Here is a 72,089-nt window from a genome sequence, read left to right as displayed (position 1 = left end):
ACATCTATCCTGCATGTCTCCAACGTATAGGTACAGGTATGCTGCTATCCTGGCAATCTTATTGTGTTCCTCTTTGGCTTTAGGAGCCATATATAGTTCACTCAGGGCCACATGTAAGGGACCCTGATCTCTATATATATCTGACCCTGTTTCAGTGACCTGTTGTGTGATGGCCTGCAACCACACATCCTGGCCCTGTTAGGTCCATTCACCTCTCACAAATAGCTTATGCAAGAGGTGCTCTCTGGCTATTTTCATGTCTACTAAGGTCGTCATTCTAGAGATTGGTCTCTGTCCTGACTTACAGAAGTTTGTATTTTATTTTTGCAGAACAGAACTTTTCTTGGAGTGTCCCTTTTGAGGAATGCTTCACAGCGTAATGCAGCGTGGTGATCCGACTGGATGTATGTATCCCGTCAGTTAGCACACTGTATTAATCTGCACAAATGGTAAATCTAACCCAACGTCTCGGCTCGAGCCCCCACTTTGTAAGAGGATTCAATTCAGCACTACAGCCAAGTTAACGCCTAGTCTAGAATACTGAATGAAAACCCTTATTGATATATCTTTAGGTCCAGTTCATGCGTCCTGGATGACTACCCTTGTATAACACCCCTCTCTTGGAATCCCCCTGACCCCACTGAGCCAAGAAGTAGTTCTGTTTTGCAAGTTTAAAAGGTTTATTTGATAAATTAAAATATATATATCACACTTTATAATAAATTAATAATTGAATATCACACTTAATCTGATATGGTAAATATTAACAACGGAGAATCTGGCACTAGCACACTTCTTATAATCACTAATGAGTTGATATGAAATGGATAAGGTAGCACACTGGTAAATAGGAACAAAAGTATAATGTGGTAGAGGATGCTTTATGTAGCTCAGGTGGATGCAATATTCAATGAATGCAGTACAGAAAATACGCAATATGATTCAACCAGACAATGTAATCACTTTTCTCGGGCTATTCCCTCCCCCCCTCTTTATGCAATGCAAGGAAATGGAAGGAAAACACACAGTCCTCAGAAATGCAATCAACTGTAATTCAGTTCAATCCCAGCAAGCTTACAGAAAACAGATAGGAGTTTTGAAAACACAGGCAATGCTTGGATATGTGCTGGCAATGAATGAGAAATATGCTAAATTTGCTTTTAATTCCCTTATAGAGGTTCAGGGTGAGTGGTATCTAGTTAATATTAGTCCAGGCTCACACTAGCAATGATGCAGGGATAGTTAGCAGGTTAAACGAATTTCTGGCCAATGGAAAGCAAACAGCAGCAGTTTTTACATGTGAAGAAATTGCAAATCGCGGTAAAATTCGCGGATGCGCCGAGCGCTATTACAAAGGAACCGCAAGGACTATCTCTACCGTTTTGGGGTCCTAGAAAAGCCTGGGATCTCAGCTTCCAAATGAAAGTTATTGCAAGTCTCTAGCCCAAACGGTTGCGGAGATATGAGTAATTTAGTAAAGGTCGTTTTTGGTTTTGTAAATTTTAAACGCACACTTTTTCAAAATGACAAGTGACAAATTTTTGCAGCTAGAATGACAGGTGACAGCTAGGAGGCAGTTCTACTTAGGTTAAATAGATTGAATTAGATGAATTTAAACTAAGAGATGTGTTCTGAGTTTTGCTAAGTACTCACAAGAGATTTTGAACAGGAAAGCGACTTGGTCACGGACTTCAGTCTGGTCAGGTCTTTCCGGGTTCTGCTCACAGCGCCTGGCCTCTGGAACTGCTCACAGGGGTCTGGTCTCTGCTAGGCACCGGTTCTTTGGGTCTCTCTGCTCTGGATAGATTGAAGTCTCTAGTTTGGCTTTCTGGAGTTTGATGGAGGTAAGTATGGATTTTTCCGGCAGAGCTTTCAGCGGCAGATGAAAAATGAATCTCCTATCTGTCCTGTCTGTCTGCTTTTATGTGTTTAGAATGTGGGTGTGTTCTAGCATCACTGACCCTACCTCTCTCTCAGCTTCTAATTGGTCAAACTTCCATTTCTTACTTGATTGGGGGAATGAAATGAAGTGTCATCATGATGAGGTCTGTTTATGATACAGAGAACCCACCCCTGTCAACTTTACACACAATCTATATCTGACCTAAAAACATATTTGCACAGGTACACATTTGTTTAAAATTACATATACATGGTGTGGCTGAATTTAGCCATGTCTATGTCCAAATCTGCTCATTCTCGGAGCTTGCATTCAAAGAGTGTACATAATTGACTTTTTAACTGCTTTTCCAATTTCCGACATGGACCCAACTTTACATACATGTGTGCAGGGGGTAGGGACATTAACTGATGAAGTTTCAGATTTTTAACATGCACACATTTAGAGTAATATCCACTTTTCCGCTAAAACCCCCCTGAACATACCACCGGTTCCTACCACGTCTTAAACTGTGGGCAGAAAAATCACAAGAATTATGGTATCATTTATAAAATTTTCACATGTCCGCTCTATGAGTTATTCATCTTTTTAAAGTTATGTTCTGGCTCCAAAGGGGTGTGGTTTACCCTCAGCACAAGGTTGAATTTCTGGTTCTTTCCAGTTCTGCCAAGCCAGCTTGCTCTCACAGGCAGTGCTCCTCCCAGCTCCTGCCAAGAGGAAGCTACAATTTACGACTGCGGTAATAAAAACCTTTGCCTGAGTGAAGAGGGCTTTGTTCACTCTCTTGCAGAGCACAGATAATTCAATTATCAGATAGATGGCATATCCTTAGCCTGGGCAGCAAAAGGAAGGTTGGCCTGGGAACACAGTGGTGACTCAAGTTTCACTGCTGATGGGATCCGTTGCTAGGCAAAATCAAGTTCCTTAAGCCAGACCTTCAGCTAACTTTTTGTTGCTTTTAAAATAACTTGTAATTTTACACATGCAGCTAGAATGCTGATTCTAAGTGCAAAACTATGACATTTCAACAGTTACAAAGGCATGTGACACCAAACATAGGTCACTCATTTAATTTAACATTTTCGATTTTGGTGGTTTTAAATCCAGTTGTAGTTAGGCTTAAGCTGCTGACTCCATAGCATTTTTGTTATAAGCATTGTTTTTGGGCTCTTCATTTCCCAGATTTTGTAGGCACACAAAACTCCATTCTGCCAAATGTCTGCTGGTGTTCAGTGAATATTTTGCACATGTTGCAAGGTTTGAAATAGGCATTTTGCTTGCCTTCAGAAAAACACACAGAGTGGTTTTAAAACGCCGGCTTTTGGATAGTGGTGAGTACTGGTACTGCACTCATTTTTGGGATTTAAGAAATGAATTCCCCACACTTCTAGGTTGCATTTGGCAATCAGCATTGCCATTCCCAATGGTTTCAGACTACTGTGCGGGTAGTCCAATGGTGGTTTTAAAGCGCTTTGAAGCTAACCGGCGCTACTGTTTTTCCTTTGGCAACCCATTTCCCTCATGGCAACCCGGCCTTTCATTCTCGCACTGGTGGGTGGCAAGTGAGGCAACCATTTTGGTGGGCGCACAAACTGCGCAGCTTTCCTGGATTTCGGCGCACATGTGGGTTTTCCGCCATCTTGAATTTCCTAAGCCCACAGCACCAAATGTTGTAGCAGGATAGCTTAAACGTGGGTCAGGACACCCAACAGGAGGAGGCCGACCAGCATGTGCGACTCATCATGGAGTTGGCTGCCCCGAACCCAATGCCCATCCAGGAACTGGAGAGGGCATCAGAAAGTGAAGAGTGCTTCTGGATCCTGAGGGACACACTACAGAAAGGGGAATGGATGTCAGTCCTCGAGAGCCTGTGTGAGAGAACTCAGGGGGCACAAGTGACTCTGGAGCACCTATGGAGGGTTCGAGATGAACTAACATTCATGGATTCAGGGCTAATGCTGCAGGGGAAAGGATGGTCATGCCTGCCAACAAGATACAGCAGGTGAGTGATCTAGCACATTAAGGCTACCAAGGAATGGCCAAGACCAAAGCCTGACTATGACTGAAGATGTGGTTTCTGGACTTGGAAAGGAAAGTAGAGGAGTTTGTAGCGGCTTGCGTGTGGTCCTTGTGGCATCCCCGGGGCAGAGGGACCCCCGATCAAGTCCATGCATCAAGGAAGACGACTGTGGGAGGCGGTGAATGCAGACTTTGGGTCTCCACAGAGAGATGCCCATTTCCTGGTGATGGTGGACCAGTGGTCGAGGTACCCGGAAGTTGAATTCTTGGACTCTGTGTCATTCGACAATGTGTCAGTGGCTCTGGAGAAGATCTTTGCAACCCATGGTCTTCCGCAGACCCTGGGCTTGGACAATGGACCGCCCTTCCAAGGGGAAATCCAATTTTGGAAGGAGTATGGAGTACACCACAGGAAGATCACTCTGGTTTGGCCAAGGGCCAACGGTGAACTAAAACGGTTCATGAGGAGCCTCAACAAAGTGTTTTGGATTGCCCATGTGCAGGGACAGTGTCTTTAAAGAGCCCTATAGCAGTTCCTAAGGTAATATTGACCAACTCCCCATTGTTCGACTGGAGTAGGCCCAGCAGAAGTGATGTTCAAAAGATGCTTGAGGGGCCTCTTGCCGGATGCAGGTGGCTGGGAACCGGCTGTGGTTGATGACGCCCAAGTGGAGGAGTAGAGGAGCTACCTAAACGAGGGCGATAACATGAAAAGGGGGCTTCGACAGTACCAGTTAGCCCTGAGAGGTGAGGTGATAGTAAAAAATAGGTACCCCCAAGGGAAGCTGTCACTGACATACGAGCCGATCCCCATGGACGTGATTGTAATGAAGTGGTCTATCCCCATGGATGTGATTGTAATGAACGGGTCTATGACAGCCTCAGATGGAAATGCCACTGTTCCCACGAAGGCCATTTTCTTCAAGAGGCTGGGAGATGGCGTACTGCCGGGGGAATCCCCGGGCAGAGATTGTGCCGAGGAACCTGATGAAGGTGGTGTTACTGACAAACTCTCAGATTCCCCTGGACCAAGGGGATTCAGATGAGGAGAGGCCGAACTTGGAATGGGGCAGGCGGTATCCACAGTGAGCTGGGAGAGGTAGACCTGCCTTCCTGAATGACTATGTAATGGACCCCTGTACTAGACCCCTGAGTCAAGCAGCAGGGAAGTTCTGGAGACTGTTTCACCTGTTTCAGTTAGAGGGAATTTGCCACATGTTTATGTGGGTGGTGGTTTGGTGATGTTATTGTCATGAAAAAGCAGGAGTGTGGTGTACCTTAATAGAGACATGCAGTGAAGTGACGTAACTCTGTCACGTGTGGAAATGAATTACAGGGGCATGTCACGTATGCTCACCAGAGGAGCGTGGAGCCTGGACGGGAAGCAGAGTGTCCTGTGTCTTCTGTTGGCCGGGGGGCTCACAGTGCGACGAGAGGCCTCATAGCAGGCGGTCCCTTTCCACAACTATGTGTATCTGTACAGTAGATAATGTGAGTGTGGATGCGATGTTGTATGTTTCTGCCTGAACTAGCTGCTTGTGACTATGTGTGTGTATGTATATGGGAGAGAGAAACAGAGAGAGACAGATAAAGAGAAGGGCTAAGCGAGAGACAGAGTAGAGAATTTAGAGACCGAGAGAGAGAGCAAAAGAAAGAGAACAGAAACAGAGATAGCACAATTATGTTTGTGTATTGTAGGTACATGGGTGTCACAGACCGTCTGCATGAGTACTGTCTGACATACTTTGTTGTCTATGTGCTTGAGGTATCTCTGTGTTTGACTTACTGTGTCTGTTGTATGTAGCACATATATGCAGGTGAATATTAGTGTGCAATTCTGTACAGTAATGACATTTGTGTGTAAGAGATTACCTATCTGTGGAGAACAGTATGGATGTGTGAGGGACTATCTGCATGCACAATTCTAGTGGCTGTGAGAGAGAAGGAGAGAGCCAAGGGAATAGCTCTTAGTACATTAAATATGTGTGTGCTTTTGGAGTATATATGCTAGTGCTTAAGTGTAACCCTGTGTCAAACATGATGCTAAAGGGCGTAAAGAGCGAGAGTTGGGTGTTGAAAAGCAGATAAATGGGTTGCCTTGGCAATTGGCAATACTTGCGGCACAACGTGAATGCAGTAGCAATGATATTTGTCTGTATATTCTACCATGTGAACCACTGTGGGCTCGGTTGAGGTTGAGTGCGAATAACCACTTAATTTGTAGCATCTAAAATGTGGTTGTGGATATCGTTCAGGTAATCTGGCACCTGTAGGCACACACACACTTTCTGCCTGCCCGATGGCCCCTGTGCACTTAGGGCCAAAGCAGTCAATGAAGGCCTTCTGGCACCACAATCGTTTATTTATTTTTTTAAAACCTCTCTCAGACAACAAGATACATTTAGCCGAGTCCACTGGCAGCACCCACTCCCTGGTGACACCATTCTCCCAAATGCCATGCTGCTGACAGTGGCCACCACAATGACTTCTCCTCCTCCAGAACTGAAGCAAAGCCAGGACATGGTCCCGTTTGCTGCAAGAGGCCTCTGGGCGGCGGCAACTCACAGAGTGTTCTGAGCCACCCATATGTGTTGCCACTGTGCCTGCCTTTTTGCTGTGAGGAGCACAGGCTCCAACAGCATAATTAGTATTTGTGTATTAATCTCCACTGGGGCCAACGAGATGCTCTGCCATCTCCCTTCGTGCTGTCAAGAGGAATGAAGCCCTGGTGTCTGGACGCCAACACTGCATGGTAAGTTATGTCAAAATGAAGAAAACAAGTGTGGGCACACTTGTGTGTTGTGAATATAATGTATGTGTGAGTTTGTGTGTGTGTTTGTGTGTGTAGTAGTATGAGTGAGTGAGTGTTTGTGTGTGAATGACTGAGTGAGTGCGTGATTTTGGGGGCATATACAGTTGTGTGTGTGTATGTGGTTGTGTTTTTAGCTGGAACTGGGGCCAGAACATGTCCTTAGTTTTATAGTGGCAGCTTACATATACTGGACACAACAGGCATGAATGTGTACTCCTACAGCAGCAATAGGGTCATATATTGGGTGAAGCCAGCGTGAACATTTGTTTACAATGACAATTCAGGCATGAATTAGCACCAGCAACATGAACATGTGATCTTGCAGTGGCAGCACTGGGCAAAGCCAGCGTTAAAATATACTTGCAGCAACACGCTAAAAATATTGAGAAAAGCCAGCATGAACATGTTTTACAATGATAATCCTTGCATACATTTCGACACATGAAGCATGAAAGTGTGTTTTACAACAGGGCAATGGTGCTATATATTGTATAGACAAGGATGAATTCTGTATATCAGTGCAGCTTGAAGGTTCCATTTGTGAGTGTTGTTTATTGCCGTAATTCCACCCTTAGGTGCTAAGGGTGTCTATGTTCGTCCTGAATTCCCATAGGAAATCATTGTAGGCTCTGTCTGCTCCAGCAGTTACGTATTTTACATCAGTACAATCCTGGATATAGGCCACACGTGAATTAATAGAGTGATCTCCTCCTGCCAGAATGTTATCCCACTTCCTATTCAAGCTGATATAGGCTGGGTATGAATGGTGTTTTAAGAATGTAGTTGTAATTTCATTCCACAAGCCGTTAAAGTGTGTCCTAGTTGCAAACGCGACCCCTTAAATTGTTGTGCATCAGTTCATGCTGCATACAGGCCAAATGAGAATGGTGTGTTTCTGTTAATTGTAATTCCATTCCACAAGCTAAGGCTGGTGTCTTCTAGTTACAGTGTAACTTCGCGCCACGTTACGCCCATCTCTGTTTGCTGGTGATATTTACAAGTTAGTTGAATTCTGGGCAAAGTCATGTGCTATGTCACCCTTTACATGGTCAATTATAAACGCAACCCAGCAATATTAGTAAGGTCTTTCATGTTTTAATGAATTTCGTGCGTCTTCTCTCTAAGGCTATGTGCATAGACAAAACCCTCCAATATTGCACCATGTGAATCTGTACCTTAGAGAACTGTGTGGTTCAACTTCCTGATGGTTTCCCTTGTGGTCCTCATGTGAGTGAGGGGGAGCCTAATCCTAGGTGTTTGTGTGTGCAGTGAAAAGGATGGAGGTGTTGCTTCTCAACTATTTGTGTGTGTGTGGGTGTGTGTGTGTGTGTGATTTGTATGACAGGCATACATGGATCTGAGTGTAATCTTGAGAGTACTATCTGCAGTGCAAAAGTCCTTAACACATGAAGTACTCCTTATTATTAATAATGGGAGCTGACATCATAAGTAGTGAACATATCTAAAAGCAAATATCATGATTTGATCCAACTGTCAGGAGGTACGGGTCAAGTGTGTCCAGTGTAGCTGTGACCGGGGCACATGTATCTGGGGCAGTTATGACATCTGCCGCCCCAAGCAGCCGGGTGGTGGTAGCTGCATTGGCAGATGCAGCCAACACCACCCCGGCAGTGAGTCAGACCCAAGCCAGACCTCCTGTCCTCATTCCAACACCCACTCCCTTGGTCCAGTCCACCAGTGCCCCTGCCCCCACTGATCAGGGCCACATTGGCAACTCAGGGTCAGTACCACCGCCCAAAAGGAGGAAGCGTGCTCCTGCGCAAGAGGCTGAGACCCCGGACACGGCTCCAGACTCCGGCACTTCGAGGAAGAAGCCTTTCGGCAAGCAGGAACTGGACTTCCTTGTGGACTACGTGTTGGCACACAAACGTGATGTGCTTGTGGGCCCACAGCGTCATACAACGCCTCCTCAGTGTTGGGTCCACTGGCAGCATATTGCGGATGGTGTGATAGCTATGAGAATCCAAGTGCGCATGGCTCAGGACTGCTACAAGCGATGGAATGACCTCAGAGGCTGTTCAAAACAAAAGCGTGCCTCCAATTATGCCATTTCTCAGGTGACTGGTGGTGGGCCAGCACATGAAGAGGATGAACTCACTTTGCGCGAGGAGATCACTGCAGAGTTCATCCAGGCAGAACAAATCCGTGGAGTGGGAGAGAGGATGGATTATGATGCATCGTCCAGTGAGTATTGATGCGTGTTACTCAATGACATGTGTGTTTGGTGTGTGTGACCCTCCCAGCTACAACTTGGGTCCTTCCTTTCATCAATCTCCATCTCTACCTTTGGTGTTCACCAGGGGTCTGACATCTCAGCCTGGCTTTTCAAACAGCACCTGGCAGCTCTCGCCTACTGCATTTACATTTTCTGCTACAACTTCCAGTGCTATGCTGATGACACTCAACTCATTTTCAGGCTGCCCTCGGCCAGCTCTTCTCCCTCCCTCATTTCTGATTGCCTCATTGCCAGTTGAAATTGGTGTACTGCCAAAGATCTCTGTCTAAATGCCAGCAAGACTGACATCCCCCTCATCAGTACACCTTCACCATCCTTTCCCCTCACTCTCTGGCCGGCCTTCCTTGGCCCTCCTCCTACCCCCACCTGCAAGGTCAACAACCTCAGGGTCACCTTTGACTCCACACATTCCTTCTCTGCACACATTGCTGATGTCTCTTTAGATTTTAACTTCTTGCTTAACCTCCTCAGGGGTACTCTGCTGCCTTTCCTCTCATTCACCTACAAGATCACTATCTCTCAAGCTCTGGTTGTCTCAAGGTTGGACTACTGTGACAGCCTCTTTCAAAATTCTACCTGCCTCCACTCTCCGCCCTCTATCACTAATCCAGTACAGGACTGCGAGACTTGTCCTTGGCCTCAAGCCCTGGGATCCGATCTCTCCAGCTCTGAAATCCCTTTATTGGCTACGAGTGGATGCAAGGATTACATTTTAGACCCTCTGCATTGTGCACAAGGATTTCTGGGGCCTGAGTTCAATATACCTTCAACTATCCCTCTGCCAATACCTCCCCTCTCGAGTCCTTTGCTCCTCTACCTCACACTCCCTCCGGGTCAGTCATTTATCGAAGAAAAAAGCTGGGGGCAGATCTGTGTCTACGGCTGGGACCTCCCTTTGGAACAGCCAACTGGCCACGTTGAAACTTGAGGAGAAACATCTCTGCTTCCGGAAGCACCTCAAGACCTTCCTATTTGGTCCTGCATTAGCCCCTCTTCTCCCCAGCTGAACTATTTCCTCTCTTGGCACTGTGCACCTGGACACCCTCTGTCCTTCGGGCCCAGGTACCTGCTCACCCTGCCTCCCTGCTGCACTGCCTCCAGGCCTCCCATTGCAATGGGTCCTATACATGTAGCCATGCAGTCCCCCACTCTTCTTCTGCACTTATCAGATTTGCCCTATCCCAATGATCTTGCACTTGCCACTTGCTGGCTGCACTACCACCTTTGCAATGTCCATTCTATCATAAGACTTAATTTTCATTCTTTACTCTCCTCTGTTCTGCACTTTCCACTTCTCCCCCTTCCAGGGACTTTACCCCTTTTTCCCTTCGCCATGCACTTGCATGTTCTCAATGTCACTGTGCCCAGTAAGATTGTTGTTTTCATTTTCTTTTCTCCCTTGTTCCCCTCCCTTTGCTTGTTTGCGCTCTGAGCCACTTGTGTACAAGGGCAATCTTGATGAGATGTCATATCATGTCATATACATCCTTTGTCATTGGTGCAGTGTGTCTCACTCTGACTGTGCTAATGGCAGTGGCTCCCCGTGCACATGTGTGCACAATCATGCACCATGTGCATTCCATGTATGCCCCTAGGTGTCCTTGTCCCCCTGCTCATTGTAGTATGTCTCCAGGATGATCCAAGTGTCATGTTATTTGGACAGCCATTTCATGCTCACTGTGGGTCTGTGTGTCATCACGTACGACTTTAGGGTGTCCACATCTGTGTCGTGCACATGGCTCTCCCTGTTACAGGCCCCCTGCCTCTGTTCAACTGGTGTTGTGTCTTCTGCATGGATGGGTGTACTACTGATGGTTCCTCATCTGTCCTGCATCATGTCCACTTCTCATCGGCTGTAGTGACATTTAACTGATGACATGCAATAGATGCATGCCAACCCTATCTGCCAATGCACAGTTCTGTGGTGAACCTTTCATTGCCATGCAGTGCCTCCCTGCTATTCCCCAGAGGATGGGGGTTTCACAGTATCCATGCAACATAGTGCATGCCATTTGCACATGATGGCTGCAATTGCCCTTACACTGCCGTCATGTTTGGAGATTGACATCACTACCTACGTACAAGTTGATGTTGGAAGTTGAGGGGGGTACACATGCACTGCAGAAAACAACCACCCACTCCTGTGCCAAGTTCAGCCCTTCAACATGCATACACAAGGCTGCTGTGTGATAGTGACCTGGCATGTATGTACCCATGTCCCTCCTTTCACTGTATAGAAACACACTAGCGTAGGTGCCTCCTGTGACACATGTACTCTGCATAGTCGATGGTTGTTGAGTGCCGCACATAAACATGCATGTTACATGTGTAATGGTGTGGTTGGTTTGATTGCCAACTGTGGCTATTTGAGTGTTCCCCAATTCTTATGCTACGTGCCATCTCTTTATTGCCATCTCTCATTTCTGCCTTGGATATGTGCCTGCTAGAGGTTGTGTGTGATGCAGGTGATGTACAACATGCTAGGTAAGGTAAAAGAGGCCTGCCAGTCTGCGCTCCCCAATCAGATTAGTGTTCTAAGGTTTGCCTTGTACAAGTAGTTAGTCCAATGCCACTCTCCCGTGGGTTATATGGTGAGTATTTTATTCACAAAAAGAAACAACACTACACGCCAACACGTGTTTCGGCCCTCTCTGGGCCGTCCTCAGGGCGTATGCACATTAAAAGTATGTGTAACTGTTCAAAAAACATGTTGTTATGAATTTGTCAAATGTTAGACCAGAGTTTCAAAAAACCAAATTACAAAATTAAATAGAATTAAAGTAAGTTGCATTGACCATATAGTACATAACATATAAGAGAGGAGTGGGGTGGGAGACAAAAGAAGGGGTGAAGGGGAGAGAGAAGAAAACAGAAAATTAGAATTGAACTTCAAATATTGGTGAGTTTTCACAATCCATGATCACTTAGTTGCCACATACTGTATACTGGAAGAAATGAAAAAGCTGTTGTTGTTTTAGTAAAGTCATTACACCTAGGAGGCAGTAAATAGGCAGTTGGTGTGCTGTATCTTGAATTGGTTAACATTGTCCAATAAATCGTTTCAGTATGGTGGGTTTGTTCGAGTCGGTTTATGTCTGCAATAAATATATATATAAATATATTTTACATGCTATTGAGTACTAAATACTCTGAGAGATGGTGGCATCTGAAATGTATACTCCGGCAAGTATTAACATAAAAAGCTAAAGACTGCTTACCGCTGGTGACAGTGCTGAAAAGTGTTATCCCGAAACCAATGTTAAGCTGCAAATCTAGTATCCGTGAAATACGAGCGTCATCTATTTCAGAAGGGTAGATAAAACCGTAGGGAATATTGTCACAGAAATCTAATGGTGCTTGCTGAACGTGATACCGCAATATCTCCTGAACAATCACAATGCGCTTACCATGACACGCCTGAATGCGTTCCTGCACGGTGATTTCTGCCTGCAGGCAGCGATTCTCTGGGCGAGAAGAGGGTGCGGCTGGTTAAACCAATAACCGTGCTGCTTGTGCTTTTGGAAGCTACGGTCATGTGACAACATGCAATACAGGTGTTGGCTTCACATTTTGCACACATCCTTTTCTGCTTTTGGGATACCCTTGCATTGCAATGCCACTGGATGTATGTTGGGGTTTGAGTTACGTGTGACATCTCTGCTTCATGTGTTGGCTGTCAATGTTATGATCTGTATGTGTGTGGTATGTGCTACTGACATGCATGTTCATGTTTCTATTGTTTATGCTGCAGGTGATGATGCACTGGAGGCAGAGGATGAAGATGTCATCCCAGACACGGTGGTCAGTTCACATCAACAACCAGGCACCACGAGAACCCACTGGTGCTCCAGGCCATCGTGTCCAGAGTGGACTCTGAGTCAGGCTCTGATGGATCCTCTGACCACTATGTTGAGCCGGATCTGCATCATGACGTGTCGTCGCCGGTAAGTGATCCTGTGTTGGATGATCTTCTGTCCGCAACACCAGCAGTAGGGGGCCAGGCAGGGTTGGAATCTCTGCCTGTGGTGGTTACGGTTGCGGGGTCACACTCCACACCAGTTGGCCATGTTCCTGGGGCATCAGGTCGACGGAGGGATGCAGTCCTGCAGCCACGGGCGGCATCAACCCAGCAAGGTCCTCAGCTCCTTGGGCCCTGCAGATGTAGTGTCCGGCAATGCGGTGGCCGTGCGCCACCAGGGTCAAATGAGTGGGAGTAAGCCATCTATGATGGTTCAAGGTATGGAAAGTGTGGCCCACTCCATCCTCCCTCTTGAAAAGCAGGTGGAGCTCCAGCAGCAGGCTATGCGGTCCATGTGCCACTCACTCAGGCTGGGCATGGCGGCCTCTGACAGGGCACGCCGGGCTGAAATGGTGGCTCTGCATCAAGCACTTGCTGGTCAGGCAGAGGTACACCGTGAGTCCCTAAAGGTGGAACACTGATCCCACAGATCTACTTTGGGTGCGCTCATGATGGATGAGAGTAGGCGGCCAGAAGACAGGATGGAGCGGCTTGAAAGAACCATCTCAGCTGAACTCCATGCAAGCCGGGGGGAGCTCCGTCATGTGTCATGTGAGTCCTTGCAGGAGGAAGCACGTGTGACACGTGAGGAAATGCATGCACACCTACGTGTCATCGCCATGCAGGACCTGGCTTACCAGACCTGCATGCTTGTTGCCACTGTGGGGCAAGCTGTGGATAGGCATGGTCAGGCAACTGTGCCATGTCCATCTTCTGATTTCCATCCAGAGGGTGACGACGACAACCTATCTCCCACATAGGTCGGGCCTTGCAGGCACTGAGCCCATTGAGTTTTATTTTTTAAATCTCAACATTTACACATGTGGGTGTTAAGGTGCACCCTGTACCTCCCCCTCCTGGGTGGTGTTAGGCAGAATTATATTCAGTACCCTTTGGGAACACCACACACAATTAAGACTACAAGTGACAGTACAAATTCACCTTTGGTACAAGCCTGTACTACACAGTAAAGTGGTAGCGATGGCTGAGCAGCCAGATTTATCTCAAGAGTAAGTGAGCTGTATCAGATTGTTGCACAAAGGACAGCAATTACTATGATTCAGGCAAACACGGCATTTTAAAATCACACTCTTAATACACCACACCACTTCCCTTAAATTCCAGACTAGTTAAGCTCACAAAATGAAGTGGGAGCAAAATGGCACTCCAGCAATTTAAAAGGGAGGAAAATACAAAGTTAATATAAATTAAATCACAAAAACAGGTAAGTACTCAGGGCAATTGAACAAGAGGAACTACAGTGATAGAATCAGGTAGAAATGGCTTAGGGCCAAAGTAAAATGGGTCAAAAGTCTTTTGCTCAAGATCACACGGTTCAGGGTAGTTTGTGGTAAAGTTCGTGCCATGGATTCTGGACGAGGTGGTTTGGCAGAAAACTTAGTTCAAAGAGAAGAGAAGGACACGCCCTCGGATTGGAGAAAGATTTCAAACACTTTCACCGCGGTTGAACAAAATAAACAACCGGATTTGCACAGTACCTTAAAACGGAGAGGAAGCTGTAGCTGAGGCGGACGTTCCTGGTAGTTCCTGCAGGCTCACAGATCCTGAAGCGACTGTCGGACTGACAAGAAGTAGGAAGACTAAAGGGTCCTGCACTACCCAGGGAAGAAACCAGCAGCAGAGCAAAGCAACGATTAAAAGGTGCACTCCTTAAAACCCAAGCAGGGTCCGACCTTCCTGGCTATCCCGCCCACTGTAGCTCTGTACAGTGAATTCGTCCAGAGGAGGGGTACTGGATTGCAAATTGGGCAAACTGGTTGGTCCCACCAGCTCAAGCGAAGAAGTTTCCTGGAGGATCTTCTCTGTCGTCGGATTCTGAAGATTTGGACCTGCAGCAGGGCTTCACCAGGAGGTTCAGTCCTTGTAGGGGTCAACTTCTGTCAGTTCCTCGTTGGTTCTTTCATTCCAGTGGTGAATCTGCCTTTCCAATCCCAGAGACCTGCTTTTTATGCAGTTTTCACCCATTCAAACAGCCTGGCTCTCAATCACACAGCAGGGTGGCTGTCCTGGCAAGGACAGTCCCCTCAGCCAATCAAACAGGAGTGTTACTTGGGTTACCAAGGGAACCCATGGCAGGGTTCCAAAGACCCCTCCCTCACATCCTGCCTACTCAGACTTTCAGGCGCCTTAAGGAGGGCTTCTGTGCAGAAGCCCCCGAAAAGACAGCGAACCAAGGAATCATCCCGGTTTGGCGCGCAGAGTAAAACACGAGAAAGACTTTAACAAAAATGAATGCTGAATAAACCCAGCCGTAGCCAAAATAAAATGTATTTGGTCAAGCGGGTTTATGTTCGAGGCTAATATAATAGCCTAAAACAATACCAAGGTTATATAAGATAACCGCGGTAGAAAAGTTAGGGTAGTTACCACTGCCACCACCCAAGTCTTGATGTAAAGGGACCGAAACAGTGCTCCAATAAGAACAGACAAAAAGGGATAGGACTTAACCCTTTCCAATACTCCATGTAAGATGGGTTGTACTGGGTCTGTGGTTTAAAGAGACTACATAAAGTTAATGGCAACTTTACATGTTTCTGGGAGACAGTAGTCAGCCCCAGAAAAATGGAGTCAGTGGGAAGTCTGAAAGACAACCCTGTGTCACTGCACTGAAGGTACTGTGTAACACACTTAAAAATTAGGCTCATGGAGTAGGTGAGGCTCCAGAGCCCAAGATCACACAAATGGTAAAAAACACACAGCAAAATACATGTGAGAGTGGGAAAAAAGGCTTACACTCTTACAAGGTGAAATAAATAAATCCTAGAAATCCAGCAAAGCTGCTGAGGGACTAAGGGAAATCAACCATTTGTTAGAATTCTCCCTAACAGGGGGCCCCACCACCACCCCCTGGGTCGTATGTGGTGATTTTTGATTTTTTTGTTCCTTTTTTCCTGCAATATTTTTTTTTTTTTTTTTTGGTCTATTGTTCATTCATGTGACAGTGTGGTGCTTTGTGGCATTTGAAGGCATCCACTGTCCAGCAGGGCCCATTCAGGCTTGTCTTGTGTATGTGTTTTGCTTGGGGTCCTGAGTCATATGCTACTCCTGCTTCCCCTTTCCATGGGCTCGCAAGGATGGCTCGGTGTGACAACATTTTACACAGGGGCATTGGGCTTCTGTCATATCTGTGGCCAGCCTGCCGTCCTACTTGTGTGTACACCCCTAGTGGGTATTCCGGATGGCTTATCCAATGCATGTATGCACTTCTTTTTGGTGAGTATTCTGTTCACTGTTCACTGTTCATTTCATCATGTTGTTTATGACTTGACTGACTATGTTCATGCACTTCCTGCTGTAGGTGGTACCATGCACCCTTTGCTTGTGTAACACACACTGATGGTGGGAGGGGTCTGTGTGCTGACAATGTTACATTGGGACACTTAGCCTACAGTGATTTTGTATGCTGCATCAACGCTGCACGCTGAGTTATCCTTGTGACCACGTGTTTCATCAACCCCCAATTCCTTGATTCCCCTGCTTCGGCCATCTTGCAGCCCTGCCTGGTGTTTTCTTGTGCCATTTGAAATATGGCCACATTGCTTTTGACTTGACTGTCCTGTTTGTGGCCTGTCCCTGCTCACCCCTCCCATTGGTTGCACTTGTCCCTTGAGACAATCCGGGCAACCAGGAGGCTGGAGCCAGCCACCACAACCAACAGCTCACAACGGAGGCCCTGTCTACCCCTGTCCACAACGGTACCCCACCCTTATGAATCCCTTGATTGTCCCCCTGTCTCCCCTGTCCCCTGGCATTCTCCACATGCCCCCCACAAGTCTCCCTCTGTCTCCCCCCTTCAAAATCACACCCCCTCCCCTTCTGCACCCTCTTCTTTCCCTCCGCCCCATGGGTGTGCTTTCTTTTCCCCTCTCCCCCTTCCTGCCTTTACACCTTGGCCCCCTCCTCCCTTCTCTCCTCCCTCTCGCTCTCCACCACTCTTTCCCCTCCTCCTTGTCCTCTGTCTGTCTTTTTCCGGCACTACCCCAGTTGCCGTCAGGCATGGTGATACATAGCCGCTTCTTCTTTGCAGACACTTCGCCCTCTGCCTCCATCCATCCAGCCCCCACCTTCACCTTTTTGAGTTTTATTTTGGCACTTACTTTTATCATCAGTCCCTCCACCACTGATTACAGCTCGCCTGTTCCCCCATTCACTTTTGTATTTCTTCTCCCCCTCCACAGCACTATCTTGATTATTCATCGACCTTCCATTGTTTGTCACTTGTTTTGTTACTCTCCTCACCTCTTCCCTCCTCTTCCCTCAACCCCCCTCCTTATGTGACTCTTGCACTGCAACTATTGCCATCAGGCATAGCAATGTTGATGCTAGTTTTGTTTTCCCAAATTCCTTCCCTAGACTCTCCCTTATTGTTACAAGCACTTGTACTATCTATTTTGATTTGATTGTTATTGTTCACATTCTGGACTGTTTGAAGGACTTGTAGGAATGTACTGTTATTCTCCCTTGTTCCCTCACTCCTTGAGGCACTTTGATGCACTTTGTGTGTAGGCCGTATACAGATTTACAATCAATCAATCAATCAGTGATTGCTCACTGTCTGCCATTGTCGATGTGGGGTACCCTGTACATGATATAATCTGCTGGTCAATGGGTGATCCTACAGTGGCGGAGCTACAGCGGAGTCTACTGCAGAGTCGAGCAGTCTGCAGTCCAGAGCAGAGCATGTGAGTCTGCTTTTCGTTTTCATTGCTGGTGGGTGGACCCACATAAACACTCCTTTGACCGCGGATTGGACCGCGGAGCTACATCGGAGTCTACTGCAGAGTCGAGCAGTCTGCAGTCATGCAGAGCGTGCAGAGGGTCAGTGGCGGCGGTGCCTTGATGAACATCAATCCCGCAGAAAAGAGGCACACGGCGCTCCCACCGATGGGAGAAAACGTGGAGCTTCAAGATGCAGCAGATGTTGATGATCCGAGCATGGTGAAGCTGGCAAGATGCCTCAGAAGTAACTCAAAGCTCCCGCTGCCGCCAGAGAAAAAGTCACCTGCCTTTAAGCGAGGTAAGAGCTATGCTACCCCATCTGCTCCGACTCGTACAACAAAGTCGCTTTTTGACTTTCTGCCTGAACTCCTTATTGAACACCCAAATAAATTAAAGGAAATGTCAAACACTGCCACTGTAACGGCGGTGGAGAAAACCTTGCTATTAGCAGCTGAGACAGAGGCGGGACCTGTAGTGTGTGGGGGGGAGGCAGGCCGGAGGTCCGTCTCGGTGAGAGGTTTGTCAGCCGAGACTGCCGGAGGGCAGCCTGGGATGACCCTTTCTCCGGCCTGCCCCGCCAACACACCTGAGACGCATGGAAAAAGACTGACTACAACGACAACGCCAGACACTGCGGACACTGGGGAAAAAACTATAACAACACTGCAAAGTGTGAAGGGTGGTTGCAAGCATCAGCCCCTATGCGAGGCGAAGGGAGGGGGGACCCAGTCAAAAGAGCCAGAGCATCGGCGGCCGCTGGACATATGCACAGGTGTAACGGGGGGTACAGAGGAAAATGGCACTGCTAACAGCCCAAATTCACCCTCGACCTCAAACAGAGGTGCAAAATCAGCATTAAGCAGTAAATAAACAAGCAAAGATCAAAGAGGCACCAGCGACCTCTGATATAACACAAGTGTTCATCAACACAAAAGAAAACTCTATATGTGTAGAGGAGATCGTGGAGGATGATATGGATGATGATACTCTCCTCACTATAGAGCCCCTGGTGGAAAACGACCAAACACTCCGTCTAGCCCCGAGGAGACGACCGCGACTGACTCAAAAAAGGGGGTTGGGGCAAAACAAACAAAAACAATCTACAGCAATAGACAAAAAGGTAAAGCCCTTAAGCCAAAAAAAAACATAGAAACTAAAGGGCAATGTGCAGACTAGCAGCAACTACACAGGCGCCAGTTTTGGAATGAAAAACCAAAAAAACAGTCAAAAAATGATAAACAAGAAAAAGGAAAATTATACGGAAAAGTTACCCAATCCTCCAATCTCAAACGCACTGCTCAACTTCTTTAGGAAGCAACAGCACAAACGGAAACTCAATACAGACACTGAACTATCCGATGCAGAAATGCTGGAAGTAGTAGAAGAGATTCTGCCTGCAAATAAAACAAGAAAAACTGACGATTCAAAAGCTTCTACTAAAGAAAATACAGAAAATGGACCAGAGCATAATAAAGATCCAGTCGTGGATCCTAAACTATGTGGTTCTATTAATCCCACTACGAGGAGGAGGCGTAAATCACCTCTCAACAGATCTAAAAGGCCTCCAACATTCTGATAACATGGCTCAAGATGCGGCATGCCTAGAGCCAAATGTTTCCTCTGATTTAGCGAAAAAAGTCTTGTCCAAGACTGAAACCCTGCAAAAACACAATGACGTACAACAGGAAAAACTAGGTTCCATAGAAAATACTTCATTTCCAGACTCGCATGGGCATGCCATGCCACAGGAGGAACAGGCGAGGGAGTATCCTCACACACGGGTGTTGGAAGGAAAATGAGCGAACAGTCATGGGCAAAAATCCATCTGCAACATTCAAAGGGGAGTGAAACTCGATCAATACATACCCACGGAAAAAAGCGGGGAACCACAGGAAGCATCGATCTCTGGTGACCCCCAAGCTAAAAAAAAAACAACGGGAAGTCAAACTCAAGTATGGCCAACAAAGGAGAAGGTCGACACAGACCATGTGGCTGGCAAGTCTAAACAGGCCTCTCTGGCTGAAGATGTACGGGTGCAAAGCCAAAATACGAGACTTGATCAAAATACAATATCTAGTAGCGATCAAAGAGAAAAAATATGCTTGAAGTTAGCACAACAAACAGAAACAGCAAAAAATAAATTTCCGTCAACAGAGGGCAGTATCGACTTGACCAAGAGTCCTAAGCGAGACGACCAGAAAACTACAAAAATTCTGAAAAAGAGCATACACACAGAAAAGTCCCCAAGAACGGTGGAGGAATTTCTAACGAGAAGTCCATTATAGGATATATCGGTCTACCCAGAGTCAGAGCCAGATAAGGAGACGTCTCAAGACAAGGCTATCGAGACCACGGCCCAAGAGGACATCACAAAGACAGATCAGATAGAGGCAGAAGTCCCCTCAGAAAACAAGACATCCAAAAAGGGGGAGAAAACAGGGTCTAAACAGCAAGGAGCCAACCAACGAGACCAGAGTCATGGGGAACACTCTAAAGAAAAACAAGAAACAAATCAGAGTGACTTAAATAGATGGACATTGACCCCAAAAAGACAAAGAGTACGAAGTAACTCAAAGGAAAGAACAAGAAGAGCATTGGGGTGGGAAAGACCTACCCTATGAGAAGCTAAATCAGAAAAAAATAGAGTGTTCAAGCTAGAACAATCATCATGCAAAAGTGACTATATCATCCTGAACAGGAAAACAGTCTTAAAAACATTGAGTAAAATTGTTTCTCTGCAACACCTGAAGACAGAGGACTTCATCTTAATTGAACCCTATCATCGTGATCAGAAGGCAAAAACATACCTCCATATCAAAAGTGGGGCAATTGAGAGACTCACAAACGAGCCATATAAAGAACTAAAAAAAGCAAGCTTCACACTGACAGAAGTAACACAAGAAAGTAAACATGACGGAAGGCCAAGGAGTCTCAAGGAGAGTGAGGGTCCAAAATGTTGTCAGATATCAAAAAGCCAAGTCTGGGAAAACTGGAAAAGGCCCAACGTAGGAGGAACAAATGTAGAGGAAATCCATAGCCACAGGAGGTATAACTATCGAGAAACCAAACAAGAGTCGAGCAGGCAAAGAGAGAATTACACCAGGTGTGTACAAAAAGATGGATCACCCAGGAAGAGTGAGCAATATCGTAAACAGAGATTTCGTTCAGAATCAGAGGAAGACCACCAGAGACCAGATACTTATCGCCTTAAAGGCCAAGTAAATAAACAGGAAAACGATCAGGAAAGAGAAGTGATTGATCGAGACGCGGAAGACTTAAGGAAAGTGGAAGTGGCTAAAGGCAGCCCTAAACTCTAATTCGGAGAAATAGCAACCATCAGGATGAGCGCCGGAAAAACAACCTCCTCCGATTCAGCTTCAACAAACTATGACAAAGAATGTCTTGACGATGGCCTCAAGGAACACTAGAGGTCACCACCATCTAACTAACCCAGATAACCAAGACCTTGGAGAATTTGACATACTTTGTCTCCAAGAAACATGGTTAATGGCGAAACCAGCACTGGACGGCTTTGAGATAGCTTTCGCCCCGGCAAGAAAAGGCATGTTCGGTCGACCATCAGCAGGGCTACTGATAGCTATTGGAATGGCATGTGGAATTGAAATCACCAAAAAAAGAACGGAATCATACGGTATTCTGGCAATCCTAACAACGTGGAATCAAAAACAGAGCACACAAAGGCAAATGAAACCGCCAAAGATTGCAATAATAACTGTATGCTTAAATCCACAGAGAACTTCGAGCACGGAATTCTGTAAAAAAATAGAAAAAGTTATCGACTGCATCTCACTGGAAGACCCGCAAACACACATAATTTTATGTGGAGACCTAAACTTGAACTGCAACGTCGACCTAGACAACACGGGGGCGAAGAAAGCACGTTCACAAGCCGAAGAGAGAGGAGTAGTATGGATGGCTTTGATGAAAATCTGCATAACATTGCAACAGTGAGATCATGGTCAGGGACGATAGCCACATGGGAGAGAGGAAAATCGAAAGCTACCCTCGATTACTTTTTTACCTCTTAGAGTATGCTACATTTACATAGAAGACTACTCGGTAGTCAAAACTACGGAGAGCGATCACAATTTGGTCGCAATTGCATGGGCATCAACATCCCTCCTAACTGAAAGCTACAAACATCAGATAGAGGTAAATGCGATTAACTGCAACTAACATTGCAAATATTACAAATGCTTATAAAAGTCAAACCAACGAACTGGAAACCAACTCAGCACGACCAGATTATTTGTCCTTCCTCCTACAGCACAGAAAGAAAATGAAAGACGGAAATCACGCCACAACTATAAACATACATGCGTACGATAAAGAAGTGGTGGAAAAAAGAAGAGCTTTAAGAAAGCAAAAAGACAAGCCAAGTCAGCAAACACTTTGTTGGCGTGGAGCAAGCTGCAAAGTGAGATAAAGTCATACAAATCCTGGATCCTAGGGCACAGGCACATTCAGTACCAGAAGGACGCGGAGCAAATGCTTAGGGCACTTAACACCAAGAAAAGCAGTGATTTTTGGGCGCGTATCAAAGGCCAAATAAAGAAACAGACATTAAAACAATCAATGCAGTGAGTGAAGAATTATGGGCCACATTCTTTGAGGATCTCTACAAAGCCCCAACATCTAGCGAGCTGCTTCCACAAAGACACACAGGGCCTCAATGGATCGACCTATCTGACAGACAAGATATAAGAGTCGCAATAACAGGACTCAAAAAATCAAGGGCACCGGGTCCAGATGGACTCAGCAATATAGACATCAAACAAAATGCGGAGGAATGATCAGAGTTCATCAGTATCATCTTTGAACACTGTAGAGAAACAAAAGCCATCCCCGCATCCTGGACCGAAGCACTGATTGTCCCGATATACAAGCAAGGAGGCAGAGAAGAACCCGGCAACTATCGCCCGATAGCACTCCTCGATATAATAGGGATAATATTTGCAACCCTACTTCTAGCCCACTTTCGCACCTGGGCAAAAACATCAACTGCACATGATCCCTTCCAAATGGGATTCCTCAAAAATGGAAGTACCTCAGTGAACATTTGTTTGTTAAATCTGATGAAAGCAAAGGTAAAACAAGGAACATTGCCAGTGTACATGGCTTTTATAGACCTGTCACAAGCATTCGACAGAGTAGACAGGCGAAGACTATGGACTAAACTGGAAAACTGGAATTGGCCAAAAGAGCTACTCGACCCTGTGATGGCCCTACACAAAAACACCAAACTAAGAGTGCGACTTAACACCCAAGGGATGCTATTGAATGAAATTCCATCAAAGCGCAGTGTGAAAAAGGGCTGCCCCTGAGCCCCAGCCCTATTCATCGCCTCTTTAGGTGATCTCAAGTAAGCCGAACTTTCTGTAAGGACTTTTCCTCCAAATTTGGGGAAGGTGAACATCTCAAGACTATTATATGCAGACGACCTTATTCTGCTAGATCAGACACAGATTGGCCTTCAGCGCCAATTAAACAACTTGACGGCGTATATGGATGAAAACAATCTGCAAATAAACAATTAAAAAACAAAGGTTCTGATATTTGGGAAAAGCTCTACGAAAAAGAAGGCAAATAAAAAATGGTTTTTGGGAAACATAAACATTGAGGTAGTGCCATCCTACAAATATCTAGGAGTTTTCATAGATGCATCGGGCCAGGAAGAGACAATGCAAGCAATGCTCTGGAAAAAAGCTAAGAATTTAGCAGCTCAAATGAAGACCCTGGATAGAAAATACGGGAAATTTTCAGTCATCCCAGTAATACAATTTTACAAAGGAAAGGTAGTCCCGACCCTCACCTATGGATGGGTGCAACTTTGAACATGCCAAACCCCATATGGAGGAAACTGGAAGGGTTTCTTTGGAAATCCCTACTAGGTCTACCAAATTCAGTTTCAGTGGAACTCATCAGGCGAGAACTAGGCCTGCTCTCTCTTGAACAATTGGTAACTCTTGGTGCAATGCAACTCTTTAGAAACACCTCACTACCTGAGTCACCGCTGACCTACAAGATCATCGGAACTGAAATAAACCGCAATCTGACCACCTTGAATAGATGGGTGGATAAACTAAGGAATAAACTGGAGGAAGTGGCGTGTACAGAAGAAGACTTGCAAAGGAATCCCACAAGAGTAAAATCCAAATTAGAAGCTCAAGACTGGATCAATACACTGGAAAAGGCACAATCCAACAAACTCACGAAACATCTGCCACCTACCTTTAACAGTCTGAACGGGCCATTGCTGTACTGTATAAAGTTCCCCGACAAACTACTCAGGATCACCTTTATGAGAGCACGTTTAAACCTCCTCCCTACCCGCGAAATTCAAGCGATTAGACTAAAAACGGCCACTAAAGTATGTAGATTATGTGGCGACGTAAATAAACTGGAAACAGTACGCCATCTTTTGATGCAGTGTTCGGAGCTAAGAGAAATATGTGGTACATATCTAAACAACCTTTGCACCGACTTTGCGGGACGACAAGAAGACGAAGAAACGACATGGTGGAACAGGCTGATGTCAGGTGAAAAAACGTCCTGGGCATTAGCAACAGTAAACATTTTGGAAGCTGCATTCCGCAAAATAAATGCACAGTCTGGTAACTAGGGCAAGAAAACAAGTTGAACATTTGTTTTTATGACTGTAGGCGGCATCAGATCTCAAACCAACTATAGGAGGATGGTGAACTGAATCATACACTAATGAACATCTGTTACAGGTGTTTGATTACTCGAACCCCGACCTTTTGAACATCGAACCACTAAGTCCAGACATTGTATGCCATTCTCTCTGTAATAACAGCTTCTTCTAGCTTATCTACGTCCTGTCGGCCATCTTTACCTTTTCAGTGAATCTCTTAGCTCTGGAGGAACAGTAAAGATTCTTGTAAAAATTGCTAATTGTAATTACAAACAAGTAAATAAAAAATAAAAAATAAAAAAATGGCTGATCCTATGTTGGGTTTGATTTTGAGGTCTCATGGGATTGGTGTGCTTTAACACACAGGAGGGTCCTTGAGGGCAATGTTCACATGTGCTGTGTACAGGACACTGAGGCTCACATCATTTCACATGCAAGTATTCAATGCATGTCCCTACTGACACAAACACTTAGCCAACACACCCCCACACCAACTACGACGACACCATGCACACGCATGCACCCAGATTGCCTTCTCAGGCATGCTGTGTCCCTACAATCCATGTTCACTTCCAATTCATTGATCGTGTACATGCATCACAGGGTACCTTTGGTTGATTGTACTTATTTTTCATGATGCTCAAGGGGTTTCCCCAACACAATGCACACTCACTTTGCTGTCCGGTGAGCAGTGTGTTGCAGGGGACACACACGCAGCACACAGTGTTTGTAATGCCAATTTGCTATTGTCCAATGTGCATGACAACAGGTATTCTGAGTTTTGTAGCTTGATCCACTGGCAGAATGCATTTGTGCCACAGTTTTCAGGGTGTGAGGTTTTGGTCAGTCATTTCTTGAGATTCCATGTCAGGTGAGATTGTCTGGTGCCTATTTACATTTGTCACGTGGCACTTCATGACGATTGTGTCATGTGTTGTGCATTTGGTTTGATGTTTTTCTGTTGCATACCATGGCCTGGTGTGGCAGACAGGGGTCATGGGGGTTGGGAGGGTTTGGGTGGCATACCAGTACTTTCATGCCCTGTTTTGCAGGGTGGGTGGGATATGCACCTTGCATGTGTTCCTTTTGGTCACACGGGATTGGTTGTGTTTAAGTAGCTACGGATGCACACAATGTGGCACTTCCGTGGACACATTCTCAGGGTGGGAAGGTTGTGACAGTTAACTGTCCCTTTCTCATCATCGATTGTCACCTGGAATGTGCCAGGCCTGTGTGCACTCCGCAGGGGTTGGAGTCTAGGTGAAAAATGTGGCCACAAGCTGGGTACGGGCTGCCTCGCCACGTGCCCTTTCCCCTCCCATGCGCAGAACCTGTGCGTGTGGTTGGGGATGTGTGGGCACCCCCATGTCCACCGGTACACCCCGCCGTGTTGTAACGTTGTGCAGGACACATTCTGCCACAATGATCCTGCACACTACTGGGGGTGCATATAGTAACTTTCCGGCAGAGCGGTCAAGGGAGCGGAAGTGTGACTTGAGCACTCCGAATGTGCGCTCCACTATGGCCCTGGTTGCAATATGGGCTGCGTTGTATCTTACCTGGGGTGGTGTGTTGGGGTTCCTTATTGGCGTCATCATGTAGGTGCTCAGAAGGTAGGCACTGTCCCCTGGTAAGGTGATAATGGTTGTCATTAGTTGGGCTTGTGTATTTGTCTGTGTGTGACATGCTTGCATGTGCACAGGCATTTGTACTCACCTATGAGCCATGTGTTGCCATGCTTCCCAGCTTCCACGGCCCGACTCAGGGCAGACATTCTGTATATGAAATTGTCATGGGTGGACCCTGGATAGTTTGCATAGACAGAGATGATGATTCCCTTGGCATCGCATACAACCTGCACGTTGATGGAATGCCAGTGCTTGTGGTTGGGGTAGATGTTTTCAGTGGCCCTAGGTGAACGTAGGGCCACATGGGTGCAATCTATGGCAACGAGCACTTTGGTGAAGTGTGCCACCCTGTAGAAGTCCTGGACCACAGCCTGCCTTTCTGTGGGTGTTCTGGGCATGTATATGTGCCTGCGGACTGAGGGGCATGCAGTGATGACTGCCAACACCTGTTGTAGGCAACGTGACTGTGTGGGCTGTGATACGCCCTCCACTATGGCAGTTGTCCACTGAAATGACCCAGTGGCCAGAAAATGCAGTACATTGAGCACCTTCTCCAAGGGGCTCAATGCTTGGGAGCATAGGGTGGGTGATGTGAGTTCATCCTCCCACTCAGTGACCAGCTCTAGGATGATATGAGGTGGAAACCTATACCTGCCATAGACCTGGTCATCAGGCATCCCAAAAAGGCTGGTCCTGGGCAAAAAAATGTGGGGTCTGGCTATTCTCCTCCTCCTGCGGTGTCCCATGATCACTGCTGCGAGTAATGGGACATTGCTTGTTTGTTGTTTGCATGCACTTTTATGCTGCGCGGGGGCGTTTCTGCCTGCTTTCGTGTGGTGGACGTATTTGTGCATGCATGTGTGTTTTGATGTGCACAGGTTTTCCCTATTCAATTCCATGAATACGTGTTGTTCACTAGCGTGTGGGGGCATTGCGTGTGTTTCCCAGGGGTATTTCCCACAGTACGCCTACATTTTCACGCATTGTTCCCCATTCCCCGTGTTCCGCCCCCTTTTTAGGTGTGTGCGTGAGAAGTTGTGCGCTTTCCCCTTTCCTTTCGCGCACGTGTTTGGAAAGGTCGCAGTGACATGTAGGGTAAACGCGGATTTGGCGCACATCCCAGGAAAACAACGCACAAGGCCTTCCATGAATTGCACGAGTGTGCTAGCTTTTTCACGCTTTCGGATTTCAGCACACAATTATTCCATGTATTACCCTCTTAAAGTCAAGCTTCTAGCAACAGACACTTATATTTGTAAAGCCTGCGCAAGTCGAGGGGGCCTTCATCAAACACTGTTTGGCTGCTGACCACTGTGCTGCTGTATTGAACATTGCATTTCTCTGTGGAAAAGCCCTGAGTACAACATGGGAGCCCTGTCTGCTGCTGTTTGTGGCTGTCTTCTTAAGAGCCGTTGTTCAAATGAGGCTCCGCCCACATCAGGAAGTGATCCTATTTAACTTGGGAGCCGTGACCCTTGCGGCGTAAACCCTGCGCAAGCCAAGGGCGCCTTCATCAAACACTGTTTGGCTGTTTTCTGTGCCGCTGTCCCGCTTCGCCACAAAACTAAGGTTGCTTATTGCTCCTGGTGGTGGAAAATCAGGTAATGTCCTGCAATACCTTTGACTGACATCTTCCTGTATCCTATTTCACCATTTTGAAAGTAAAATTACTCAATAATTGACTGCACTAGACTTTCTCCTTGCCAACCCGGTCCACTCAATACTTCTGTATATGCAATATCATCATCCCCTCAACTCAATACACCTTCTGGGGGCCTTCCCTGTTTGAACTCTTTTGATCGCCTCTTCAATTTCTTCTCCTGTGATGGGAGCATCCAAGGCTTGTGCCATGTCGGACGGAAGAGCGGGTAAGGGTATTTTGTCCGTGTAGTCTATTATCGCATCTGGATGCGGGGCGCCTTGTGACGTATATAATTTCTCGTAGAATTTGGCAAAGGCTTTGGGGATATTGGGGGTGCTGGGTCAGGGGAAGCTTCTTCGTTTAGGATCGTAGGTACCCATTGCTCTTGGCGTTGACCATGGAGTCTTGCGGTGAGTAAGACGCTTGCATTATCTCCATGTTTGTAATGCTTTTGTTTCAGGCATTGGAGCTTGCGAGCGATGCTACTTGTTTCTAGTTGTCGTAGCTCTTCCCTTTTGTCAATCGCCTGTTTAATCTTTTGTAGTCTATCATGGTCCGCAGATTGTGCCATGAGGTCGAGTTGAATGATTTTGTTTCAGAGTCTGGTTTCTATAAGTTGGCATTCCCTCTTCCTTGCCACTCCCTCTTTGATGAGTAGTCCCCTCCAGGTAGCCTTGCCAGCTTCCCATACTACATTTGTGGAGATTTCGCCTGTGTTGTTTTGCTCAAAATATTGAGTGATGCCTTGCTCGAGCTGTTCCCGGAAGATTGGATCTTTGAAGAGAGTCTTGTTGCATCGCCATTTGGAGCTCTTCCGGAGGAGGGCCATCTGATCAATAATGACCGTGACCATGTTGTGATCCGACCATGTGACAGGGGATATGGTGGCTTCGATCATCGCTGCGGTGTGCTCCGAGGTTAGATATATATAGTCGATTCTGGAGAACCTCGCATGAGGTGTTGAGAAGAAGGTGAAGCCTGATCGATTCGGATTCATGTGCCTCCAAGCGTCAGTGAAATTGTAGGCGTACATCATGTCCGCAGCTGGTGGGCGACCAGAGCCTGAAAGGGGGGTCGTGGGTGGGTTGCCTGCTTGCCTATCCTGATTTGGGTCCATCCATGTGTTGAGATCACCACCTAGGATTACTTCCCCCTCTGCTTCAATCATGATTTTAGGGATTGTTTGTTGTAGGAATTTGGACTGTCCAGTATTGGGTGCATATACTGACTCAAGAGTGACGATGGTGCCTTGTATCTTGCCACCTAGCACTAGCGCTCTGCCACTTACATCCGTCCAGGACTTTAGGAGTTCAAATCAGATTGTTTTATTAACTAGGATGCCGACTGCCACTTTCTTTAGTGGGCCAGAGCCCCAGTAATCCGAGCCTAGCTTGGCGTATAAGATCTTCCTCTAGTCTCCTTTGCTGTATCGGCTTTCTTGTAAAAAGAGTACATCTAGCTTCGCTCTCTTAAACTCTCGTGACACTAGTGATCTTTTGGTAGGGGAGTTCAGTGCCTTGGCAATCAGAGTGCCAATTTTGAGAATGCCATGCCTGTCACTTGCTTCGTCATGACCGTGGGTCATTGGTGTATTCATTGGAAGCGGTCATCACGTCGCATTGCCTATCGCAGAGAATCGCCGCTGTGGAAGTAATCTGATGACAGTCCCTGAGTAACTGAGACATTGAGATTTGGTGTGCCCCCCGCCAAGGTATTAAACATCATACCCGTTTCCCCTGAGTTTAACTGTCCGCCCCTCATTTTCCTTATGGGGATCTGTGTCCCAGTTAGATGGCATCCGAGTTGGACCAGGTGTGTACCGCCGGTCTACTGTCGGACCACTAGTGAGGGTCGTAACCGCACGACCCCGACCACGGCTATCATCTCTTTGACATTCTGAGCCCCCCTTTCTTTGCATTTTGCCCTTAATTAAACTTTAACAAACAACAACAGATATTGTGAACTAATAATTGAAATGATACATGCAGTTTCTGAGTTCATCCCCCACCAGTCATTTGTCTCTGCACTTCGGGTGGTAGGCTCATCGTGTGTCGGGTCTGGCAGGACCGCCATACCAGACTCCGAAGTTCTGGTGGTAACCGGACAGTGGCGTTGAGGCGCACGTCGCCATGGTGAGGGACCTGTGGGTGCCGTCTCATTTGTTACTGTCCGGTGTGTGATTGGGGCCTCTGTACTTTCTGGAACCTTTGACTTTTTTGCTTCTCTGGCCCCGGGGCCCCGATCTCGCTCTGTCCTGTACTGGTTCCTCTTGTGTTCCCTCACACGGGTCAGTTCCAAGAAGATCTGCAATGCACTCTCGAATTTCCTCTTCAGAACGGAGCATTACCTTCCTACTTCCGTGTTCAAATGTGAGAGAGAAGGGGTATCCCCACCTATATCTGGTTCCTTGTTCTTTGAGCCATTTCGTTTGGGGGGTACAGAGACGCCACAGGGCCAGGGTGAGCGAGGATAAGTCTTGAAAAATGGTTATCTGGGCTCCCCCAAGGGTGAGGACTCCACTGGCCCTGGCCTTCACGAGTATCCTGGCTCTATCTTGGTATTTATGAAACCTAGCAAGGACGGATCTCGGGCCGCCTGGCAGGCCACCTGCTCTATCTATCCTCTCTATTGTGGGTTTGTCAATGTTTTCGTCTGCCGCTAGGATTCTGATGATATCATGCACAGTTTGCTTGAGGTCTTCCTCTGTTTCCCCTTCACGTTCCAGAATTCCGAAAAATCGTAGGTTATTTCTTCTTTCTCTATTTTCTAAATCGTCTATTTTCAGATGGATTTCGTGCTCCCTCTTCTCTATGTTGCACATTCTGAGGTCTAGTTGGGTTTCCAGTGTATCTATCGAGGCTTGATTGTTTTCGATGCCCTCTAGTCTCTCCTAGATATTGTCCACTCTCTGGGTCATTTTATCCATTTTGCCACCGAGGTTAGCCCCCATATTTCGAATTTCACTCAGAAGAGAGGCGATGTCTCCCTTCGTGGCTGCTACACCCGTCTCCGAGGCCTCCACTGACATTGTGGCATTTATGTCCAGGTCCAAACGTGGTGGGGTGAATGCGTACTTGGCCAACTTGCTTTGGGTGCTCATCTGGTGCTTGGGTGTGAGGAGGCACACGGCCCGGGAGTGGGGGCCCTACCCTCTGCACTGGCATGGTGAAAAGTTCTTGGAGTGCGTGGTGGGATGTTGCCCAAAGAGTCCAGAGTATCGGGACCATAGTGGTGGGAGGAGGCACATGCCCTAGGACCAGGGGCAGTACCCTCCACTTGCGTTAGCTCCGGACTCCGAGACTGATGCGATGCCGGGGGCGTCCAGTGCGGGGACAGGTCTTGTTGGTAGGCTGCTGTGGAGTCGGGAGGGGCAGATCTCATAGCGAGGGCCTTAAGCTCTAACGAGGCTCTGAGGGAAACCAATACCGATATTCCGATCGTGTGTGTTGTCGATCCACCTGCATAGCTCTTGGAGGGGCGGGTGACTGGCTGTTACGCAGATGAGGGCGCACAGCCCATTAGTGGGGGACCAACCCTCGGTGTTGTTCTCTGACCAGGGGCTAACCCCTTGCATTATATTGCGTAGTACCCAGTGTTGTATTCGAGGGGGGTTCCTAAGATGTTTCCAGGAGCGTTTGCACTAGACCTCGGACTGTAGCTTATGGTGATGCATTCAAAAGGAAGAGGGCCGGGCCTGGTGTGAGGTGGTCTCGGCAGAAAAACACTTTATGTAGAAGCTGGGAGGATTCCAGTATCTTGTGCGCTTGTCACTGCTTCCTGGGGGGGGGGATGTGGCTTTGGGTTCACATGTAGGGATTCTGGGAGAAAGCAGCTCCTCCGCCGAGAGTATGACACTGGGCGTGCTGTGAGGCATCCTCTATTGGGGGGCTGGTTATTGCGGCCTATGCTGGGGCCCTGAAGGAGTGCTAGGGCTACAAGTTGGGGATTGAGGTTTCCTCTCTCAGGCCACTGATGCACTGTTCATATGGGCCCTCTGGACCTTTGAGGTGGGGGTGTATGCGGAAATACCCCGTGAGGGCGCTCCATCTGGAGGGGCCGGGTGGCAAGTGCTGGCGCTAGTGGCGGTGGATCCGGGAAGAGGCCCAGACCAACCCGTGTACACCGCCCATGGCTGTGTCTTCGGTCGGGGGCGGAGAGCAGGAGAGGCCCCCCTCTGCGGTCAGGGCCATGGGAGGCACTTCAGGAGGAGACGGGGCCTCAGTGCGTGTGCAGCACCGCTGAGTGTTCCAGGGAAGAGCAGGGGGGCACCTACCCGCTCCGTTGCGCTGCTCCCTTCGGCGGGTCACTGGATCATGCCGCAGCTTGAGCCGCCGGACGGGGGGTGTGGGCGGAAACCCCCGCCACGCATCTACCAGCTCCACGAGAGACCTTGAGTTGGGCAGTGAAGCAGAGTCCGCTCAGGAAAGCCAGAGTGAGGCCCGCGCTCTCCACGCGTGGGCGGTGGGAGGGGTCAGGTACCTCGGAATTCATTCTGGCGCAGCCGACGCTTCAACTGCTGCGTGTGCGCTCGGGGAGGGGAGGGTCACGGCGTTAGCCTTTTCTCTCGATTGGGTCCACCGTTTGCAGACGGATTTTCATTAAATCCGGTGGAGGACCGGTTCATGCTGCTCAGGCTGTCGTTGCTGTGCACAGGGGGGTCAAAAGTGGGGGGCTCAGATCACTTTTGGGGCCCGTGGGTCTGGAGCTCACACAGAGGTGCTCTTCATCTGTGCACCGCCTGGTAGCCAGTATAATTATACCATTTTTAATAATGCAAGAGGCATGTGCAGATGCGAGCAAGGATCAAGCAACACTACTTGCCCTTATTCATGCAAAACAGATCTTTATAAAATCTTTTGTACTTAAAATCCAGGACTGTTTGGATCATGAGGCAGAAACAAGTCAAATGTGGCAATCTCGTCTGTCAGACATTACCAGAAATGATCGAGCAGATATCACACAGCTCACTACAGCTCTAATTACCATTATGACCTCTATGAATCATCCAAACAACCCAACACTGAGCGAGACCCACCAAGACTTTCGCAAGCAGTTAAAGAGACGGCAAGTAAAGAGAAAGCCGCTGGAAACCTCACTAATATCCCTCAACTGATCGTAGATTCAAACCCTACTGCCTGTATACCAGTCTCTAATCCCCAAACTCAAAACAACGAAAACAAATCGATTTCTTCAGTTCTTCAGCAAGCACTTATCCCATTTTTATGCCCTCTGCACCAAATCTAAACAGACAAAATAAAACAAAAAAAAAGCAAACCGGCTCCAGAGCCTTCCTCCGAAATTTGACGATGCCCAAACCATTATTGCAGAAGTCGTTAATGAAAAACCTAGTAGGGCCATCCATCTCCACATCTCATTCTGTAACTTCAGCTGAAGCTAGAACTTCAACACCTCATGGAGATAACAAGATGGAAGAACTAACCTATGATGCGCAAATTGACGTCTTACTAAATCTATCACAACATCTTGTCAATGAACTAGACATCTCAGAAGAAGCGCAAATACAGCTAAATGATACTTCACTCATGATTGTAGATGAATATGAGCAATCAGATTCTCGACAGGACTCATAAATGAGCCTATCGTGTGAAGACATATCAAACACCATGCTAGACGCAGATCAAGTAGATCCAACTTCTGACGGTTTCATCGCCGCTCAGACTCAACTATCACCACAGGCAAATAATTCGCCAACTGCAACATTAACAGAGCCAATCTTTGTTAACCCGCTAAAAATGAAAACGTTGCAAGCAGTATTTTTGAAACAAACAGAAGTTAACACACATGAGTTGATACTGAATAGAAAAAATAATCTGCACCTTTTTAGAGACATAACGCAACTACAAAATATCACCACACAAGAGATTCTGACAGTGGACTTTGTGGATGAAAATTACTTGGACCAAATTCATTTACTTCTTATATCCACCAACTTAAAGCAGCGGATTATGAAGGAAAAAAAAAACATCTAAATCTGCTTGGGTTTGAAATACTAAATGTCGATCCTCAAAAAGAAGCTCAAATGGAAAAAAATTCGAGAAAGAAAAGGCCATTTGTCAAAACAAGATCACCTGACGGATAACCACCCCAGGAAAACAAGAGCTGAAAATCCACAATAAAAGGGTTGGCAGATAGAAAATACTTACCAGGAACACCCCAAATTTTTCTAAAAATACTCTGATCATACTGACCACCATATACGGAGGATAATGGAATGGTCACAACTAACAACCTCAGAGAGTGTGGATTTCACCCATTAACCATCATTGCAAATTTCTGGATCTGTAATTTCATTGTGTTCCTGGAACACGCGAGGACATGGCCACCTTTTTCACGACCAGACACATGATCTATCTCAACATCACATCATCTGTATCCAAGAATCATGGATTACAATGCAGCTAATCTGCGATGGATACACAACTATGATGGTTCCTGCAAAAGAGGGCGGCCATCTGCAGGCTTAATGACCCTCATCAAAGCGACCAGCAATTTTACAATCATGGATTGAATGAAAGTAAATGACTGGATCCAAATTACGATACTTAACACATCGAAGACAAAGTCAAATTCCAACCATTAAATATTTGGAATACTAAATACCTACTGAAACCCATTGGCTGATGACACATGTTTCAACAAAATCTTCACTTGCATAGATGAAATCATCCTAAAATACCCAAACATTCAACCAATAGTATGTGGGGATTTGAACCTACATTTGTACGATAGTGCAGGGTCAGAGCTAGAACCAAAAAATATAACCACACGAGCTCAACGATGGCTAAAAGAAACATCCACCAGGGGTCTCATCAGAGCGCATTTCCTAGACACTCAAACTAACAATCCACTGCATACATGGACTGGAGGCTCCTCCGGTGCCATCATCGATTACATCTAGATATCAAACCAGATTGCATCGAAGCATTTACAGGTCAAAAAAGTGAAATCTGACAAAAGTGACCACACTCTAATGACAATCACATGGCAAATGTTCAATCCTCTGAAAACAAAATTAAACCTTCCTGAACTAACTCTAAACTCAGGTCTGAACAGACTGAAGATTTCTCATCATTCTTTGAGAACATTAGCCGATCAAATCACTTCCACATCTATGTCAGATGACAAACGGTTAAACTATTCACAATTATTGATTCCATTTAAACTTATTAGAACATCGAATACTCATAAGAACCATCCTCATACACATGCTTATTCGATTACAGTAGCAGACAAAAAAAGGAATTGAGAAGTGAAATTAAAAGGGTTCAGCGGATGGCGCACATGAATCACGAAAAAATAAGATTACTGAAACAACAGTATAAAAACTGGATAAGATCTAACAGAGCTCTTCAAAGTCAAAATGATGCCGAAAAAATGTTGCTTGCTCTCAATAACCGTAATACAAGAGACATATGGAAACTACTGAACCCCCAAACAACCCCGGTAGATAAGATGTCAACAGTCTTCGATGAACAGAGATGGAAAACACACTTTCTGAACCTCTATAACAGTACCACCAACATAGATATCCAAGACTCAAGCCAACAACAACACCTTTGGACCTTTTCTTGGCAGATGGAAGATATAGAGAAAGCCATCACCAACTTAAATCCCTCTCGTGCTCCGGGACCGGATGGCCTCTCAAATGAACTCATCAAAGCTAGCAAAACCATCTGGGTAGATATCTCCTCCCACATCTTTAAAACAATTGACAAAACCAAGTCTATTCCACCATCATGGCAAACTGCAATCCTGCTACCAATTTTCAAAAAAGGAGACACAAAAGACCCATGCAACTATAGACCTATCACCCTTCTAGACCCACTAGGAAAGATGTATGCCAATATTTTGCTGGACGAACTAAACACCTGGGCCAAAGCAAATAATATACTCACAACAAGACAAACAGGTTTTGTCAAACATGTCAGAACTAACATCAATCTACTTTTATTGAATCTGCTGAATCAAGAGGCAATTTATAATAAAAGGCAAATATATGCAGCCTTCATTGATCTCAAACTCGCATTTGACCTAGTCAATAGAACACAGCTCTGGTCCAAACTACGGAAATGAGGATGCCCAAGCATTAAGCAAGCAAGCAAGCAATAAAGCTACTCTACGGGAAAACATCTATCAGAGTCAGACTTTCACAAGATGGTACAGTAACTGACACCATCCCCACATACAACAGCCTCAAACAAGGCTGCCCACTTGCGGCAACGCTTTTTAATCTATTCACGTCAGATTACGAAATTGAGACCAACTCGCCACAGTCAAACCCGAAAAAATGAAACGCAACAACCATCGCATGCATGATGCACGCAGACGACATGGTTCTGTGTTCACAAATCCCAAGAGGTCTCCAAGCAGCATTGCTAAAACTAGAAGCTTATATGAAGACAAATCAACTAGAAATAAACACACAAAAATCAAAAGTGATGCTGTTCGCTCCATCCCACAAATCAAAACAGAAAATGAAACCACTACTCTTGAATAACCAACCCCTTGAGCAAGTGACAACTGTTAAATACCTGGGGATATGGGTAAATCAATCACCCACTGAAACGGACTGGTCTAGCCCTTTAATGGTGAAAACTCTATCATTAGCCCACCAAGGTCGCTTTCTACATCGCAAACATGGAAAATTCACACTACAGCCTGTTATTACATTTTACAGGCAAAAAGTTACTGCAATTCTCCTCTATGGAAGTGAATCTATGATTAACATCGATGGAACAATATGGCTGCGTCTTGAAGGTATGTTCTGGAGGAAAGTTATTTCATTACCTCAATACTTCCCGATGGCTCGTCTTCGATATGAACTGGCACTCCAATCACTCAAGATACTTTACACATGGCGAAAGCTAGATCTATACAGGAAAATCATCTCCGATTCACATATCCCTGTGCTGCACATATTCCAGCAAAAAGACTGCACAACTCAAGCAACTACACTGCTGATCTGGAAAAAACACATGGAAACCATTAGAGTATCGGCAAATATATCAACAGAATTGCTAACTCAGCGCCTGGAGAAACCAAAAAAAAACATTTGCTTAAAATGATTGGATATCGACTATCAATGCCAAAACACAATTCAAACTCAATCAGGAATGTAAATTGGACACTCACCCACTAAACTGTCTTCCGTTATATCTACAACATTTTCCATCTGCTCCTGCCAGAGATACCTTTCTATGTTTCCGACTGAATCTGATTCCAACACGAGAACTATTACTAACTAGGCAACTTGTACCAAAAGACAATTCCTTTTGCCGTTTCTGCAAACAACCAAATAAACTTGAAACACTACAGCACATTGTCACTTCATGCCTGGCACTGGATGACAGAAAATCACGCGTTAGAGATATGTGTCTATGCTCAAAAATCAAACTCTCAACTGAAGATCGATGGGCCAAATCTTTCTACGGTGGTACAAAGAAAGAAATCTTCACAATTGTCAGCTTCTTAAACACGGTATTTGAACTCAACTGGATAAACGAAACGGAATAATAACATTCCATTTAGAATAAGCCTTATATTTTCCTTGTTTTATCAATCACATGCAGGGGCCTTTTCATTATTTGAACACAGCATTCTTAATGTGGCAGCTGCAAATGAAATCCTGCTTTTTCATCTGGCTTTCACAAAGTGCCTGTATAATTCCCTTCTGATGTCCAGTTTCATTTTCCAAATGTTCCTTGCTGCCACTGCCGAAGAACATGCATTTACATTCACTAGGCACATTGGCTATGTTGAAGATTCAGTCTGCCAGTGTGCCTTCCCATTACTAGAAGGTATCTCTGATTATTGTGGGCTTAAAATAGCCTTTCAGTTCATGTGATCCTGGCTGAAAGTATTCACAAGCTCCCTCCACTGTTCTTGTACATTAATTCCTTATCTGGGAAAGAGCAGGGAAGGGTGTTCTTTTTTTTGCTGCATTATCCATCCCTTTGGTCAAGGACAGACCACCATGTGTGGTTTGGTTTTCCTTTCGCCTCTAGGAGTTGGTGATGTGGTCTCCATCTCCTTGTTTTTGCATTCCGGAGTTATGGTCATAGAACCCTGCCGTTTTTTTCCTTGGTTCCTTCCCGGACTCCAGTTCTTCTGTTCCCCAGGCTGAAATAATACTTCCAGAGAGAGGAGGAAAAAGAGAATATTTGTGTACAGAACGTATTTCTCTAGAAAATATTACATACACTGAAACACAATATTGCATAGAACTGAATATGACATTGAATAGATTTATGAGACATTAGTCACATTTCACTTTAGCAATTGTAAAACCATATTTTCTTCCACATTGTTGATGAATATTAAATAAACTACTCCCTGTTGTATATATTTAAGTTTCCATACAGAGTTTTCGGTCTTACCTTTAATTCGCCAGATGGTTACTTGGCTCTAACTCCATTGGGCTCATCAATCAGTCATAAAGCTTGTCTGTGATGACAGTTTTTCAACTGATTGATATGGACCCATTTCTCTTCCATCTATTTTCCTTTTTGGGATGTGGGTCTTATAGGCAACAGGGGAGATTGTGTTGACAATCTGAAAGCTATCCCTGAGATGGATGGAATTTCTGTTCATTGGTCAGATTACTCTGAAAATTGTACAGTTAAACGCTGTCACCACCTCATACTCCTTTTTGGTGATCTTTACATTGTAGTACGATTTCATTCCTTTGGCTGCCTTCTCCGAGTTGCACTGTGCATAAACAAAAGCATGCTGGAGGTACTTCCTTAAATATTCAATTTACTCATGAGTAGTGGACGCATTAATCAGTGTTTGCTCCTAAATTCTATAGAGCCGATGCTGAAGTAACACCATTTTATGTCCGGTCATAAGCTCAAATGGAGACATTTTAGTTGTAGAAGATGGTGTGGATCTAATAGCCATCCGGACAAGCAGTAATTTAATGGACAAACTGGGTCCAGAGTATGCCACAAACATCTTCAGGATGCTCACAATCATTTTGTTGTATCTCTCAACCCATCTACTCGAGGCCTGGTGATAGGTAATGTGTTGTTTTCTTCTCACCCCTAGAAGTTCCCACATATCCATCATTGACTAACTAGTAAAATGACTTCCTCAAACCGACTCAATCCTTTGCAGGAGGCCAGGGCAAGAGAAGATATGGTTGATCATTACTGTGGCAGCTGTCTCTGTCTTACATTTCGGGGCATTTAGACATTCTATTGTAAAGAAGATGCAACCTATTGGCAATCTCAAAGCGAGCTCAAAAGTGTAAGCTAATGTGGTTTTCTAGTGAACGGGACTGTGGCTGCGAGGTAGTACTGCATTGAGGTTGCCCAATGCTGAAAGAAATAAGAAATAGAGTTGGTTGTATTACCTTATAATTGCGCCTTCAGTTGTCTGTAGATTGATTACGTTTTATGTAATGAGGCGGAGACACAATTAAATTGAAATTCTTGGTTTATTCAATATATTGTTGGCTTCACAATGTATTTCCACTTATTCATATATATATAAAATATATTGTTGACTTCACAATAAGTATCTATTAGTTGTGCTCTTATTAATGAGAGTCCTTTAATGTCCTTGTTAGGGTTCAGATTCTTGGCAGTACTTTCGACAGTCTCTCATAGGTTTCCACTTGTTTAAATTTGTTGATTTCACAATCGGTATCTATTAGTGATGGCTCTGTGTTAATGAGAGTCCTTTGATATCCTAATTAAGGTTTTGGTTCTTGGCAATACTTTAAGTAGACTTTTCAGTGAGCTTGTAGATCCTTGGTGGCTTTTGAGAGTTTATTTCCTGATCATGTATCAAATATCACTCTTGCTTAGGCCTTTGTTGCTTCCTTGGGCAGATGGCAGCATTAAATGTGGCAATTATTGATGGCTTCACCTGAGTCATAGTGTAAGTTCCCTCATATGGCAATTATTGATGGCTTCACATGAGTCATATTGTAAGTTCCCTCGACATGTGTTTCCCCAGTATTTATATGCTGGTTCTTCAGGAGGGTCTAAGAAAATTGGCCACTAGGTAGTTTTTAATACTAGTTGGGCACCCTGTAGGGGAAAAGTTAGCAAAGAGAGAGGAAAGGTAAGGTGGATCAGTATGGAGAACTGAAAAATATGAGCAAATTTATTGTGCTCCGCTATCTAAATTTAGCAGTGGGGGTTGTAAATTATAGAGACATGTGGCTGAACAGTTGAAATGGAAGACAATATTTTCAGAGTGATGCTCAATCTAAACGTATAGTTTGCCAATAGGCTAGTTACATACATACCAAAAGAAGTTTGTGCTCAAGTTGGACATTGTTAATGCTAGGGCATGGCCTACGTTAAGGTTGCTCGGCATAAGTGCCTTATAAAAAAACACTTGTTAGGAATGAAAAAATATGGTTAGGCTCAGTTTCGTATGTGAAGTACTAATTAAGCTTACCTCACCGGGTGTTGAGGCTGCTTGCTTTTTGTGCATCTTCCCGTGTTTCGCCAAGATTACTATTTAGGTGTCTATACCTGTTTTAATGTCCACTGGTGATGGTTGCCTGCAATAAAGCATATCATCAACAGTAAAAGAGTGGACATTAATGGGAAACGCACCCGCTTGGAAGCAGTGTTTAAACGGACAAGGAATTTTAAGATTCATGAAGGTAGGCAAAAACGGCCTCGAGCTTACCTTAATGGTATAGTTTGATAACGTTGAAGAAGTGGCGTTCGGGCTAATAGACGGATTTCCAAAGGAACGCGGTGCTGTGATGGTGCTTCCGCATTGTGAACTAAATAGTACGTAATGACATCGAGCCACGCAAATGGGTGTGTTGTCTAGTAGCGCTATGATTGGTTGTCGGATAGCAACGTACGGGGTGCCATCTTGAATAGGGATATTGTGTGAACTGACTACGGTCTATTACTTTCATTTTAGTTGAAGCATCTGACATGTTGAGATTATGCTTATTCATTTCAAAATGTACTATGGAATTTGCAAGAAAACGAAGCGTGCAGTTAACGGCAAGGTTAGAAGGTGAATTACTATATAATGCGTAGGTCATGCCAAAGAGCGTGCGTACCACCAATTTTAGTATTGCAGTCACGGCAGAAAATAAAAGAATATGAGAAAAGATATGAGAAAAGTTGGAGTTGATTTTGTCGCTAGGCGAGATCTCGGTGCCTGCTGTTTTATTTCTTTAGATTGAAATGAAGTATGCCTTTACTTCGAGAGGAAATGGAGGTATAAAAATTAGTGAAAGAATGTTTTTTAGAAAAACTTGATAGTTGTGTTACTGGTAGTATTGTCTAATCACAAGTTCTGTAGATTGATGACTATTGGATTTAGTGATGTAAATTTAGAGAAAGTGGACTAGCTCATTGTCCGAATTAAGGCCTGTATGGCAACAGTCCATTAGGCAGATCCACTTTGCTTCCTGTTGGCGTAGTACTCGTTATCTGTTGCCCCCTCCTGGTAATGGGTTGATTTTTTGAATACCAAAAAATGTTAATGACTCTAAATGTTCAATTTGATGTAACGAAGAGAAATGGAGGGCCAGTGGAGACGTCATGTCCTTATTCTTGATGTTTCGGATATGTTCTGATATCCGAGTTTTGAGTTTGCGGATTGTACTGCCTATGTACATTTTTTGGCATGGGCAGATGATCCCATAGACAACATATTTGCTGTTGCAGTTAATGAAATCTTGAATGTAGGCATCTTTGCCATTTGGCAGTTTGAGAAATTTTTTTGCATCCTCTGAGTATTGGCAGATGGTGCGGGAGCCAAATTTGAAATGTCCTTGTAATTTGGTTGAATTCCAAAGTTGCTGGAGGCCAAGTTGTTTGTTACGGTATTGAAAATGGGAGGAGAAAAGTATGTTTTTTAGGGTTGGTGCTCTCCTGAAGGTAAGGTTTGGTTGATCTGTCAGGTGATATACGAGATCATCATCTGCTTTAAGGATATTCCAATGTTTGGATAGTATTTTTCTTTTGAGATTCACTATTATAGGTGGTTATAAACCTTGCACGATTGGTTTTATGTTCCTGAGTTGTAATTTTATTTTGAAGGAGTTCACTTCTCGGTCTCAATTCACTTTTTTCACGAGCTTTGTTGAGAAGGCATTTTTTGTAACCTCTTAGTTTGAATTTAGATTCTGAGATAGATACATATTTAGTAAATTCCAATTCGGTGGTGCAGTTTTGTTTAATTCTGAGGTATTCTCCTAGGGGAATATTGTTTATGATATCCTGGGGATGATTGCTGTTTGCATGCAGGATGCTGTTGCCTGCCGTGGGTTTGACGTAAAGTGTTGTTTGAATGATGTTGTTTTCCACATAAAGTTCGAGGTCCAAAAATTGAATTCTAGTTGTGCTTTCTTGCATAGTAAGTTTGAGGTTATACGTATTATTATTCAAATATTGATGGAATTCCTCCAGTTGGGCTTTTGTCCCATTCCAAATGACCAAAATATCATCAATGTATCTACCCCAGTAGACCACACAGTTTTGCTCAGAGAAAAGGGGATGTTTCCATGCATGATATAATTCATGATGGCCCATATAAATGTTCGCATATGCTGGGCCAAATTTTGCTCCCATTGCTGTACCCTGGGTTTGTCTGAAGATTTGGTTATTGAATGTAAATATGTTGTTATTAAGGGTAAAGTTGAGCATTTCCAATAGCATTAGATTATATTGAAAAAAAGAGATGGATCTTGTTCTGAAAAAATGATGAGTTGTTTCCACACCTTTATTGTGTAATATGCTGGTGTAAAGTGACGTTACATCGAAGGTAACTAGGTGAAAATTTGGTTCCCAACTGACTGATGACAACTGTTGTATCACATGTTTTGTGTCGTGAATAAATGATGCCATACTTTTGGCTAAGGTTGTAGACATTCTACCCACTTTGTAAACAAGCATGTTACAGTCAACATGTACTTGTTTCTGCTAGAGGAGCGAATCAACTTGTAGATCTGTGTGTGAAAGATCTGGGTTGAAATTTAACACACACAAGATACCCCATTAAATATATATCAAGGTCCTGGCCAATGTGTGGTCAGTATGCAACCTCACACAAGATTTATTATGTCGTATGAAACCCTGTATGACTGGCAGTGGTACGTCATGGGAGTGATTGAACATCAGGCTCCGGATTGAGGTAGGTACAATCCACTGGTAACATGCCGAGAGGGATCTCTATACCCATAAACCTTCTTGGATTCAGAACATTTTGGAAAACTTCATCAACATAAGTCCAACCCAAAACCATAGCCATTCCTCGACAACCACCAGACTCCCGATCTATCCTGCCGACCTGCTTTCTACCTGCAGCTCTCAACCATATGACACCCCAAAGGAAAAATAACCTAACTAATGGTATTGACAAATATAGATTTGTAACTTTGGCAACTACTCAGTGCCGAGGTCCCCCTATCCACTGACACTCAGAAAGAACAAGCTAGCTACTAGAACTAGGTTCACGAGAGACATCCTCATCAACCATGCCACCTTCCTAAAAATGAAATCACTTGTAACACTCCGAACTGCTAGCACATGTACTCACTACCTAAGGTCCAGCAGACTAACACCACAACGCCAGACTATAACATCCTAGGTGCACTCATCAATGCCATATCCATACAAGCTCATGCTCTAGATATAGCAGACATCATTACAACTCATAATTGATACTTCCTAGCCATAACTGAATCATGGCTCCACACGGCTTCAAGCAAAGCCTTTGCCTTGAAGTGCCAGATACTTACACTATCTGTAGGATGGACAGGCCATCAGCTAAAGGTGGAGGAGTAGCTATCATTGCTAAAACTGCCCTGAACATGAGAGAAACACCTAGCATTCCTATCACATCAGGAGAACTACAATCAGTTAAAATGTCACTGTCCCTGGTCAGATCAGCATCTCATAACCTTCAATACCGATACCAAGATCAGCCGCACTAGCCTCCCCAAGATTGCCCCAGCAGCCCCATCAAGAATTAAATGGAAAATCACAGCCAATAACTTACTACCCTTGTTGCAACCAGTTTTATGCATACAAAACCTTGATCTGACCAAAATGACCAAACAGTACAGCGAAACCATATTGGGCACCATAGACAAGCTCACGCCACTTGCTTTACACAAATAAAAAAACTGCCAACTTAAATGGATGGTTAACTCCCACTCTAAAAGCATTAAGAAATGCAAAAGAAAAACTGAATCACAATGGAAAAAATCCCTGTCAAAAATAAACAAACTATAACTCAAAAGTGCTGCCCAGGAATACAAATCACAAGTCATTCGAACAAAAAGTTCAACGTAGAATGACAGAATCACTAAAGCTAAATCAAAAACAAAAGAATTGTTCGGAATCCTCGGGTAATTAGAAACTCCAATCCCCCAGTTGAAAAAGCTGCAACAAGGATGCAAACTGGTGCCTTAATATACAAAATGTTCTATAAGATAAAGTTGCAAGACTCCAATCCAAAATTGAAGCAAAAAGAACTGTAGTCACACTATCTGATCACTCTAGTCACCTTGAGAATCCCCCCACTACCAATGAAATACCTCCATTTGAATTTACAGAGGTCACAAACTCAGAGCCCCCCAACTAGCTCAATTTATTAAGAATCTCATTAAGGCCTCATTTTAAAAAAAATTGTGTACCTATTGACCTTAAGAAAACCTGGCTATTACCCCAGCTAAAAAAAATTACCCTCTACCCAAACATACCTACCAACTACCACCCAATAACAACGGTAACTTTTCTCTTGAAAATTCTAGTTAGGGTAGCCTACCTCCAAATCCAGAAATACCTTGAAGCTAATAACATCCTAGGCCTAAGACAGTCAGGATTCCACCTGAGAAACAGGACAGAAGCAGCACTATTGGACTTAAAAATCCAAATGGACGACCTAAAGGATAAAGGGAAACTAACCTTACTTCTTCTCCTTAACCTCTCAGCTGCGTTTGATCTCATGGACCATAACATATTGTGCAAACACCTGACCTCAGCAGCATATTTCTCAACCAATGCTACCCAATGGATTAAATACTTTCTAACTGAACCATGCATGTCTTCTCCCCAAAGGCTGAAGCTCCACCCACTAGTGTCTCTTGTGGAGTACCCCAAGGATTGTGTGTTTCGCCAACATTATATAATATCTTTACCAAGGCCCTATTTGACAGTCTGGATGATGTGGGTGTCACCTATACCAACTACGCAGATGACACCCAGATCCTCATACCAATCACTGTGGACCATGGTATTGACACTGCAACCCTCAATGCCATTTACCTAACCATCCAAGCATGGATGGCGCATCATGGGTTATGTCTTAATGATGACAAGACTGAATTGCTCATTATAGGCTCTCAACTCAGGTTGGCCAAACTAAATGACGCCTTCAAGGCCTTTGACATTGATAGCAACACTATCAAAGTGTCTAATGTGGTAAAAACACTAGGTTTCTACCTGGACTTCTCACTTGCACTGTCAAAACAAGTTAATGCACTACATCAGCCACAACTTATACATGCAAACTCATCAATGCATGGAGACCATTGTTTTCACCAGACAGCTGTATTGCTTTGGCGAGAGCCTTAGTCCTGACCCAACTAGACCACTGCAACACTTTATACGCTGGCACCGAGACCCAGAACTCCAGGTCCTGCAAAATAATGCCCTGAGAGCGGCACTCAACATTCTTAGATTTGCCCACATTTCGGCAGCGTGACAGAAAATTGACTGGCTACCGGTAAAAGAACGAATAATGTTCAAAACCCTCACCTTAACACACACATGTTTTCACTGGGTGGCTCCCTCATACCAATCGGACAAGATCTCAAAACCTAATCCCAAAAGGCCTACCAGGGCAGCCTACATGCACCTTCTAGCCACGCCACAATTCAAACCACAAAAAGCAGGTGGCAGCAGCTTCCCTATCATAGCTAGCAAGCAGTGGAATACCTTGCCTGTCCAGCTCAGAGCACAAACCTCCTTTTGGACGTTCCATAGACAACTAAAACCTCACCTATTTACACAAAGTGTGGGCGAATAGTGCTCACTACTTTAGCGTTCTGTATAGATGGAAACTCAACAATAGCCAGTAGACTTCTCCCTGTAACTATGTAAACAATGTAATGTAAGGTAATGTATCACCTGCTGTACACCGGTTTGTCAAAATTGTTGGATATATTTAACCATGACAACAAATTAACATTTCTCTGTAAGACAGCACACATATGCCTTTGTGCTTGGCGCACTATATAAGCAACTAAATGAATAAATAAATAAACACCAGAAGATCCCCTTTACCGTTATAACCCAATTCTGTTAGAGGAAAACTTGCAGGGTCTTCAATGTGTTGTCAGAATTTTCTAGTAATTGGGTACTCTTTCTGTGCAATGATCACACCTGCATCTGGGGTATTTGTCCCCTACTGGGCAGTCAAGAATTCACTGTTGGCATGAGTTTGTGACCTGGTGATTGCAATAACTTGGATTTCACCCAGCAGAGATTCTGTCTCTATGATGTCCCCCTGCAAAGCTCTTGTTTAAACCAGCTGGTCAGCCAGGTCATTCCCCTCTATTCTGGACTAACCTCTAAGCTTCTTTCAATAGATGGTGATCTCAATAGTTAGATCACTTTCCCATGGTTCAATGGTTTGTTGTTGGCACAAAGCATGCCTCAGTTTTTCCAGTTAATCAGGTGTTCCACAAGCCCATTCCTGACATAAACATAGTCAGTGATTATGACCAGTTATTTGAGTTGGTGGTTTACGGCAGTGCGGATGGCTTGGTATATGGCCAGAAACTCTGCCACCCGACTACTTTGTGGTCCTATTTTGTAATCAGCAGAGGGATTTGGGGTATCATTCACCCAGGCATTCCCAATGCCAGCGACTAGTTATTTTTCATTGTTGCTACCAACATGGTAGGAGCACCCATCCACATAAACTGTTGGTATCCCCTGACACATGTCTTCTTTATAGACCTTGTGCAGGGAAGTTAGGTACACCTCAAAATTGTCTTTGATCCTTAGGCCTTCATCCTAAAGACAGTTTTCTTGAGTACAAGCATACATGTCAGTCAGTCCTTCTTGCATTGGTCATATCTGACATCCACAGGAAAGCCTTGCATGGATAGAATTCAGGAAGTAATTCTGGAATTACTTATATTCCTTGCATGGATTCTGTTACTTTGTAAGTACTGCAAGGGTTGCTGAGGAGTCTCTATGATGATGTGCTGCCCCTGTATGAATGGGCGGTAGTTTTTCAATGCCCACACCATTGCCAGGAGTGCGTTTTTGCAGTCATAAATGTTTTTCGCCACAGACGACAAAGTTTTGCTTGAATATAAAATAACTTTGTTGACATTGACGTGAGTCTGGGAACCCCATCTTCAAGAAGAATTCTTTATTCTTGTTGGTGTAGGCCAAACAAGGAGCTTGGGAAGGCTTCTTTTCAGTTGTTTAACTGTCACAGATTGTTCCTGACCCGTCTGCCACTTGACTCAATCCTTTAATAAATGGACCACGGGTTGAGTGACCGCTGCGTAGTTTTCAGTGAAATTTCAACTATAGTTAGTGAATCAAAGAAGGTTTTCTATTCTTACAGAGTAGTGGGATCTTTTAATAAAAAAAAGTCTCCCACCTCCTTTGGGGGTTGAGACCCTCAGGCGTGATTTTGTGACCTGAGAAGTACATTCAAGTCTTACACCTCTGTGCCTTCTGAAAGGACAGTTTGGCTCAGACATTCTGCAACTGGGTCAGAACATAGCAGATTTCTGCTATAATTTCCTCCACAGTTGAGCTCTTGATCAGAACATCATCTTCATAAGCCAGGTTTCCCTGTTTGCCCAAATCAAGCAAGGCCTTATGAAGAAAGATGTTGAACTCATTGCAGAAGTTTATGTATCCAAAGGGGGTTCGTGTCCACTTTTATTGCTGTCCCTCAAACAGAGGGCCAAGGTTGCTTTGGCCTTCCCTACTCACGTGTACCATCCAGTAACCATTGGTCATGTCAATGGCTGTGTACTCTTTTGACCCTTGGATCTGTGCTAGCCCTTAATCGATGTATGCAAGTGGCCATCCTGTCATGTGGACCCATTTATTCAAATCCCTCAGGTCTGCACATAGTCTCCATTGCGGATTTGGTTTAGGTATCCCCAGTACTGGGTTGTTAATGGTACTGTGGATTGGACAAATTATCAATTAGGATTCTAGGTTCTTAATAATATCCATGTGACTCCATGGATGCAAGAGGTAAGCGGTATTGTTTTACAAATACTGGAGCCATCTCTCATCTCTGGGTCTGTGGGTATGGTGGTTGAATTAATAGATGTGCGTCCACACTCATATGAGTCTGCTAAAGAAGATGTCCTGGAAATCCAGGAATACCTGTTTCAGTTTGTATTTTTGCTCCTCAGTCTCACAGGCATCAGCAAGATTGACCCATTTGCTTGAAACCTCAGGGTTGGCTATTTCAGCGGTATCCTCCAGTTGGGTGGTGAGATCTGTTTTTATGATGCTAACCTGGACAGGAGGTTCCTTGGATTCGAGGTAGGTGTTGTTCACTCTAAATATCACATTGTCCTTCCTGATGTCACTGATCACCTCTTATACCCCATAAGGCCAGAAAGAGCACACCAGGAAATTCACTCCATGACCAGTAAAAATCCTTTCTGTAGGAATACAATCACTAGTGTTGAAACAGTTGCGTGAAATTGGTCTGACTGTTTCATTACCTTAATCAATACAATAATGTTGGGCATCAACCGCCATTCCAACAGAGGTAGCTGCACCCAAAGAGATACTTTGAGGGTCACTGTTATCCATCACTCTTCAACTGGTTTTGTGTTCTAGATTCACTAGTGGTGTCGGATGTAAATACAAACCTCATTGTTGGAGAGGGGAATTTATGTAGGCGTCCTGATGTTTGAGGTTCTGTCCTAAATTTATTTTGAGGGGAATCGTGAATTGTTGCACCTGTCCTGGGATGATAACCTCTTCTCTCACTTGATTTCCAACTGTGTAAGGCAGCAATTGAGATGACCAGAATGCTTTTTCTGTGTTGTCAAAGCCCATGGGATTACCCACAGTCAGGATTAAACTTTATTATTAATTAGATCCAAATTGATTGCAAACTGATTCAGAACGTCACTACCTAAATAATATGGAGAAGGAACATTTCTCACGATCCAACAATTGTGTTAGATGCTATTGTCGCCAAAGGACTTTTTTAGCATATAGATGCTAGGCAGGATATGTTTGGAATTTGGGGTTTGCAGAGCCACTTCCCATTTATCAATTAATTTAAAGGTGGTAATGGTGTGATTTTTTGGGAGTTTCCTGAATAATTCTTCGCTGGTTATGCTTTTTCCATTATTCAGGCATACTCTGGTGTGCACAGGCTCCTCCCGCTCATTTAAGTGAATGGGGAAAAACAACTGTTCGGCCTTTTTCTGAATGTCAGTCAGACTTTGAGCTAGTTTCTTCTGACTTTGGACTGGTGTAAATGTCAGGGCTGTCCCTTCCAGTTTAATGCCACTTAAAACTGGGAGGAAGATTGATTTTCAGAATTGAGAAGGGTTCCAATCACCAGTATGTTCTTCTACAGAGATGACGGTAATATCTGGAACCTAATTATTCTGGAAATTAAATTCCACTTTCTCAGAATGCTGTTCGATTAAATGGCAGGTGTCGTTCAAACTCACATCAATATGACACTTTTTTTTGGGTTATAGGTCAATAAGTCTGGGTCCAGAGGACCTCATTCACACAGTCAATCAGAGGTAATAACCTCTGATGGAGATCATTTCCCAGTACACAAGGGGTGCCCTTTGGAGTCACGACTATCACCGGATGTTTTAATCGAAGTGGGACAATTTTTATTTCCAGATCCACAGTCTCTTTGATGGAAATATCATTCCCATCAACATTTTGGAGTTGTCTGTGAAGAGGTATGAGGCAAATTTGGTGGCTCTCCCCCTTTCTGAGTTTAGTTGGTCAATTGCCTTTTTGGACAGCAGCGAAGCTTGGGATCACATATTCACCAGAGCTGATAATACACACTGACCCTGCACCTTGTCCCAGGGCATACATTTGCCCTCTTTCTCCTCAATAGTGCAAAGAAAGTGTGAGTTAGTTGCTAGCTCAGCGGTCAGTTTCTTAATGTTGAATTAGGTCACAGTGTGATCTTCTGCGATTTTCCATATTGAGGATTGGGAATCTGTAAGAAAATATTTACATCTGGCAATTTGCATAGTTCTGGGATCCTCTTTCTTCCCAGATTCCTTGCTGTACCCCTTTACCTGAAGACAGTTCTCAGTATCTGTTTGTGGGCAGGATACCTCCCCAATTTCTGTATTATCTGGCTTGCTTTTTTGGGGTCTAAGAGTTTCTTGATCTGGGTCGGTCTGCATAAATACACTGTCAAACTCAAGGTCTCATGGACCCATTTTTCCTCGGTAAGTATCCCCCCATTCCTGAAAGAGAATATTTCCTTACATGAGAATGGAAGCTTCCTCTAGGGCTTGGTATCGCTCTTCCACCTGGGTCCAATCCTCAGGAACCTGTTGCTTGTCAGAACTTTCATTCTGTCATTCCCCCCACAGGGTTGGGGAATTATGGGAAGCAGGGTTTGGTTGAGGGTTTGATTAAGCACTCAGCATGCGCTCCAGTTAGTCGGTCAGTTGCTCGACCTGTCGCTCCAGTTGTGAAACTTTTTCTGGGTTGCAAGATGGTCTACTGCTCCTTAAAAAAGGTAGCTATCCCTTCTCGTGGAGTAATTCGGGTATTGTTAATGTGCCCCATAATTTTCAGTCCTGATACTCCCTTCTCCCTGGTTCAGGGATCTATTGTCCTGGAACCAGGGAGAAAGAGGAGGATTGTTCTGGAAGTTCTGATTCTGAGGGTACCTATTGATAAAATACAGATTGGGAGGTGAAGTGGTACTTGTCTCCTGCGGGAGGTTTGGATGGATGTTTCCTGGGGAAGTACCTACCTGGTTTGGACCACCCCATTGGGCCAGGGGAGTGTACACATACCCCAGGATCAGTTGTGTACCCTTATACTGAGGGCGTACATAGGCGGCAGGGTCAGAGGGGTAATTGTTCTGAAATCCTGCCTGACTACTGTACGATTGGGCTGGGGCAGACAGTCACCTCTGCCTTTCCTTCTGCTTGTTGGCAGGAGAAGTATTTTTAGGTACCCCATCTCCAGGTCCAAAGGAGGGGTAATTTTCACCCCGGCCAGCTTTGCAGCAGCAGATGTGGCTGATGGTTTTGTGGTTATTTTTATTTTCAGTGTTCTTCTGAACCTCATATATCCTGGTGGCTTGCTCTATTACCCAATCCAGTGTCCCGCACTTGTAGAAATCACGCAATAACTGGGTAATTATATATTTGGGAAGTGCATGGAAATAAGTGGTCACCTATTCCCTACTATTTGTCTTCACTGGCCTTGCAGTCTCCACAAATGCACATTTCAATACCTGCACAAACACTGTAGGTGCCTGATCTTTCCCACATTGCAAGTTATATGCAGCCTTACTGGCCTCTTGCACGTTCCTATAAATGGAAACATTTTTCAAAATCACCATCTTAGGTACTCAGGGTAAAATGTCAATGCAATTGGCATAATTCTGGATCTCAAATGATGGCATAATTTGCTCCAAAAGGTTTTAGTGGTCCCATACCTAATACTTAGTATTCTTATGATATGGGGTCAGGAAGCTCTTTATGGCTTTGATATGTCTGATGGGGTCTTTAACAAAACCCATTCACTGTTTCGCTGTCTTCCTTTGCTTTTGCACTTTGGTCCATTCACCTTCTGACTCAGAGATACTAGTTAAACCCCATTCCCTGTTCCCTAAGTCCTCCCTATCTCTATAAGAATGGGAATACCTCCCAGCATCACACGGTCTGGACTTCTCGCAGCTGTGCCAACATGAACTCTCAGGGTCACTTTTCCTGTTGTCACCTTTAGGCACAGGATAGAACACAGTCTCCTCATCCCTCCTTCCAGGTACTCTGGGGAAATCCCCTAATTCCCTTGAATTTATGTAGGTTTTCAATATGCCCTTCATGGGTTGAAGTTTTGAATTTTGTTTTTCAGCGAAGCAGGTTACATGTTCCCTTTGCAAATGCATCTTCTGTATATCTAACCCCCTGATTTTCTCATCATAGGAGTTTTCCGGATCAGAAGTACTGGCCTTCTGGATCAGTTTGGCTAGGTCTAGGTAATTCCTGCTGCTTCAAGTTTCCCTGTTCTCTATAAGTGATTTGCATGAGGTCAGTTCCAGTTTGTACATGGGAGGAAGTGGATAACTGGCATTGGGTCTCTGATTGGAGGGGCATCTCTCCTTGATCAGAGGGCCCTTTCTCATACCCTGAGTGGTCAGAGTGCCTCAATGCCTGTTTATATTTCTCATTTTCATTGGATAAACTTCCACACTTGCTTCTCTCTGTCTTTATTTCCTGTTGGTATTCAGAGAGCTGCATTTTAGACTCTGACACCAAATTCTGGCTGGCTATGAGAGCCGTGCTCTGAGCCACCAATCAATCATTTATTTTCTGTACTTCATCCTGAAGTGCTTCATAGTCTCTCGGAGAGTCTTGTATTATGCACGCATATTCAAGGCGCTTTTCTTTCAAGAGACCAAGTTCCCTCTCTTGCGCACCTCTACAATGCACTGCCTGTGATAGGTCAACTTCTGCTTGCTTAAAACGCTCTATAGGATCTATATTTCTTCCATAATTCTGGTCTCTTCCTGATAACCTGAATGACCCTTTTCTGCATCCATGTTCAACTGCTTTTTTCTTTTTAATAGGAAACTGCTATCCTGATTCAAGAGGTTTTTTTTGTTAATCCATTGCATTTTCTGTTGATTCAGTGCACATACATTTTGTTGCATCTCATCAAAGTCATTTTGGGAATCACCCCTTTTTATAAATAACTGACAGTTTTTGCTTTTTAATTCATGTATGTTCTGTTTAAAGGCCATAATCTCATCAAACAATGCCCTACTGTAAGTACTTTGAATATTCACCTAATATTACACTGTGCTCAAATTGTCCACATACTCTTTATGTATATCTTACAGTGCAGACCACTCTATTTATTGCTCTTCACTGGCCTATAGGTGGGTTGCTAGCTAATTTTTGAGTGGCTCAATGAGATTCTGGGCGTGCTCCAGGTCTCCAGTCTGATTCAGCATGCTGGCCTCTTTATTTTGCAATGACTCTTCAACTAATTGCAAATGGAAATATAAATGTGCTGTAAGTTGCACCATCTGCATCTATTCCTCCTGAATAGTTTGAGTCATGTAGAATTCTGTTAAAACTTGATGTAAAATACCATTATTCTGCCAAATGTCATTGCTTACTGATGTAATGTCTTATACCATTCTAGTTTGCCAGCTCTCAACTTCATTCCCTGGCCACTCATCACACATAAATAACTTAGCTAGGAAATGTTTCCTGGCCTCATTAATTTCAATAGTACTCATAAAAAATAAAAAAAACACCAAATCAAATGCCAAATCAAATCAGATTACATTTGTATTACTCTGCATAATCTTATTTCTCTATACACCTCCCTGATTCCCAAGGGATCAAGTCACAGTGTGTTTTAACATTTGCATGAACAACCTTCAATCTACCGCAATGTGGTTACACCAGAATAAATAGCTTGTCAAATATACTCCTGTAATGATTCAAAAACAGCAAGCTAGATACCGGCACACAAGCCCCCACTTGTAACAATATAGTTGGAGACCATCCTCAACATGGGGAGTCTGCCCCCCCCCAATTAAAGCACAGCACAAGATAACATTGAGTTTGTTCTGGCTAGCCCTGTCTATGGGCCTCATTACACGGAAGGCGGTGGACCAAGGTGCTATTAGCACCTTGGTCCATGCCGGTAAAATACCGGCACCTCCTTGGAGGAAAGGGGAATTACCACCCTATTCCAAGGTGTTGGCGGGGCAGTAATTCCCCCTTCCCCCATTGCCCTTCCCCATTTTTGCCCCATAGGGCATAATGGGAATGGGGAAGGTGCTAATTACGGTACCGCAAGATTCCCACACTTGACTCTGTTGGACAAACTACTTACATTGGAAATCTCTGGGTTTGGTGCTCAGGAAAAACATCAGACTCTCCTGGCTAGGATCCCAGCATATGTCTCTCCCAATGGCTGTCTCCCCTGCAATGTTAACATTCCATCCAGCTTTCAATAGTTGCAGCCTGATGATGTTGACATAGCAGTCCTGGCAAGGTTATATTCTGCCCCCCTCTTTCAGCATTCACCCAGATGGTTTTCAGGCAGTTCTCTCTCAGTATTCATCCAGGTGGTTTTTGGCAATTCTCTCTCAGTATTCAGCCAGATGGTCTGTAAGCAATTCTCTCCTTTCCCATTGTATGAGGCTTTTTTACCTTCTAAGCCACACCACCAAAATATTAAAATTAGGAGCTGCCAGCATATTAGTTCTCAATTTTTATTGTACCCTGACAGTCGTCTCCTCCCCAAGGCCCAGCCCCTCTGTGCTGATATGCTCTTGGAGGTATGAAACTTAAATCCTGGGAAGAAGAAACACACCTACTTGTAATAACATGTTTTTACACATGTAATGTTGTACTGAAACAGTCCTACATGTCAAAAACTTGGGTTTATACATAAACATACCAAAATATATTGGGCCTCATTACAACTATTGCGGAATGGGTTTAACGGCGCTGCTAATGGTGCCAGCGCCGTTAAACCCATTCTGCAATATTACGAGGTTCCCTCACGGGACCCGCTCTGGACGTCTGTTTTTACCAGACTTCCAGAGCGGGTCCCGCAAGGGGACCAGGGAGCTAGCAACGTTGTTTTCTCCCGCACCCATTCCCATTGAGCTCTATGAGGGCTCGAATGGGAATGGGGAAGGACAGGGCCCGTGTTCCCTGAAGGAGGAAATACCGGGCCCTCCATACTCGGAATGGCCCGGTATTTATTAAGGGCATGGCTACCTCCAAAGTTGTAATGAGGCCCCTATATTTTAATGTATCTAAGCATGGCCGTGTCATGGCAATTACCCCCGTGTTGTAGGAGGATGCAGATCTGTCTTTGCACTTTACTCATAAATAATAAAAGTTTGTATCACCTCATCTGACAGCTAATTACATGATTCACTATGCAATCACCTCAACAACTTTCAGTTGTGTGATATTTTACAAGGAGCTACAACTACATTTTATATTGTTATAGGTTTTGGATTTTTGTGTATGTGGTGGCATCAAAATAGGCTTGGGATAAGCTTTAAAGATAAATGTCCCATTTCTGGAAATATAGCTCTAAATTTAATGGGCAAAATGTAATTCCGAATATAAACCAATGGTCACCTAATTACATATATATAATTCTGATTTTTGTTTGTTTCGATTCTTGTTGGAGGCATCTGTTCCAGTCAGCTGTTCTAATGTTGACTTTAGCCTGCAATTATCTCATCAGCCATTTTTCTCCCAGGGATAATGGATAATTTGTTTGCTTACCTCAGAGAACAGGCACCCATAACATCCCTTCCTGGTCACTTACGCGTTCTGATAAGACACTGTTCTTCTCAGGAAATAGAAACTTAAAGTCAAGCCTCTAACAACAGACGCTGATATTTGTGAGGGTTACATTTCCTTGGGCACACATCACTGTTCATTTTTCTCCTCATGATATGTTCATTTTGGCAAGAGAACATTGTTCTCCATGTAATCATTTGAAGCTGCAAAATGCACACACGTTTAAACATTCCAGTTTCTGTGCTTGCAAATGCCATGCTTTCCATGTAGAATAAGCCTTTTGTCTTTCTTGGCTGTATCAACCACATGCAAGGGCCTACTTAGAAAGATTATTTTTCTTTGTTTGAACACAGTGTTCTTAGTGTGGCAGATGTGAATGAAATCCTGCATTTTCAGTCTGTCAATCACAATGTGCCTTTATAATTCCCTTTTGCAGCCCAGTTTCATTTTCCACATGTTTCTTGCTTCTACTGCAGAAGTACATTCATTTACATTCATTAGGCACATTGGCTTTGGTGAAGTTTTGAGGCCGGCTTTTCAGTCTGCCAGTGTGCCTTCCCATTAAAAGAAGGTATTTCTGAACATTTTGGGCCTAACATGGCCTTTCAGTTCATGTGATCCTCCTTGAAAATATCCCACATTACTACGGTTCCAAAAGTGGGCCAGGGGGACTGAGCTGTTTGGCAGTACTATATTCTTGGTCTTGGATGAGTTGACAGTGTCCAACTGCACTACTTTGTGTTTTCTTGTGGTCTAAGATTTGAGATGCAGAGTTTTGCAATGATCCAGCTGCAAGTAAGCCTTGTGTTGCATTCAAGATGAGGCTCTCTGTGATTTGAGTTGGCCTTCCAGGTGATACGGTTTTAAGGGTCCAACAGATTTGGGTCGGAAGTCGAGTTGGCTTAAGACAATGTTACCACTGTGTCGACTCAGCATGTCACACGGTGGCTTCCAGCATTCCACATCGGTTTTTGAGTTGGCTGAAGGTGAACTCATGGTGGTTCGATGTGGTGCTTGAAGTTGTGCAGAGTCAAAGACTTCTGCAGTGATGAGACGATGGTCGAGTAGAAGCGGTGACGAGTGCTGTTAATGCGAACTAGCAGCGAGCCATTTTGAAGGGGCAGGCAAGCAGATTCAAGTTGTGAAGTGCTAAAGGCAGTACCACAGGTCTTGTGTCAGTTAGGACACAGAACTCAGTTTGAAGCTGTGCGACAGGATTCCAGATGCTCCTGTCCTTTCTGGTTGTTGTGAGTCACAATTAAGGTGTTCTGATGACAATGTAAGTCGTTCTTGCTCTGCACTTTCCACTCTTGGGAGTTTTGCTGGCACTGACAGGGGTTCCTTAATCTCCAGTGAGGAGTCTGGTTTTGGTGCAGCTGACAGAGTGGCAGTCCTTGGTCAGCAGAAGTTTAACCTCCCCAATCCCAGGGGATTGTTAAGGGAAAGAGCACTTCTTTGTCTTGGGTGCTGTCTAACTTCACTGCACTGTTGGAAGACTTTCAAATGGTCTGCACCATCCACAGGAGGTCTAATGAATTCTTACTGTCTTCTTGATGAACCAAAGAAGGAGTCATGTTCGACAAATTAAGCCTTCTGCGAGGGGGTCCAATACATGCAGCTGTAACTAGTTACCCTTGCCTAAATACATCATACGCAGAGGGCATTGTCATACAGGAAATGGATGGGAAAGGAAGGAGGAAAGCCCAAAAGTAAAGCAACATGATGGAACCCCTTTGCATGTCTTCTCATGTCTACCTTTCCCTCTCTTGCTACTGTAACTGCCTCTTTCCTACGTCTGGTGACTTCAAAGGGACTCTGTAATGCAACATCCTGGTGTGAGGCTGGCCTTTGTTATGTGAATGACCCTTTAAAGTTTGTTTCACAGAGGATCTCCTGCTAAGAGCTCCTGTGTCATGAGGGGAAAATATACCCCCCCCCCCTCCTGGGGAATTAAAGGAAGACAGCCTCCTGGTTATTGTCTTACTCAGAGCAGTGGAGCTAGGTAGGCTAGCCATGAATGTGCATTGCCTTGACATAACTGACTTGGGTTAGCACAGTTGACACTTGCATGATATCGAATAGGGCTGTCTTTATTAATATTGTGCTCTTATTCCTAGACAATACCCTGGCACCAGACTGATAAGGCAACAATGATTACATTTTAGTTTGGAAGTGTAGACGTTAAAATGCTACGTCTGTCTGCAATGGTCTATTTTCAACAAGCGTAACTCTGCCACGCCATGGTTATTGGACATTCCATACTCCCAGCCCCCCTATGTGGAGGACTGTCACCCTAATGGGGTTTGGACAGAGGCACGCTTGTGCACATACTTGCAACCACCTTTGTGAACAGAATTCCATCTTTGGATTTACCCTCGTTACCTCCTGATTTCTTTCAACTTTGGCTGCAGATACTTACCCTTTTCTGACATTTCATCGAGATCTTCGCCTATCTGCATACTAGCTCAGAGATTTGTAAAGGGTCCCCACAAAGCAATTGTTAAGGGTCCTGAAGAAGGCTTTGGTCATAGAACTCTAGACATCAGCCGAAACATCAATTCACCATACGGAGAAGCTAGCTGATTTTTTATATTAGGCGCCCACTACACGAGTTTATCACTGTGTCACCGTATAAGGACTTGCAATACATTTAATATTGCCCAAAGTTTTGGTCTTACTGACGTAGAACCGCAGATAGATTTATGTTTAGGTTGAGCTGGCAAATAGTAGTCTTTCATTTCACTCTTTGTACAGTCTCAAACCACTTAAAAAGAGTTCTTATGATATGCAATTTATGTCATGAATCTATGCTATTTTACAACATTTCTGTGCAATGGTTTTTTGTTTTTGTTTTTAGTATCATAATTGACTGTATGCTTTGACATATGAATCACGTTCAATGATGTACAATATGTCTCTGTGAAAAAATGTTTGGATTAAATATGAACATTATTTCAGCTACACCTCTCTTCGGATAATTGCTACATCTGTAAGAGTATTTTTGCACAACCTAATTAAAATATAGGTCGTAAGTCTTTCCTGTTTTTTTCATTTTGAAGGCTGGGGTTGGGGGAGGTTCACACGTCAGCTCAAGTTCTTGTCCTGTTCTGAAGCATGTTTTCTTTATTGAAACTTGTAGATATATGTTGGGAACCCACCCTTGGTTCACGTTTGGATCCCAGCAACTGCAAGAAATGCACGTGACCAATGAATCTGCACTATGCCACTGGAGAAAAGGAGTTACAGATGTCAGGAAACTGGTGCAGCTAATGCAAATGGTTCACCATGCTTTTGGCATGGAGCTTTATGAAAGGGGGGTCCAATCCTAAAGCCTCCCTTTCAGAAACAGATTTAACCACACCATTGTATTATCAACTAAAATGTAGAAACAAAGGCAGGGATTTCACATGCTAGCAAATTACAATGACAAATGACAATCCATACCACTTTCTACCACACACTTCCAACAATATGTTTGTATGTGGGGTGGGTCTAAGACCAATGGCACATGGGTTCAAGAGGGCATTATTAGTATGGAATTGATGAGACCACACTGTGCTCTAATAGCCCCATATAGCAAATCAACATTTCAAAAATATTGGCACTCCATTTCCAACATAGCCCGTTGAGCTATCCTTTGCCCTCACTGACATGCCACAACCTGATCCGCACTAACCCATTGGCCCCTGGGGACCAGGTAGGCCACAGCCAGCAAGTGTAAGGCAAATGTAAAGCAACTCTAGAGATGTTCACTGCACTCTTCATTCCCTCCTTATCTCACCAAATCAGATGCAGCACAGGAGAGTGGGCAGCTTGAAAAGATACTTGACCCTTTCTGCAGTGTCAGGGAGTCAGGCAGCTGTCATACCTGTGGTAACCTTAAACTGTAGCAAGTTGGACAAAGCAGAGGCGTTGCTAGGTGGGGCTCATGGGGCTATAGCCCCGGGTCTTTTGGTTGTAGCCCCGGATAGAAGCTCGGGGACTACAACCAAAAAGCTATAGCTAGCCCTGAATCCCGCCAGTCCCAACATTAGCTTAGCCCCTGATCTTTTCCAGATCTAGCAACACACCTGTGGACAAGTAAGGACCTGCAGAATTACCGAACTTTGTCAGTGAGTGTAGAGCATGGTATGTAGCGGAAGCAGTGGAACCTGTAATGAGAGCATGGCATAAGCAATCAATTAATGTTAGGATGCAAGTACAGCGCCTGAGACATACAAAAAGGTTCAGGCTGAGAAAACCTATTAGCACATATCAGGTGAGAGGGGTGATGTTGAGATGCAGAAGGCACACTTATCACTTTTAGTTCGTTTTTGACAAATATTAGATACTGTGAGGAAGGCATGGTATCAAAAACAAACACTGACACAATGGATGCACGTTTCAAAAATACGTTATTTAACTCAAAGTGGTTTGGAAACTGCCTATCTTGCCCTATATATATAATGGGAGTAATCATGACCATTAAAACAAACAAAATATTGCAGGGCAGCCTGGCCAACATAAAAAGGCCTAATCTAAAAATAATTATATATAACCTTGCCCTCATTCTCAAAATGACTAATGTGTTGAGGGAATACAAAAGAAAAATAGTGTCTCCAAAAATAAGTGTCAGCGGCTGAGTACATAGAACTGACGAGTACGTAAAACTGACGAGTACATAGAGAGGACCAGTATGTGGAGCGGATGAATGTGCGGAACGCACGAGTGTGTGGTGTGGACGAGTGAGTGGAACGGATAAATACGTAGAACGGATGGATACTTAGAGCAGACGAGTAGTATTGTCAAGCAGACAAATAGCATGCTGTACCGATGAGTGTTGTGGACCGGATGAGTGTTGTGGACCGTACTAGTGTGTAGACTGGACGAGTGTGTAGACTGGACAAGTGTGTTGACTGGACGAGTGTGGAGATTGGACGAGTGTGTAGATTGGACGAGTGTGTAGATTGGACGAATGTGTAGATTGGATGAATGAATAGATTAGACGAGTGTGTAGATTGGACGAGTGTGTAGATTGGACAAGTATGTTGACTGGACGAGTGTGTGGAACGGACGAATGTGTGGAGCGAACAAGTGTATGCGGGACGGATGAGTGTATGTGGGGTGGACAAGTGTATATGGAGCAAATGAGTGTAAGTGGAGCGAATGAGTGTATGAGGTTGCCGATGAGTGTGTGGAGCAGACGAGTGTGCGGAGCAGATGAGTGGCAGATGAGTGTGTGGAGCGGATGAACGAACGGAACGAACGAGTGTATAGAGCGGATGGATACGGAAAGTGGATGATTAGGCTGAACGGATGAGTATGCTGAATGGATGATTACGTACAGCGGATGAATAGTACATAAAGAGGTTAGCTATGTAGACCTAGATGAGTGTGCAGACAGAATGAGTGTGTAGATCAGATGAGCATACTGAGCGGACAAGCATACAGGATGGATTTGCATGCAGAGCGGACGGGTATACAGAGCAGATGAGTGCGTAGGCAGACAGGAGCACATGCGCGGGGTAAACAGGAGTGCATGCGTATGGTATACTTGAGAGCATGCATGGGGCACACTAGAGAATGAAGGATAGACTAGCGCACGCAAGGTGAACCAGAGTGCGTGAGTGTGTAGGGCAATCTTGAACGCCTGAAATGAACAAAAATGCATAGAATGGACCTGACCGCTCAGAATTGCGTGTCATACATAATACGCTTTGGAATGCAGGGAATTTTTTTGAAAGATTGAAAGAACATACTTCAAATCACACCCCACGCTTACTCTCTCCTTACACCACCACTCAACTAGAACACAGAGATACTATGACACCATTCGGTATAACTGTTCTCATATCAACATCTGCCGCTCACTCCCCATCACTCTAAGTAAACATTGCTGGTTTCACACCCCCAGCCAGGCGTTCTCCTCAGGCCTAACGCTGCCACACTCGGTCTGGATAATTCCGGCCAGAGCGAACACATACTTCTGATCTCTCAACCACCACATCTACCGCTAAGAAGCAGCTACCACATGAATTCCGCACCAGCTGCACACATAACTGGTGCACACACGCACCTTTGACTCTCTCTACTCTCTCTACTGACCTGAACTTTGGTTCCCAAGGGCGTTCAACCTACCAGCGCCTTCAGACCATACCAATGGTATATAAGGCGCTATATAAATGCAAAATAACATAACATAACATAACATAACAGAATGGCTTCAACATTAACTCCCTTCCCCAGGTTCAACCCCACGGGGCCTAGAGAGTCTCTTAAAAAAACAAAGGATAGGTGGATGACACAATTCTATCATTCTTGCACATTTTGGCATGCTGGTACAATTCAACAGTTCAGTCTTAGACTTCCATCTCTGGAAGGTAAATCACTTCCTTAAAGCTTTGCCTGCCTTGCGATCAATATTCAGTTTGCATTCACTTTCTCAATTTCTCACAGTTCAGCACAGCCTTCCCTCTGATGGGTTTGAGTCTGTCTCACTTTCACTTTATCACACAGTTCTGCACAAGCTTCCCTCTGCCAGGCTCAAGCCAGACTCTCCTTCGTGGGGTTTCCATTCCCCAAGCTTTATCTAAAGTATCTTTTTCACTGTCGAAGACTTTCAAAACTGCAAAGGCTTCAAATAGACCTCTGCATGACAACTTTAACCTCTCTTTCATCGATTTTTCAATTCACAGTTCATATATTTCACTTTCCTTTTATTCAACTTTCTTTATCACAGTTACTTTCTTTCCATTGATCTCCTCTGTATTATCTTTCAAAATTCATAACATTTCACAGAGACTTTTGAATGTGTGATTTAGCCTTGCAGGACTACTCTGTTTCTTTGTATTTTTTCCTTTCATCAATTATATTCTTCATTCGCATTTTAATTGGCACACGCGCAAACTTCTTCTTTCAAATTACAGTCACTTTCCCTTTTAGATCAACCAGAGTTTTGTTCCCTTCGATAATTCACTGGTCGTGTTCATGGGATGTCTTTCATCTTTTTCCTGCAGCTCTAGGCTGTTACCAATGCCTCCTCTGCACCTCCCCAACTCTTCCGTTCACCTGGCAGGGTCACAGGCTGCTTTCTAGCAACTTGAAGGTTTCTTCCTCCGCTCGCTCGGCTTTGCTCTTCAAACGCTCACAGCTTCCCAAAAGCTTGGAAACCTTGTCTGGCTTTCTCTTTATCCTCTCAATTGCCGATCAGTCCGTTGGCCTTCGAACTTCCACAGCCTGGTTCACATCAGCCTTGGAAGATCTGTTCCTTCTCGTACCCAGCCTCGCTCAAAGTGTGGTTGTGTGTGCCACCTTATAGCTTCCTTCACAGGGAGTGTTTATAAGTGTCACGTGTACATTGTTAGAGTTATGTACCTGACCCTCCTTGGCCTCATTGCAGGGATATGGCCAATGTAAGTCAAGAGAGGTATTCTTTCTGACCTCATTCCTCATCTTCCTTGACACATTACTGTTGTTAAGATAAAGTGGGGAGGAATCGTGGGAGTTGTAGTTTTCCATAAAATAAGCAGGGATAGGGGGTTAGATTGGTTTTGGGAAAAGGAGGATACCATGTCTCACGATTGGGTGCTTCTCCGCCACCCCTGAAAGTCCCCTACCCAGGTGATCCTCCCTCGCTAGTGTCCACCCCCAGGGTTAGGATCCAAAAACAATGTCCTTTCTCTGGACACCTGAATATGGGATCCCCGGGGACTAAGTCATGAAACACCCTCTGGTTTTTCACAATACCCACATATAGCAACTCAGAAGGAGCATCAAACATATTATTAATGTTGAAGTTGCAGAGGTTATAAATAGGGCAGCATTATAGGCTTTGTGGTTAGTTGTTGTATCTGAAGTTATGTGTTTTAGTTAGGTGTGCGGAAAGGACTGAAACAGGTGGACGATGGAGTCAGAAAGGTACTGTGGTAGAAGCGAGGTGAGCATGTTAACATGGCAGAGGTGTTGCCATATTGGATTTTATGGCTCAGCACATGATGGACAGAAAAGAATGCAAGCCCTGACATGGAGCTGTGGCTCAGTTTAGTTAAAGTCCCCAAGTCAATATCAGAGGCACCCACAGTGCACTGATGAATGCTAATTGTATCCAGCTGCAGGGCCTGAACATGGTGGGACTGGAATGTTTGCTGTGGGGAGAAGCAGGAAGGGATGCACCCTTTGAAAGACAAATCCATGAGAATAGGGCTAAGATTCTGTGATGTCTGGATAAGGGGGCTGCACATTACATGACGGTCACAATTTATTAATGTGCAAATATGTTCACACGGCCAATCCTGTACCTCGATTTAATACTGATGTTTTAGCAGGCCAATTGTCTACAGGAATGGGTTTAGATAAGGTGTGGCCAGACGGTCCTGGGACTATAGGGGGCATTAGCATGTTCTATAGGTGGTAGCCAATGAGGGTGGTCAGATAACATTGTACCCTATGTATTTTGACTTTTTGGTTTTCTGCTATATAACCTGTAACTTCTTGGGAAGTAATGAGATGCATGTCAGTTTGGTTCTACGGGACCGCCTGAGCGGCTTTTTGCTTGTAATAATGCTTGTTTTCCCTTGCAAAGAGGTGCAGTGATTATTTGGCCTTTAGGATTATTTTTACCGTTTGGGTTTTGGGTTGCTATCCTCTTTACACCTATCTGTAGCACACAGTGACATGGAACCAAGAAAGTACTTTCACAAAATATTATGTGGGCTGGCCCCCACTAATATCTATTGGCCTTGTAAATGGAGAGGTTCTTGTTCGGCTTGCAGCATGGCTTCTATGCAAGATGTATCTTCCCTATTTGGACTACTGTGAAACGCACAATAAATGGTACAGCATAAACTGGACATATGTGACCTGCTTGGGAATAACAGCCCTGACATTTTGGCATTGATGAAACATGGCTCAATGAGAGCTCAGCTCCTGATATCCATCACGCCATTCCTGAAGCCTACTCTATTCTACATAGGGACACGGATGCTGTCCTCCCTGTGGGCTGTGTTTTGCTGGTTTTTAGAAAATCCATGAAATGTTCCTCTAAATGGAAGCGCAGGTTGTACGTCTCTTTTTCTCCTACTGTGACCCTTTATGTATTAATGGTTTACCATCCTCCTTCTTATGATGCAACCTTCCCTGTGGCGTTTTCTAATTTTGTTGCAGCGTTACAATTACAATCTCCTCAACTGGTTTTTAATCTACGGATGGATGACTTGTCCGATACGCTTGCTGTTAATTTCTTGGCCTTAAAATCTGACATTCATTTAGAACAAATGGTATCTAGTTCTACATATTCCCATCGCCACACTTTGGACTTAATTTTCTTGGACTCTAGGAGTGTTACTACCTACCAATCCCTCCAAGTGGAATGGTCTGACCATTATCATTTTCCATTTACGCTTCCTGTGCAGTCCATTTTCTCTGCGACTGGAGGCCGGTTGATTCCTCTACCATGTCTGTCTACAATCGTGAGCACTATGGTAAGACCATACTGGATCCTGATGTTGACGGCTATCTGCCCTTCTGACCACTTGTGGTGGCTGCAGATGATCTGGCACTAACATAAACCACATTAAGCCATCCAGAAGATCTGCCCTTGGTTCTTTCTCGAGCGTCGTGATTTTAATCTTGAACATAAATAGGCAGAACGCTGCAGAGAATAGTTCAAAAGATGTTTTTTTTGTTTAGTTTGTGAGATTTGTATCCTAGCAGCAGCTGCCTCAGTCATACCCACGTCACAGACCTTGCGCGACTCCCTGTCGACTTTCTTTAATGACAAGATACTCAAGATTCAAGAAAATATGTCTGCCTTTCCTTTGGACCTTTTGGCCCCTTCTGCTGCCCTAGTTCCCGCTCTTGTTTGGCGAGCTCTTCATGTGTGTATTTTTCCTCAGTTACTGAGGAACAGGTCTTTAAGATCCTAATGCAAACAAAATCATCCTCTCCCAGAGATACTGCTCCTTTAAAAATGATTAAAAAGTGTGACAAGGAACTTGTCCTGATCCTTACTGGAGCACTGAATGTGTCTATCAGGGTAATTCATAGAATTTCGCAGAAAAGTGTCGCAAGCGGCTGGCGCAGAGTGTCCGCGTGCGATTGTCTGTGCCAGGCGCGTGCGCCAAAACCGATTTCCGCGCACAGCGTATTCATGGATTTTAGGCTCCCAAACCAGCCGTGGCGCAGAGTATCGCAGCGACCCTGCAGCAGCGCCAGTAACGCCCCCAAGAACGCCCTCGCGCAAGGAAAAGCCATCAAAATCGCGAAATCATCGCAAAGGGCTGCGCTAACCCTGGACCAGTTTACAGGGCTGCCAAACAAGGAACGCAAAGCGGGTAACGTTCATATCAGGGGTACGCGGGAAGTTTTACATGCGATTAGCCAGGGTAAGTGTATTACAGGGGTACGCGGGAAGTTTTACACGTGATTAGCCAGGGTATGTGTATGACAGGGGTACGCGTGAAGTTTTACACGCGATTAGCCAGGGTACGTGTATTACAGGGGTACGCGGGAATTATCACACGCGATTTGGCTGGGTACGTGTATGACAGGGGTACGCGTGAAGTTTCACACGCGATTAGCCAGGGTACATGTATTACAGGGGTACGCGGGAATTATCACACGCGATTTGGCTGGGTACGTGTATTACAGGGGTGCGCGGGAATAATCACACGCGATTTGGCTGGGTACGTGTATTACAGGGGTGCGCTGGAATAATCACACACAATTTGGCTGGGTACGTGTATTACAGGGGTGCGCGGGAAGTTACACACGCGATTAGGCTGGGTGGGTCCTCACAGGTGTTCCCTGTACACCCTCCACGGCCCCTGCAGGCAGCCCACAAAACAGGGGACTACCCTGCACACCTGCTCATGTCTCCCACCCCCCACCCCACCCAGCAGTGTGGGGCACCCTCCACCAGGCCCCCACTCATGTCCCCTATCACCCCCACCCCCCAGCCACCATGGGCAGCCCCCACCAGGCTCCCACCCATGTCTACCACCACCCCCACCCCCTAGCACTGTGGGGCAGCCTCCACCAGGCCCCCACTCATGTCTCCCACCACCCCCACCCCCCAGCCACCATGGGCAGCCCCCACCAGGCTCCCACCCATGTCTCCCACCACCCCCACCCCCCAGCCACCATGGGCAGCCTCCACCAGGCCCCCACTCATGTATCCCACCCCCCACCCCCCCAGCAGTGTGGGGCACCCTCCACCAGGCTCCCACCCATGTCTACCACCACCCCCACCCCCCAGCCACCATGGGCAGCCCCCACCAGGCCCCCATTCATGTCTCCCACCCACCCCCACCCCCCAGCAGTACAGGACAGCCTCCACCAGGCCCCCACTCATGTCTCCCACCCACCCCACCCCCCGGCCACCATGGGCAGCCCCCACCAGGCTCCCACCCATGTCTACCACCACTCCCACCCCCCAGCAGTGCAGGGGCACCCTCCACCAGGCCCCCACTCATGTCCCCTATCACACCCACCCCCCAGCAGTGCAGGGGCAGCCTCCACCAGCCCCCCACTCATGTCTACCACCCACCCCCACCCCCAGCCACCATGGGCAGCCCCCACCAGGCTCCCACTCATGTCTCCCACCACCCCCACCCCCCAGCCACCATGGGTAGCCTCCACCAGGCCCCCACTCATGTCTACCACCCACCCCACCCCCCAGCACTGTGGGGCACCCTCCACCAGGCTCCCACCCACGTCTCCCACCACCCGCACCCCCCAGCCACCATGGGCAGCCCCCACCAGGCTCCCACCCATGTCTCCCACCACCCCCACCCCCAGCCACCAGGGGCAGCCTCCACCAGGCCCCCACTCATGTCTTTCACCCCCCACCCCCCCCAGCAGTGTGGGGCACCCTCCACCAGGGCCCCACCCATGTCTCTCACACCCCCACCCCCCAGCCACCATGGGCAGCCTCCACCAGGCCCCCACTCATGTCTCCCACCCACCCCGCCCCCCAGCACTGTGGGGCACCCTCCACCAGGCTCCCACCCATGTCTACCACCGCCCCCACCCCCAGCCACCATAAGAAGCCCCCACCAAGCCCCCACTCATGTCTCCCACCCACCCCCACCCCCCAGCAGTGCAGGGGCAGCCTCCACCAGGCCCCCACTCATGTCTCCCACCCACCCCACCCCCCAGCCACCATGGGCAGCCCCCACCAGGCTCCCACCCATGTCTACCACCACCCACACCCCACAGCAGTGCAGGGGCACCCTCCACCAGGCCCCCACTCATGTCCCCTATCACCCCCACCCCCAGCAGTGCAGGGGCAGCCTCCACCAGGCCCCCACTCATGTCCTCTATCACCCCCACTCCCAGCAGTGCAGGGGGAGCCTCCACCAGGCTCCCACTCATGTCTCCCACCACCCCCACCCCCCAGCTACCATGGGCAGCCTCCACCAGGCCCCCACTCATGTCTACCACCCACCCCACCGCCCAGCACTGTGGGGCACCCTCCACCAGGCTCCCACCCATGTCTACCACCACCCCCACCCCCCAGCCACCATGGGCAGCCCCCACCAGGCCCCCACTCATGTCTCATGTCTCCCACCCACCCCCACCCCCCAGCCACCATGGGCAGCCCCCACCAGGCTCCCACCCATGTCTCCCACCACCCCCACCCCCCAGCCACCATGGGCAGCCTCCACCAGGCCCCCACTCATGTCTCCCACCCACCCCACCCCCCAGCACTGTGGGGCACCCTCCACCAGGCTCCCACCCATGTCTACCACCACCCCCACCCCCCAGCCACCATGGGCAGCCCCCACCAGGCCCCCACTCATGTTTCCCACCCACCCCCACCCCCCAGTAGTGCAGGGACAGCCTCCACCAGGCCCCCACTCATGTCTCCCAACTACCCCACCCCCATCCACCATGGGCAGCCCCCACCAGGCTCCCACCCATGTCTACCACCACCCCCACCCCCCAGCACTGTGGGGCAGCCTCCACCAGGCCCCCACTCATGTCTTCCACCACCCCCACCCCCCAGCCACCATGGGCAGCCCCCACCAGGCTCCCACCCATGTCTCCCACCACCCCCACCCCCCAGCCACCATGGGCAGCCTCCACCAGGCCCCCACTCATGTCTCCCACCCCCCCATTCCCCCCCAGCAGTGTGGGGCACCCTCCACCAGGCCCCCACCCATGTCTCCCACCACCCCCACCCCCCAGCCACCATGGGCAGCCTCCACCAGGCCCCCACTCATGTCTCCCACCCACCCCACCCCCCAGCACTGTGCGGCGCCCTCCACCAGGCTCCCACCCATGTCTACCACCACCCCCATCCCCCAGCCACCATGGGCAGCCCCCACCAGGCTCCCACTCGTGTCTCCCACCACCCCCACCCCCCAGCCACCATGGGCAGCCTCCACCAGGCCCCCACTCATGTCTCCCACCCACCCCACCCCCCAGCACTGTGGGGCACCCTCCACCAGGCCCCCACTCATGTCTCCCACCAACCCCCACCCCCCAGCAGTGCAGGGGCAGCCTACACCAGGCCCCCACTCATGCCTCCCACCCACCCCACCCCCCAGCCACCATGGGCAGCCCCCACCAGGATCCCACCCATGTCTACCACCACCCCCACCCCCAGCACTGTGGGGCAGCCTCCACCAGGCCCCCACTCATGTCTCCCACCACCCTCACCCTCCAGCCACCATGGGCAGCCCCCACCAGGCTCCCACCCATGTCTCCCACCACCCCCACCCCCCAGCCACCATGGGCAGCCTCCACCAGGCCCACATTCATGTCTCCCACCCCCAGCCCCTCCCCAGCAGTGTGGAGCACCCTCCACAAGGCCCCCACCCATGTCTCCCACCACCCCCACCACCCAGCCACCATGGGCAGCCTCCACCAGGCCCCCACTCATGTCTCCCACCCACCCCACCCCCCAGCCACCATGGGCAGCCCCCACCAGGCTCCCACCCATGTCTACCACCACCCCACAGCCACCATGGGTAGCCCCCACCAGGCTCCCACCCATGTCTACCACCACCCCCACCCCCCAGCAGTGCAGGGGCACCCTCCACCAGGCCCCCACTCATGTCCCCTATCACCCCCACCCCCAGCAGTGCAGGGGCAGCCTCCACCAGGCCCCCACTCATGTCCCCTATAACCCCCGCCCCCAGCAGTGCAGGGGCAGCCTCCACCAGACCCCCAATCATGTCTCCCACCCACCCCACCCCCCAGCACTGTGGGGCAGCCTCCACCAGGCCCCCACTCATGTCTACCACCCACCCCCACCCCCCAGCCACCATGGGCAGCCCCCACCAGGCTCCCACTCATGTCCCCTATCACCCCCACCCCCAGCAGTGCAGGGGCAGCCTCCACCAGGCCCCCACTCATGTCTCCCACCCACCCCACCCCCCAGCATTGTGGGGCAGCCTCCACCAGGCCCCCACTCATGTCCCCTATCACCCCCACCCCCAGCAGTGCAGGGTCAGCCTCCACCAGGCCCCCACACATGTCTACCACCCACCTCCACCCCCCAGCCACCATGGGCAGCCCCCACCAGGCTCCCACCCATGTCTACCACCACCCCCACCCCCCAGCACTGTGGGGCAGCCTCCACCAGGCCCCCACTCATGTCCCCCTGCCCACAGGCCCTGACAATCCTCAAGCATGGGCCTCATGGCCAGCCACCACAGCCCAAAGACACAACCAAGTATTACAAGCGCCCATGATACTACTCCAATGGAAACAATGTGAATCAACACATGTGTCTCACACACACACAATGGTTGCAAGTGAACCTGAAAACCCATATCATGACATGCATGAAAACAATGAGATGAAACCACACATTGAAGAATGAAAAAATCAAAATAATGTATTAAAAACAACAGTAATGGCAATCAAAATTAAACAAAATACACAAGTAAAAAAATAACAAAATTAAGCTGGCTGTCCATTTTCAAATTAAAATCAATAAATGATAATCCAAAAAAATGTCTTCCAAAGTTCAAGTCCATAAAAAGGAAATGAAGGGAAAAAAGAAATAGAAAACCATTGCTCCATGGAAAAAAATATTCATAGTAAAAAAAATATCCAAATGCAAAGTCCAACTATGTACAAAGTATTCAGGGTCCATCATCCCAACAGAAGAAATGAAACCTACCAAAAAATGGAACTATATACAAAAGGTGCAGCAGTGTCCGTCGACTCCAAATAAAAATAAACTATAAAGGAAACCTACCACTAAATAAATATATACAATGGCGTTGGGCCGGTCCATCGGCTCACTCGGTGGTGTTCCGGGCCAGGGCATCATCGAACTCCTTGTCTATGTCCCGGAGGCGGTCCTGTTCCATGGCCCGAGGGTCTGCAGGGACGCCGACATGTTCACCTCCAACTCCCTGCGGATTGCCTCGAGGCACTCGGCCCGCCTCAGGGCCCTCCGCATGGAGTTCTCCGCCCTGACCATCGTGAGCCGCGCCTCTTCCGCCCGCCGCCGCTCCGCATCTATGGCGTGGCCCAACTGCTGCCACACGGAAGACACTTCCCGCCCAGGGTCCTCCTGCCCTCCGGCCGATGCCTGCCCCTCCGATGTTGAAGGCCCCGAGCTATCGTGGCTCCCACCTACAGCCTCCTGCTGCTGCAGCTGCTGCTGTCCATGTGCCCTGTCCGATGGTGCCTGCACATCCTCCTCCAGCTGGGGTGCAGTCGTTGATGTGGCCACCCCTGCTGGACGTCCGACTCCCGACTGTGGCAGGGATCTGTTGTCCATCAGCCTGGCCGCACGGTCGGAGGCAGCTCCACAGGGCACCCAGGTGACACATGCGTGGGAAGATGGCATGGAGGACGACTGGGGCATAGGGGGTTCCGTGGAGGAGGGGGTCGGAACAAGATCCAGGAAACGGAGGAATCCAGCCCTGGTGAGCTGTCCCAGTGGGTCAACGCGGTCAACGAGCCATGCAAGAAGACGTGCAGACTCATCATGAAAAGACTGCAGGTCAGCTCGCATGGCCCGTTGATGCAACGCCACCCCACCCTGGACAGGCTCAACCTGGTGCAGGATAGCCACATCCGCAGGGAGAGGAAGGCCAGGTGTTGTAAGCCAATCCCCTCCCTGAAAACGGGTCTGGAGGTAGGCATCCCCGCTGGTGCAAGATAATGCAGTGACAGGAGCAGGGACAGGATTGCACACAGGCACCTCCGCGGCGGCCTGTGCTGCCTCCTGTCCCTGATCCTGCACTGCACCACTAGCACCAGTGGAATCCCCACCTCCAGACCCCGCCTCTGTTGCTTGCACGGCCTCCTCCTCCTCCAAACCCCCCACCAACCTGGATGACTCCGTGCCATCTTCCTCCATTGGGCCCTGTGGGGTCCCAGCTGCCCCTTCTGCTGCCGAGCAGTCCAACTCCAACCTCCGCCTCTTGGACCTCCCCTCGGCAGCTGCGGCCTGGGACACGGCACCGGACTGCTCACTCCCCGACGAGATCAGAACCTGGGAGGGGATCCGGGCCTTGCGTCTCCGGCTGGTGGTACGACCCCTGCCGCTGTGCTCCACAGCACCTTCTCCGCCCTCTTCATCAGTTGACGCTGCAGACAGGGAGAAAGAAAACACAGGCATCAGGGCACTGTACAATGGACTCATACACACATGACAGTTATACATGAGTGGCATTGGTAAACCTCAGACATGGCATCACAATCCCCAACACACATGTCATTTCAACTTGCACACATGAGCCATACCACAGCCATATTGCAACAGCCAGCACCATCCATTCACATACAACAGCATGAGCAGCCAAAGGTCATCCACACATCACATGCAACATAGGGAGTAAACTACACATGCACACACACCACAAAACTTGCATGCATGTGTACACCTCCACCAACTGTCCCAGTGTTCCGATCGACAT

The sequence above is a fragment of the Ambystoma mexicanum genome, chromosome 2q (assembly GCF_040938575.1).
Source record: "Ambystoma mexicanum isolate Mex_15411 chromosome 2q, UKY_AmexF1_1, whole genome shotgun sequence".
Classification (NCBI taxonomy): Eukaryota; Metazoa; Chordata; class Amphibia; order Caudata; family Ambystomatidae; genus Ambystoma; species Ambystoma mexicanum.
This window is presented reverse-complemented; position numbering follows the sequence as displayed.